Here is a 72,089-nt window from a genome sequence, read left to right as displayed (position 1 = left end):
AGAGGAAAAACAGATCACTCCAAACGTCAGCATACCGATTCGCACTCTGCGTAAAATACAAATGTTTTCTCTTAAATAACAATAACGATGTGTCTACACAACTCAAACATAATATACAGTAGACTGACAATATGACTCGTAACTGACGACCACATTTTCGAACATACTAAAGTCACAGAAAGTGACATAGTTTGTCAAAATGTACTTTCATATTTTAAAAACTGTGAATTCACAACCTGTGAAGTAATATAACAGTGTCTTTATGTAATTATTTATATGAGGACCCGATTATGATTTATTTAGAGGAGATGTATCTGAAAAGTTACAGAAAATGACATAGTTTGTATAAAGGTCCTTGTCTATTTTATTTAAAATGTTGATGCCTAAATGTACTACTAAATTCCACTTACAGGAATATTTGTTTATGTTATTGACTGTCAAGTAATGTCATATGTACTGTAGGCTGAATTCACTACAAGTGAAACCTTCCCGTCTCCTCTATATCTCTTCTGTCACGCAACCTTCCTCTCTACAATAACCTGTGGAACCTAGGGTTTCTACCTCTTGTTTAATAATAACAAATGAAATCTTCCCTTTGAAATTAATTCTCTTTCTCAATCGTCTCATACTGCTTATTAAAAGTGATTTGCTGATTATTTCGACGAAACATAGAATGTGTCGTCGTCGTGACCCTCAGTCGTTACTGGATCGCCATCTGAATGCTACATAGAACTGCGACATGAATATACTTACTCTGTTTTACTATACTCTATTAGCTGCTGGTGGGCTGTCATAATAAGTGGCTGTACGTTGACGTATGAATACCAGTAATAAACTGTTCCAGTACCATGAACAGAGGTAGGAGACCGGATGATGGAAGGTATGAAAAGGTAGCAAAGGTAAGGTAGTGGTAGTTTCTAGCCATGTCAACATCGAGTAATCTATCTGATCAGAAAAGTTTATTATCCTAATGAAATTACAGACTGGATGACGCAACAATGCTCTACATCAGTGTGTCCAAAATTGAAATTGAATTCTGAAGACAAAATCAATAGATGTGCATCAGGCTGCCAATTAGACATAGAATAACCTGACATGACAGAGGACATCACTGTTTCATAATATTGTACTGTGGCTCTCAGTGGCCTTGTATGTGCAATACTGTGACGTAATTACTTAAGAGAACCTAACAGTAAAATCAAGAATTGAATGGCTCCAGGTGGCCTTGTACCTGGAACACGTGCTAATCTTAATAGTTAAAATAAATGTATAGAAAATATCAATCAGAGGATCCCAGTGGCCTTTCTACATGTAAATGCTGATCGTAATAGCTATAGAATGATTAAGGCTCCATCCAGACAGCCACCTACAACTGTGCGCCAAGCGCTCTCTCAAAAAGAAATGGTTCAAATGGCTCTGAGCACTATGGAACTTAACATCCGAGGCCATCAGTCCCCTAGAACTTAGAACTACTTAAACCTAACTAACCTAAGGACATCACACACATCCATGCCCGAGGCAGGATTCGAACCTGCGACCGTAGCGGTAGCGCGGTTCCAGACTGAAGCGCCTAGAACCGCTGTTAGCTGACGTATTCTTCACAGCCCTCTCTGTCGTGCCGGCGCTTGACTTTACGGCGGAACATTCCTCCCCCCCCCCTTCCCCCCTCCACACTGTCTCCCCTCCCCAAAGTGACGGATCGTCGTCGTATAGGGAGCTCGATAACGGCGGGGAAGCCAAGTGTGTGGATGCTCCGCTGGACCGGAAGCTTTGGCTGCAAGGGACGTCAGGATTCCGGTCGTAACCCGCCACCTCCTGAGGCCCATAATCAGATGTAGAAGGCTTCGGCTGCTGCGGCGTCGGCTGGTCCAGCTCCATAGATAGGACGATAGGAGGCGGAGGAGGCGAATGCTCCGTCTCCATGAGGTCGTCCCTCGGTGTCGTGTCACCCGCTGGCGGCTGCTGTGACCGCGCTGTCCTCGGTATCCGTGAATCTGGGGGAAATGGCACGGGGGGATCACCGTGCACAGGACAGTGGCGAATTTGATTGAGATGTCGGCGCTGCAATCCGTCGGCACATGAAATGAGATGCATGCTTGTGCCAAGTCGACGAAGGATCTCGCCTCGCGCCCACCGTCTCCTGTCGCTGAAAACCTGTAAAACACAGTATCTAACATTCTGCGTGGTGTCTGTTTGTTCTATATCGTGTCTCCCTACCACTTTCGCGCAACGACGCTCTGAGCGTGTTTTTTAGGGAACTGACTAGTTTGAACCTGGGACCTGTTGCTGGTAAGGAGACACCAGACCACACATGACATGTAGAACTCAGAAGAGTTCAGTGAGACTAGGGATGATATAACCAAATACTTAATGATTTCAGCGTCAGCTCCACTGCACACCCTGTAAAATAATCTTAATACTAACTAAATTTAGTGGAAGGGGTTCAAGGCTTTCCTATTTTTAGTTAGCTGGTAAAATAACGTCGAAAAAGCAGTTGAATTTACCATTGGAAATTTTATTCTACTCACAAAACATTGTTTATAAATTGCACTATTGACAAAAGGAAATGTTTCAATACAGAATGGTAAAAACCAACTGCGTTCAACAAAAATGTGAACGAATATTCCCTGAGTGGGTTTCCAAGTTCTACAATGGATCGAAGGATGACCTATGCCATATCACATCTATAATCTAGGTTTAAATTAAGTTTCACAAGAGAGAAAACTATCAAAATGGACTACAGTAACCCTCAATTATCTTTAATTACTTATGTAACTTGTCGTAAATTACAGTGGCTGATGTGGCTTCTCAATAACTATATAACAGAAAAATCATCGCGTTTCAGATTTTTACTTGAAGTTGCAAATGTGAACACCATGAGGTTTAATTGACGATCGACACTAGTATTACGCAAAAAGGGGGTGTAACAGATGAGACTTCTGCATTTCTGAGTGAAGCTTTATGCGCTGTTATGCACCATCGCGTGTGTTCATTACCTTGTCGGTGTTCGTCAGGGGGCGGCGGACAGCACAGCTGCACTCACCTCGCCGTCTCGGAAGCAACTCCCTCCTAACTTCTCCTTACTACAATTTACCGAAGTTGGTTTAAAAAAACTATCTGGCTGTGTTTTCATCTGACCAATCAGGGTCTCAATGTTAACCTTAAGCTGCGCCAACAAAAATTCTGTCTATCCAATGAGAAACGTTTTACTTTTCGTGGTGGGGCAATGTTTTTAAAGTTTGCAATATAACAAAGACGCCAAAAAGTTTCACGCTAAAACTTGCAGCTGGTGTGGTCCTTTTAATGTTATTGTAAGATATATACTGTTCTTCTGGAGGGCTCTATCTTTTAACATGGGCTGAGGGGTGGTCCTGACGTAACAGATAGGCGAAAAAGTCCCACGCTAAAACATGCAGCTGGGGTGGCCCTTTTTGTGTTATCGTAAGATCTATACTGTTCTTCTGGAGGGCTCTAGCTTTTAACATGGGCTGGGGGGTGGTCCTGACGTAACAGAGACGCGAAAAAGTCTCACGCTAAGGCTCTAGCTTTTAACATGGGCTGGGGGTGGTCCTAACGGTTAGCTGGCGTTCCTTCGGCGCCGGATGCTGGGGAGGGTGGAGCGGAGCGGCCGTGAAGCAATTCCGCCGGCGATCGTCCATCTTGTGGATGAGATCGATAGGAGGCCAGAAACAGTTGCATTGCTTGAGCTCTGGTGTGTGCGGTGCGAAGTTTGGCCATCTGCTGCTTGAAGATTTGGACAAAACGTTCCGCCTCGCCGTTTAATTGGGGATGGAACAGTGCACCGGTTATATGCTGTATGTCATTGCGTTCACAAAATGCTTCAAATTCGTTAGACGTGAGCTGAGGGCCGTTATCCGACACTATGACCTCAGGTAAACCTTCGAGGCAAAAAATAGACAACACCTGAATTGTGCTAAGTAATAATGTCGAGTTCACTGGCACAGCAAAAGGAAGCGTATTTTAAGAGTTACCACAATCAACCAACGAATATTCCAGAAAGGTCCCGCAAAGTCCACGTGCATTCGTTGCCAAGTACGGAGCGGAGCAGTCTGATCTTCCGCACATGCGTGACACCATGGCGTCATCTTTTCTGTTTGGGTCCCGTACCCTGCCAAGTACAGTGTCGACGCGCAAACAGTTTCGTACGAACTAGAGACGGGCAAATTGAAACACATAACTGTTTCGAAACAAATGAAACAGTACAATGTAATGTTTCGATACGCTGTTTCGAAACAGTGAAACAGTTTGTGTTTTGTATTCTAATAAACCTACACATTTTATCATCTTGAATGTCTACTGTATAAGTATGTCCACATAAACACAAATGAGGTGCTAGAGCGCTAATCATTACGCAGAAAGTATGAAACTATCACTTGGGCGGCTTGGCAGTTTCGTATTTCCTGAAGCAAATGCGCTGCTTTCGTGTTGTGTGACTTTCATACTTTTCAATTGGCTGAGGACAGCCATAGCTGAAGACAGAAAAACCACCACGAACGGAACTGGAGGTAGGAGCAAACTGCAAAAACAACGGATATTCTACTGGGAATCCCACACTCCGTTAGTATGGGTAATATACTCATCCTGCTAATTTCCATGCACACAAAGGGAACCATTGTGGATAATGGGCACCGTGACTATAGACTCACAAATAACGCCAAAAAATTCGAATTAATAACAAAATATAACAGAAAAAAATGTTGTCTTTCAAGGTGTTCCGAACCGTTACTATAAAGTCACCATGCTTCCCACCCCTTCCCGTTCACCATTACACTATCAGTGATATGTCAAACAGATTGCTTGCAATTATACCTAGATCAAATTTATGTATGTGTCTAATAACTGTCACTCTACGCCTTTTTGTTATTCAAAATGTTGTAGGATTACTTGCGTTTCTTAATACGATTACTGTACATGAAAAGAGAAGCGTATGTTACAAAAAAAGTGTAATTTAATCGAATGACTTTCACATATTTATTATTTTGAATGTGAATAGTATGCATTGTTTTATTGTTTGGTTAGTGTTTATCAAGCAGATGTTACGCCACTTCGTAATAGGACAGTCAGCTAGAAAAGAAGCTTTATTTTCGGATATCTTAAGCTTCATTCTATTGCTTGACAAAAAGATTTCGACACTCTTGAAAGTGTTTCATGAAGTGTTATGTTTTGTTTCAGTATCTGTGCCGAGCCCGAATCTCGTACGACACAGAGCGGAATGAAACATCACTGTTTCGATACAATTAGTCCGTTCCAAGCGCAGGTGGACTGAAACAGCCTTATTTTGAAACAACGATACAGTTTCTGTGTCTGGCTCGAGATTGAATCTGCTGCGGTTATCCGAGACAGGGGCGGAATGAAACACCACTGTTTCGAAACAGTGAACCACAGCCTTTCCGAACACTGAAACAGTTCCACGTATCGATACACTGTATCGAAACATAGAAACAGTGGCCAAGCCTAGTACGAACAATCACCCAGGGTCCTTTGCGAAATGACTTCAACACTTCTGTGTGCAAGGCTTTGGGGATGAACACACGTTAGTGTCCGCTGTCATTTTGAACCAGAATCACTCCTTTCTGTATAGCGAGGGCATGCCGACGTACAGATTATCGGCGCATTGCAGAGTTCTTTATGATATGCAATGAGCGAAGAAAAAATGTGCGTATGTGTTTTAACAAAATGTTCCAATCGGAATCAGGTTCCGAGGCCTTTGCAATTTTCCGATAGTTCAGAGAAAAAGACTGAAGAAATTCAGAATCCGGAGCATCGATGTGACAAGAAGATGCGGCTGAAGCGTCAAAGTCTGTATCAGGACCAACTAGACGACGTGAAAGTCCGCATTACCATGTTGAGCTGTCCGACAACACACAATCTCGTTCTGATATTGAGACAACAACGAAGCCCATCGCTGCAATTTTTGGGCAGTTCGTACGGGAATCGGCTTCATGGGATGAATCGAGGACTGCAACGGCTTGTGATTCGTTACTAACTAGATTTTTCTTCCATACAAAATGTGGTGGAATTTGGTGACATCATACACAATAGCCAATGCCTCTTTCTCTATTTGTGAATAGTTACACTGGGCAACTCTTTTGATGCGAAAGTAATCTGCCTGTCCTTACCAAAAATTTTGTGAGTAAGCACTGCACCGATTCCGTAAGAGGAAGCGTAAGCTTCGAACACAACTGGTTTGTCAGGATCAAATTGAACCAAGCAACGATCACTGAGCAAAGCATCTTTATGTTTTTGAAAAGCGTCTTGCACTCATCTGTACAAACAAAGGGGACATTCTTGCGATGGCAGCGGTGCAATGGAGCCACGATTTGTGCATCATTCGGTATGAACCGAATATAATAATTCATTTCCCTAACACTAACAGCAATTCTGTGACATTTTAAGGACCTGGCAGATTTCGTATGGCTAACAAATGCGACTGCAGAAGATGTACACCTTGATTGTTTATGACATGACCAAGATACTGGAACTCACGATTAAAAAAAATCATCAGTCTACACTTCAGTACTGCATCAGATAACATCTGAAATAAAGCACGCAAAGTTACAATGTGTTCTTCAGGTGTACGACCTGCTACGACAGTATCGTCCAAGTAGTTTGAACGGTTTGGTACTTGAGTAGTCAGTTGTTCCACATATTGTTGGAAAATGGCAGGGATCGAATGATGGGTAGAGCCATGGGTCGTAATACATCTGAAATGTAACGTCCACTGTTCAAAGTACCGTCAATGCGAACAAGAGATGACCGAGACTTGTAACCAACGGCACCCCATACCATCACGCCGGGTGATACGCCAGTATGGCGATGACGAATACACGCTTCCAATGTGCGTTGACCGCGATGTCGCCAAACACGGATGCGACCGTCATGATGCTATAAACAGAAGCTGGATTCATCCAAAAAATGACGTTTTGCCATTCGTGCACCCAGGTTCGTAGTCGAGTACACCATCGCAGGCGCTCCTGTCTGTGATGCAGCATCATAGGTAACCGCAGCCACGGTCTCCGAGCTGATAGTCATTGCTGGTGCAAACGTCGTCGAACTGTTCGTGCAGATGGTTGTTGTCTTGCAAACGTCCCGATCTGTTGAATCAGGGATCGAGACGTGGCTGCACGATCCGTTACAGCCATGCGGATAAGATGCCTGTCATCTCGACTGCTAGTGATACGAGGCCGTTGGGATCCAGCACGGCGTTCCTTATTACCCTCCTGAAGCCACCGGTTCCAGATTCTGCTAACAGTCATTGGATCTCGACCAACGAGAGCAGCAATGTCGCGATACGATAAACCGCAATCGAGATAGGCTACAATCCGACCTTTATCAAAGACGGAAACGTGATGGTACGCATTTCTCCTCCTTACACGAGGCATCACAACAACGTTTCACCAAGCAACGCCGGTCAACTGCTGTTTGTGTATGAGAAATCGGTTGGAAACTTTCCTCATGTCAGCACGTTGTAGGTGTCGGCACGGGCGCCAACCATGTGTGAATGCTTTGAAAAGCTAATCATTTGCATATCCCAGCATCTTCTTCCTGTCGGTTGAATTTCGCCCCCGTAGCACGTCATCTTCGTGGTGTAGCAATTTTAGTGGACAGTAGTGTATGTGTGTAGTGGATGGACTATGGGAGCAACCTGTAACCTCCTCCGTATTAATGCTACTAATTGAGAAAAAGTAATTATTGATTACTTATATAATCAGTCTTATAAAATGACTATAATAAGTATGATCTTTTGAAAATAATTTAGTTTCCAAACTGAAACAGAATGCAATCGTCTAGTTTTTACCTTCAGAAAAATTCATTTTATTCCTCAGCGGGTTTATTAACCCCCGCCCCCCCCCCCCCAGTTGAGAACCATTTCTCTAAACCATCAAAGATGTATGTACAGAGTAAGTGAAGCTGAAGGAAAGTAAGAGAAGAAAAAATTACCTCTCATAATTGGCAATATCTTCTCAATGTGACACAGTGGTAGAAGAACCACGTATATTGCGAAGGGAACCGCAAGGAGGAGACTTCTGGAGAGGGATACGTCGCAAAAGGCTCTCATCGGCGCCTATGCTTTTGCGTCTTCAGTGCGTCAAACGACGCAGAAACCAGACTCTGTCCGACTAGAGGCGTGCAGTGTCGCCCGACAGTCGCTTTTTCGTCTCTTTGCGAGATATGCGAGGCGTCTTCAGGACCGACGGCCTACTGAGGTGTTCAACCCTCAGTCTGTGGAGGGCGCAGTTGAGACCGGATGTGGTTCTGGGACGTTTACGGTCAGATTTTTTGTACCGCGGCTTGTGTCCAGTCTTTCGGGCTACTGTGTTTTCAAGGGCTAAACGTTGGCCTTTAGACTAAACTCGAAACTTCGTGATGAGTAAGGTGCGAACACTCCCGTGCTTCACTGTGGAATCAGCCATGTTCGCATTGATTCCCGGTTTGACGAGGAATCAGAGACCCAGTCATATAAATCGCCCGATCTAAATCGCACAGAAAATGCGTTGAGTTTGTTTATAAATAATTTTTGTGCTACCGGTCACGGTTTTCTTTTATTTACATTTTACACGACGCCTTTGGTGAAATGAGTCCCATTTCCAAGGGCGTTTTCTCTCTATCGATTTTACGTAATGCTTTTTATGTATGGAGTTACGCTTTTTTCTGTTAACTTCACGGCAATATATAAAAACTCGCCATTTCCCGTTCGTTATCAATGTTAATGTGTAGCTAGTGGCAAAATTTGGAGGATTTCTGTTTAAAGTTTGCTCATGAGCCATTTGTACGGTGTTTGATAACTGTTAAACAATACACACAGTTTTCTGTTCAGATTATGCACTGAGAGTAACTTTTTATAAGCAGTTATAAAGAAGTTTTTAGATGTAGTCAACGTAGATAATGCTCCAGGTCTTCCGCAGAGTATGATATGTTTTTGTACAGAGGATAATTGCCTTCATAATTTGCTTGTATCTGTTTCACCATCAAAGTGCCATTACTTTTATGGAGCTACACTGTAGAAGTATCTGAAGAAATCCACTAATTCATCTCCAAGTTTTTCGTTTAATGTTTTTTCTGCATATTTTCCGTAATGTGAATAAGTCTCCAGTTCTTCTAATAAATCAGTTTTATGTACTTTATTTACTAGTTGGAGTACTTTGACATTTTCCTTTACTTTTCCTAATGGGTGACCTGTATTTATGTAGACCTACTTTTTTGACTACTGCTGATGTGTGTCTGTGGCACAATACGAATAAAAGAAAATTGTAACTGTTAGCGGAAAACTTATTCACAAACAAATTCTTTGTTTTCAGACACGTAGGCTTTCACAAACCGTTTGTAATGGATCAAAACACAAAATTCTTTGGTATATTTGGAAAAAGGGGTGAAAAGTAGCCATCAACATCCCCGCCGTTTGGTACCTCTGCGGAATCTAATCATGAATGAGCGGATTCAGCCACATATGATACCCGTTGAGGCTTCCGTACTGTGTGTCTCACGAACTTGAGGCCAGTGACACTGCTAGTGGCGATATTACCGTCGTGCCTCTTTCAGGTTACTAATTTTTTGTCTAATGTGCTTGCATAACAACAGGCACAATGTCTTAGCGGCGTTTCCGAGAAGTTCTGTATAGTAAGGTAAACCAGTACCAAGCACCACGTCTAACTAAAGATCGAAAAAAAAAACACCAGACAGTCATTAAACTCACGGCTGCTGAAGGTGATTCCTCCGTTTTCGGTGTCAATAACAACACACTGTGTCACCCCACCACTGAAGGAAATAGTAAAACTATGCGGCAGAATATTGGCTAAGCAGACCTAGCACTATGGTTCTTCCTGAGATAAGGTTGGAAAGATGGTATGAGATTAAAATAACCGATTGCTCAATGACAGTCCGTATGCATCGTTCCCTTATCGTGTCTTATCTTTCCCGTCGCAGACGTTATCTAAGTGCCTTACGTCTCGAAGTTTCTTTGATATGAGTGATATTATTTGCTGAGATTCGTGCGCTGTAGCTGTTTTTCTGTTTAAGAAGCTACCGCTGCCTGAAAATGTTTATGGTGAGTACTAACTTATTACACTTTCCATTCGTAAAGAATGTTTACTAAGTGACGTTCCACTTGCGACATCTTCTGGTAGCAAGAACAGGTGACAGACAACAATGGCACAGTGCATGACGCACTAAGTCTGTATTCTGCGGAATTAGGGTACAACACTCCATCTGGCAATGGTGAGCCACGTTAACCCCATCTTGCTTCCCCAAATCACGTCACCCGAATAAAGAGATGATAACTAGCGTTAACCTCTGATTCACGTTTTCTTAAGTTTGCGTCCTCTGGTAAACTCGACACAGATTCGACATTTCTCATCAACTCCCCCAACAAAATATAACTTCCCGTCAGCTATTGATTTAATTGGATGTTCTCAAAAACCAGATGGTGCGATAATGACATACTTATACAGCTATAATGTATGTTATTGACAAAAAAATTTGCATGAGCTGCATCGCGTCAGGCGCTATACATTTAACGTTTTAAAACATAGTGGCAATGAGACAATGGTAGGACGTATATTTCCCTCTACCGATGCAACATTACTCAAGTAGTGTGTGCATATGGTTCCTTAGCTCTGTTTCGTCACTGAAGATACTGACACACCATCAGGTTTGTTGTGAAGGTCGCTATACATTTCCATTTCTTCCAAAAGTCTTCTTTCTCAGCAAAATGTAGTGTTTCTAAGTTTTCTTGTATACTATTCTCTGTGTAGCTAAGTTGGGCCATGCGAGCAGCAAAAGTTAATTTACTTAAATTTGGCAAATATAAAATTTAGTGTACACAGAGCAATGAAGTTTATAAATGCAAGTCATGTTGTGTGGTTCATTTTTAATACTTGGTCTATGAGTTAAATTACGTTGTATTCTATTATTTGTAGAGAAACTAATCTGGATACACCCAAACTGGAACAAGTTAGCAATTTGATATGAGACTTTGGCTATTTGTGTTATGTAGACACGTATCACTGAGTGTCATGGATGCGGTAATTGTGCTAAGGTGTTGTTTGTTTTAATATGGGGTCACTGCTCTGAATGAATTTGTTTTTCATGCTGCTGTGAAGAGTATTGATGGTGGCAGACGTTTACCCATTTCTGTGTGCTGTCAGTTTAATTGTGTGTAGTTCTTGTAGTTTACATTCAGTATCTTGGTACAGTCACCCAAACCATTTCTTCTGTTCTATTATTGCCATATTATAAGCTATCTATAATAAACTATTCTGCATTATCTGATATGATAGTCGGTTTCCTGTATATTTCGATTTCGTATTTGCCATTATTTTTGCTAATGTATTATGATAAAATGTTTACAACAGAGAATTTATGTTTTTGTATAGTTTGTTAAGTTCTTCTGCAAAATTATCTATTTCTTCTTCTATCCCAAAAAACAGAATAAATTTATTATTCACATATCATTGATAATATTTAATTAATTTGGTTGTTGATGTATTATTTTTGAAAAAAAGATCCATGATTACCCCATCATTTATGTAGCATTTGGCCAGGGGACTAGCTAAGTAGCTGTCTATTACTACTCCATCTTCTTGTATACAAAAATTGTAATTGAATATGTACGACAGTACTAGGGTTACAATTCTGACAATTCAAGTTAATTGGGTCTAAGCAGATTAATTTCAATTAATAGGATTGTTTCAACTACCAGCATATTTACATATAAATTAACTGTATTAAATCAGTAAATGAAGCAGTCCTTGGGGTGGAAATATCTGTAAAGTTTTTTATGAGTTTATTGCTGTTGTTCATAGAAAAATTATCCTCAGCTTTTTAAGTTCTAGATGGAGTCTCATTAGGTTTCTTGCCAATTTGTCTAAAATGGGCTCTTCTGTATATTGCCAATTGATCATATTGGACGGTTTGCTTAATACATTTTACATTCTGATTACTCTTCTGGAGGTGTTTATTAATGTGCGTTTAGATATTCCACATGAGGAGAAGACGAAATTACATTCTTTCAACACTTTTTTAAGTTTTGTCTGTAATTTGAGGATTGGATCACAATTGACTTTCCTTATGAAGTTATTTAAGAAGAAACATTTTGTCATATTTAGGTAATAATCTTCTCACACTATTACAGCAAAACTTCCTTTGCAAACTTTTATTATTAATGTTTGATTGTCTTAATGTTGTTCTGTTTCTTTTTGTGAGATGCTTTGATTCATCTGGAGTATTGCATTGTGCCCTTTTCATCTCTACAAGTTTCAGTATAATTTTAGTTTATGGCCTGTTGGATTATCCCCATTATTTACCACTATATCACATACACTATTACTTGTTTAAAATTATTTGTGCAATCTTGAAGTTCAGTACTAAGTTTGGGGCTGTTTTTCAACAAATTTAGACCAGGGTCTCTGAAAAGAATGGATGTTTAACACCAACTGAAAAAGTAAATTAATTCGTAACTTAAACCTTGAAAATGAGTCACACAACAAAGCTGGTACGAAACTTCCTTGCAGATTAAAACTGTGTGCCCGACCGAGACTCAAACTCGGGACCTTTGCCTTTCGCGGGCATCTGAGCTACCGAAGCACGACTCACGCCCGGTACTCACAGCTTTACTTCTGCCAGTATCTCGTCTCCTACCTTCCAAACTTTACAAAAGCTCTCCTGCGAACCTTGCAGAACTAGCACTCCTGAAAGAAAGGATATTGCGGAGACATGGCTTAGCCACAGCCTGGTGGATGTTTCCAGAATGAGATTTTCACTCTGCAGCGGAGTGTGCGCTGATACGAAACTTCCTGATAGATTAAAACTGTGTGCCCGACCGAGACGCGAACTCGGGACCTTTGCCTTCTGCGGGCAAGTGCTCTATCATCTGAGCTACCGAAGTACGACTCACGCCCGGTACTCACAGCTTTACTTCTGCCAGTATCTCGTCTCCTACCTTCCAAACTTTACAGAAGCTCTCCTGCGAACCTTGCAGAACTAGCACTCCTGAAAGAAAGGATATTGCGGAGACATGGCTTAGCCACAGCCTGGGGGATGTTTCCAGAATGTCTCCGCAATATCCTTTCTTTCAGGAGTGCTAGTTCTGCAAGGTTCGCAGGAGAGGTTCTGTAAAGTTTGGAAGGTAGGAGACGAGATACTGGCAGAAGTAAAGCTGTGAGTACCGGGCGTGAGTCGTGCTTCGGTAGCTCAGATGGTAGAGCACTTGCCCGCGAAAGGCAAAGGTCCCGAGTTCGAGTCTCGGTCGGGCACACAGTTTTAATCTGCCAGGAAGTTTCGTATCAGGGCACACTCCGCTGCAGAGTAAAAATCTCATTCTGGAAACATCCCCCAGGCTGTGGCTAAGCCATGTCTCCGCAATATCCTTTCTTTCAGGAGTGCTAGTTCTGCAAGGTTCGCAGGAGAGCTTCTGTAAAGTTTGGAAGGTAGGAGACGAGATACTGGCAGAAGTAAAGCTGGGAGTACCGGGCGTGAGTCATGCTTCGGTAGCTCAGATGGTAGAGCACTTGCCCGCGAAAGGCAAAGGTCCCGAGTTCGAGTCTCGGTCGGGCACACAGTTTTAATCTGCCAGGAAGTTTCATATCAGCGCACACTCCGCTGCAAAGTGAAAATCTCATTCTGGAAACAAAGCTGGTATTTATAAACTGAAGTGCTCTGTATGCCCTAACTTTTATAGTGGCTTAACTGGCAGGATATTCAAAATTTTGTATGGAGAACACATGAATGCACTCAGGCTAAAAAACTTAAGTAAATCAACTTTTGCTGCTCACATGGCCCAGCATAACGACACAGAGAATAGCGTGCAAGTAAACTTGGAAAAACTTTATACTGCTGATAAAAGAGTGCTGATGAAGTTGTTGGAAGAAATGGAAATATACTGGCACCTTCAAAACAAACCTTACTGTGTCTTAAGTGACCATACACGGACACGAAATGTACTTAGAAAACTCTCTCTCTCTCTCTCTCTCTCTCTCTCTCTATATATATATATATATATATAGGGTGTTACAAAAAAGGTATGGCCAAACTTTCAGGAAACATTCCGAAAACGCTTAATTTCCATTTTAGTTTCGTCAGTATGTACTGTAACTGTACTTCCTCGATTCACCGCCAGTTGGCCCTATTGAAGGAAGGTAATGTTGATTTCGGTGCTTGTGTTGACATGCGACTCATTGCTCTAAAGTACTAGCATCAAGCACATCAGTACGTAGCATCAACAGTTCATCACGAACGTGGTTTTGCAGTCAGTCCAATGTTTACAAATGCGGAGTTGGCAGATGCCCATTTGATGTACGGCTTATCACGGGGCAATAGCCGTGGCGCGGTACGTTTGTATCGAGACAGATTTCCAGAACGAAGGTGTCCCGACAGGAAGACGTTCGAAGCAATTGATCGGCGTCTTAGGGAGCACGGAACATTCCAGCCTATGACTCACGACTGGGGAAGACCTAGAACGACGAGGACACCTGCAATGGACGAGGGAATTCTTCGTGCAGTTGACGATAACCCTAATGTCAGCGTCAGAGAAGTTGCTGCTGTACAAGGCAACGTTGACCACGTCACTGTATGGAGAGTGTTACGGGAGAACCAGTTGTTTCCGTACCATGTACAGCGTGTGAAGGCACTATCAGCAGCTGATTGGCCTCCACGGGTACACTTCTACGAATGGTTCATCCAACAATGTGTCAATCCTCATTTCAGTGCAAATGTTCTCTTTACGGATGAGGCTTCATTCCACCGTGATCAGATTGTAAATTTTGACAATCAACATGTGTGGGCTGACGAGAATCCGCACGAAATTGTGCAATCATGTCATCAACACAGATTTTCTGTGAACGTTTGGGCAGGCATTGTTGGTGATGTCTTGATTGGGTCCCATGTTCTTCCACCTTCGCTCAATGGAGCACGTTATCATGATTTCATACGGGATATTCTACCTGTGCTGCTAGAACATATGCCTTTACAAGTACGACACAACATGTGGTTCATGCACGATGGAGCTCTTGAACATTTCAGTCGAAGTGTTCGTACGCTTCTCAACAACAGATTCGGTGACCGATGGATTGGTAGAGGCGGACCTATTCCATAGCCCCCACGCTCTCCTGACCTCAACCCTCGACTTTCATTTATGGGGGCATTTGAGAGCTCTTGTCTACGCAACCCAGGTACCAAATGTAGATACTCTTCGTGCTCGTATTGTGGACGGCTGTGATACAATACGCCATTCTCCAGGGCCGCATCAGCGCATCAGGGATTCCATGCGACGGAGAGTGGATGCATGTGTCCTCGCTAACGGAGGACATTTTGAACAGTTCCTGTAACAAAGTGTTTGAAGTCACGCTGGTACGTTCTGTTGCTGTGTGTTTCCATTCCATGATTAATGTGATTTGAAGAGAAGTAATAAAATGAGCTCTAACATGGAAAGTAACCGTTTCCGGACACATGTCCACATAACATATTTTCTTTCTTTGTGTGTGAGGAATGTTTCCTGAAAGTTTGGCCATACCTTTTTGTAACACCCTATATATGGGAGAGAGAGAAAGAGAGAGAGATAGAGAGAGACGACTGCCATAGTTAACCTAGTAAATAAAAGAAAACATTCATATAAAAAAACTTTCATATTACATCACCAGTATGTCTTAAAATGTTAAATGCATAGTGTCCTGCATGATCCAGCCTAAGAAATAGAAGCTTTGCAATATTATACATCACAGCTGTAGAAACATGCTATTACTGCGCCTTCTGTCCGCTCCTGGTAGCTGAGTGGTCAGTGCGACGGAATGTCATACCTAACGGCCCGGGCTCGATTCCCGGCTGGTTCGGAGATTTTCTGCGTTCAATGAGTGGGTGTTGTCCCCACACTCCAAGTCGCCGAAGGAGCGTAAACTCGAAAGACTTGCACCGGGCGATCAGTATATCCGAAGGGAGGTCCTACCCACGCGGCTTTTGTTTTACTGCCCATTCTTGTTCTTTGGTACAATAAGTCAAATCATTAGCTGATGTCACATCAGATGTAGAAACAAGTGTCCGACACCTTGTATTTAGTCGATCTCTAGTTCAGCATGCTCCATATCACTGAAACAGACCCTTATGCCGTAAAGCACAATGTACATCTTTTCCTAAAATAGGTGAAATGTAGAAGCTTTTTGTAAAGAAGAAAATCATGAATATTCTGATATATTATAGAACCGAAACAAAGCTAAATTTGTACAAGAAATCCTTACCACCATATGGCTATGGACTGCAGCCTGAAACCAGTTATCGAAGAATAAAGCATTCATCGAAACCTCTACTGGTTGCAGTTGTTTCCTTCAAATCCACATTTTTAGCGTTTGCAAAAGACCCTTTATTTCTCTGAGGGTCATATTATCAGCTGCTGTAACTACCCCTGTTCCCTTATGATGTCTTCTACAATGATGGAGTATGGATTGTTACAGGGTTATTCTCTGATGTGCTCAGAGCACTTTTGTTTGAAATTTTGCGTACTTGTCCAATCTGTTTTATTTCTGTTGGGCTCTTTGCATTTTTCTTCTTTTAGTTTTTCTGATTGTTTATCACAACTTATTTTGTCTGTGCAGTGTTCTGTCTTCTAGTGGGCCAAATAGCAGTATCAGTATTCCTACGTGAGCTATTAATGGACGTCTCAGCACATAACTGAAGTCTTTTTAATTTTGTAACAGTTGTCATCCACATTTGAGATTATTCGTCCGAACTTTAACATCACACATACCCTGTCCAGTGATGACGATGAAAACCTTCCCTGAATCTGAGTAGGCAGATGCCAAGTTGGTAGGCATGCCTCTGAGAGGGCACCGGCATATTCTTTTCACGCCCTTGCCCAGTCACATAGAAATGTCTGACTGTAATGTCTCATACTCTAATGGACGTTGAGGTACAATTTTCCCAAGTTTGTAACATTAGCGGCCCAGGTCAAAAAGTGGTCCGAAATCCTACGACACTCCTACCTATGTTTATTAATGAAAACAGGTAATACCAGATCAACAGCTTACAATATTAGGATACCAACAATCTGGCGCACTTTTGTGCTGCCTTCTCTCCCGACGAAGAAAAATGTCGTCTTCATTCTTATCAATGATGTCATTCATAGCATCATGTATAACTCTGAACTAGTGAGGCAGTCAGTGACAAGATCACTCTTATTGATGATGTCATCATTCTGATCAGTGACATCGTCATTCTTATCAGTGGTAATCCACCTTATCTCCAGACTATCATAGCACAGTATTAAAAATCCAGAATGTCGGAAATAATTCAGTTGCACTATCGGAAAAGATTAAAAACCTCTCCGCACATCTCCAACCGATCACAGTGCAGTACTGTATATCTCCAAGCAATCACAGAACAGCATTTAAAAAATCGAAGATGGCTGAAACAGTCCAACTTCGTTAGCGGGAAGAATTAAAGTAACCTCTGCTCCCCGTATCGACAACCAACCACACAGTGCACTACTCCATACCTCCAGTTAATTTTAGTAAAAACTTGAACTTCATCCAAACAGGCCTCGGTAGGCGCATCGGCACTGACCGACCGCCGTATCAACCTAAGCCGGTATGGAAGAGCACGTTCACAGCGCGCCGCTCTCCTGGCTGTCGACAGCTTTTGTGGCCTGATTCACTATTTCTTCCCAGCAGTGCTCAGCAGACCCGGACGGTCACCCATCCAAGTGGTAGCAAGGCTATTCGTAGCTAATCTTAGCGCAGTATCCTAAACACAAGTTGACGAAAGTAGACCAGTTATATGCATTATACGTCATGTCGTCTCCTTTTTCCATCCAACCAGAGCATAGTCCTCAACGGACACATAAAACTGGTGTCAGATTTCATTATTTATAGCTTTCATTTCCCTACCACCAGCCATTCAGTGCGCTATATTAAAAAATAGCCGCAAATGTGCAGTAAAAAACACGTAACACTCGGATTAAATTCAAAGATATTAATTAATACCGAAAGACATTTAATTTTTGCGCATTTCTCTCTCTTCTTTCTTCCGTTAAGAACCTAGTATTCAAATGCAAGAGCGAAGTGAAATGTAGCCCAGTACTGACTGTGCTCTAAAGTTTCCGAAAGAGCTGAATTATTTACCAAAGAATACATCACACACCTCTCTCCCATCCAGTCAGAGCCCAGTGTTACGACAGGGACTAACGTCATCTGGTCCGTGGTGAAAAGTATCCTAAGTATTTTTTTATCAAAAAATACGTCAAAGGATCTGAATTATCAAAAATGCCGCAAATGTTGTCAATTATGTTTGCATTACTGACTTCCAAAAAATCGTTTAGGGGCTGACTCATCAGCCATATCGGTAAATTTCATTCAAAGATACATATCATTCTACGTGGAATACTGAATTGTGTTTACAACATGTTCCCTATAAGTAATTAAAAACCAACATTTGCTCGTAAAATGTGAATAATGAGTTAGGAGTATGTAGTTTCCGCTGTCGGTAATACCTAAAACACTATTCCGTAAACCTTGAAAATGTGAAATAAAATCAATTCCTGTTTCACATATCGGTTGCTTAGTGTCTCAGGCTGATGGCTCCACTCTTAAAAAGCATCATGTGATCGATCTCCATACTGTCAGTTGTTCTTACAGTTACCAACAGGTGTCTGTACTGGTGAAAACGTTTTAAGTTCGATTTATGGACCATACTTGGCTTAAGACAAAGCCGTAAATTAATTATTTCCCACATCTATGTCGTCGCAATATTCTAAACCGTCAGCAAAAACAGTCGACAATGCAAAAGTGCAATGTGTATGGCGATTGTCACTGTATTTCCATCTTGTTATTTTCCATCCATAAAACATGAACGTAAACTCTGAAGTATGTGATACGGGGTGAGGAGACAGCGAAGTTTATATATTACTAGAAAATTGTAATTGATAACATGTACTGGAAATAACTGGGACGCATTTGATGTTACCAGGCTCAAAATAATTACTTTACCTCTGCTGTGACGCTCATCGAAAAAATATGTCCCAATATTCTAAAATGCATCAGAAAATGTAATGTTTACACTGCAACAATATCTAATTTTGTACAGCGTATTCAGTCTGATATGTGTGCCCTGTCATTTCCTAACGCCTTTTTTTCATCACCAATTCAAGATGGGGGAAAAACCACATCGGTGACAAGTATTAGAAAAATGGCTGCTTCTGCATTCAGAACTATGGCGTATTAAAAATAACCTGTAATTAGCTACTCAAACATCTAATAAAATTTCCACCGCACATGCACAAATGTTTTTTTACGGAACCAAGGAATAAAGTCTTTGACTTTTGAAAGGAATATAGTATTTTATTAAGATATATCACTTAAGCTGCAGAGCGATATGCATTTTTTGTACACACACTCACGAGAGACTTTCAAAGATGGTAACAGTGACTGATATGACATTTCCAAAGACAGAGCAATATCTCGAAAATAAAGTTTTGTATCATTCATGATATTTTTGTGAGATTTCTCACTCTCTGCAAGAACAATAAAGCTTCATTAAATGTTTCAGCATCTAAATTGTAGTAATTAGTGATTAAAATGGGCACAGCTTGCATGATTATTGCAATGAATGCACAATACGTACGAAAATCAGAGCGACAGAAAATTTCTTTATTTCTCAGGTTTCTCACACATTGCGAGCGGAGTGGCATTCTGCACCTTCTGCTGTCATAAATACATTGTTTTTAAAGGCTTCATCTCTCTTATTTTGGAATCGTTGTCCTAATCTCTGAGAAGCAGTTCTGATGGGAAGCTGAAATCCCCTCTTCCTGAACCTCATCTTCCTCTCCTCTGCCAAAACCTTCCGAGATATTTTAGGCGAAGCTGAATTATGGTCTGAGATTGAGAATAATGTCCCATTAATATGTCTGTTAATTAAAGGTAAGTGACCATATAAATACTGGTACTTTACTTTTCTACTCACTAAGTCTGATGGCAAGTTGAAGTGCGCTCATCTTCTTTTCCCCTGACAAAATCTGGTGTGATATTCCACACCCGACGTTCCCCACTGCTCGATTACGGTGTGAAACTTATAATAACATCTCATTAATACCCCTGTTAAGTTGTTACAAGAAAATACATAAATACTGTTATTTTACATTTTTACTCACTGAGTGTGATGGGCGATTGATTCATTACACAATAGGGTCAGATTTTTTAATGTGCTCTGCACATTTCCTTCTTAAGCAGGGTTCTGATTAATATCATCTCCTTAATCTGATTCCTAGTGTGCTAAAAGGTATTTTAAAATTTTCTTCTGCCTTTCTCATCCACAAACGCTCAGCGGCTTGTTATGGCATTTTACAGTCTTCTGCAGTCGAATTTGAAACCATGTGAAACAGAAAAATAGCATTTCATTGGGTCAATAATGGAAAGTGGACAATGATGCTCAGTGATAAATGATAGTAAGCAATGATTGTCAGTGATCAATGACGCTTAGTGATTAGTGATGGTCAGGGATCAGTGATGATCGGTGCTTAATGATGGTCAGTGGTCACTGACGGTCGTTGAACAAGGATCGTCAGTAATCACTGACAGGCAGTGAAAAATCGTGGTCTGTGAACAATTGTCGTCAGTGATCAGTGAAGCTCAGTGATCAGTAATTGTGACTGATGATAGTGATTAAAAACTTCAGCACTGGCTGTTAAAATTCTTTAATTAAAAAATCACCATCGGTTTCGCATCCGCGAAGTTGCATCTTCAAGTGATCTGTACAAGAAATTGAAACATTAGAGAATTGTAGTGACTTTAAGAATAGATGTCATACCATAAAGCGCCATATATCAATGAGAGCTGAGTCCTCACAAGTTTCTTCATTTTTTAAACAGTCACGATGCGGTAGAGTAAATGCTACGAGTCTGTTGCCACCGTTCGTCGTCGAAATGAAACCAACAGCGCGCTAAACGCCGGTGTCTATGACCAAACTGACTCCCATGTAGATATAGGAACTACGAACACCACATCAGCATGTGTCAAATTCGACAGAGAAGTATAATAGAGCCTTGAATGCTTTACCGTTCCGTAGAGAACACAAAAGTACTTGTGGGCCCGTAATCAAGGAAAGTCTTCAGAATGAGATTTTCACTCTGCAGCGGAGTGTGCGCTGATATGAAACTTCCTGGCAGATTAAAACTGTGTGCCGGACCGAAACTCGAACTCGGGACCTTTGCCTTTCGCGGGAAAGTGCTCTACCAACTGAGCTACCTAAGCACGACTCACGTCCCTTCGTCGCAGCTTTACTTTCGCCAGTTCCTCGTCTCCTACCTCCCAAACTTTACAGAAGCTCTCCTGCGAACCTTGCAGGACTAGCACTCCTGAAAGAACGGATATTGCGGAGACATGGCTTAGCCACAGCCTGCGGGATGTTTCCATAATGAGATTTTCACTCTGCAGCGGAGTGTGCGCTGATATGAAACTGGCGGAAGTAAAGCTGTGACGACGGGGCGTGAATCGTGGTTGGGTAGTTCAGATGGTAGAGCACTTGCCCGCGAAAGGCAAAGGTCCCGATTTCGAGTCTCGGTCCGGCACACAGTTTTAAGTTGGTTTGTTGTGGTAAATTTTCTGTAACATAGAATTTAATGCATTGTTCCTCCTCAAAGAACTCTCACTTGGAGATGCGTGAGAGCAAACATGGTTTCTTGGATAATGACGGAGATAAGAAATTACAAAGGGGAATCTCTTCATTCTGACTTAGCCGGCGCATACTGATTTCAAGATAATCATCTCTTGATTTATACACCGCTGTAAATTTCCACACAACGACATGCTGCCGAGAGAATACAGGTTTCCCCCAAGTATTGAGCTGATAAGCCTCACTTCACTTTTTCTTGTTGGAAGAAGTCTCTACTTTCTTAATCGATGTCATCATAGGACTTGCAGATGTCTGCACAGTGCACTGAGGTCATCTCCAAGCACGTTCTTTATCAGTAGGGCCAGTTAGCGAGCTGTGAGTGTTTTAATAAGTAATACAGAAAATTTGAAGCTTCAATCTGCTTGAAAAGTGTGTGAAATCTTACACATAATATAAGTTCACTTTCGCTCGATTTTCCGTAGGGGTCTTGCGTATTGCGATAGGCATGCAAGCTGTATGTATTTTAATAAGCTAAATAGATACACTCCTGGAAATTGAAATAAGAACACCGTGAATTCATTGTACCAGGAAGGGGAAACTTTATTGACACATTCCTGGGGTCAGATACATCACATGATCACACTGACAGAACCACAGGCACATAGACACAGGCAACAGAGCATGCACAATGTCGGCACTAGTACAGTGTATATCCACCTTTCGCAGCAATGCAGGCTGCTATTCTCCCATGGAGACGATCGTAGAGATGCTGGATGTAGTCCTGTGGAACGGCTTGCCATGCCATTTCCACCTGGCGCCGCAGTTGGACCAGCGTTCGTGCTGGACGTGCAGACCGCGTGAGACGACGCTTCATCCAGTCCCAAACATGCTCAATGGGGGACAGATCCGGAGATCTTGCTGGCCAGGGTAGTTGACTTACACCTTCTAGAGCACGTTGGGTGGCACGGGATACATGCGGACGTGCATTGTCCTGTTGGAACAGCAAGTTCCCTTGCCGGTCTAGGAATGGTAGAACGATGGGTTCGATGACGGTTTGGATGTACCGTGCACTATTCAGTGTCCCCTCGACGATCACCAGTGGTGTACAGCCAGTGTAGGAGATCGCTCCCCACACCATGATGCCGGGTGTTGGCCCTGTGTGCCTCGTTCGTATGCAGTCCTGATTGTGGCGCTCACCTGCACGGCGCCAAACACGCATACGACCATCATTGGCACCAAGGCAGAAGCGACTCTCATCGCTGAAGACGACACGTCTCCATTCGTCCCTCCATTCACGCCTGTCGCGACACCACTGGAGGCGGGCTGCACGATGTTGGGGCGTGAGCGGAAGACGGCCTAACGGTGTGCGGGACCGTAGCCCAGCTTCATGGAGACGGTTGCGAATGGTCCTCGCCGATACCCCAGGAGCAACAGTGTCCCTAATTTGCTGGGAAGGGGCGGCGCGGTCCCCTACGGCACTGCGTAGGATCCTACGGTCTTGGCGTGCATCCGTGCGTCGCTGCGGTCCGGTCCCAGGTCGACGGGCACGTGCACCTTCCGCCGACCACTGGCGACAACATCGATGTACTGTGGAGACCTCACGCCCCACGTGTTGAGCAATTCGGCGGTACGTCCACCCGGCCTCCCGCATGCCCACTATACGCCCTCGCTCAAAGTCCGTCAACTGCACATACGGTTCACGTCCACGCTGTCGCGGCATGCTACCAGTGTTAAAGACTGCGATGGAGCTCCGTATGCCACGGCAAACTGGCTGACACTGACGGCGGCGGTGCACAAATGCTGCGCAGCTAGCGCCATTCGACGGCCAACACCGCGTTTCCTGGTGTGTCCGCTGTGCCGTGCGTCTGATCATTGCTTGTACAGCCCTCTCGCAGTGTCCGGAGCAAGTATGGTGGGTCTGACACACCGGTGTCAATGTGTTCTTTTTTCCATTTCCAGGAGTGTACATCAGAAGGGGAAAAATATTTAATTTAAAGGTCCAAAGACATTGCAATTGTGGAACGCCTATCGAAGGTTACCCGTAAATGAGTTCTGCTTAACCCAAAGTTTTATTAGTAGTGCCATTATACAAGCTGTGAGTATTTCAATACGTAATACAGACAGTTTACATGTGGTAATATTTTTTTTTGAAGCAGCATTCTGTTTGCAGTATGTAAGTTGACATATAACGCAGTTTTATTTAGCCCGAATTTTCGTAGAGATCATGCGCATATTACGATCAGAGGAAAAATCCTCCTGTCGGAGTGCAAAAACGTCGAATATATTCCTCTTCAAAAGACTGACAGAAACGTGGTGAACCAGCTCCCTCAATTCTGATTCCGACTTCCTCACTAAAGATTTTGGTTTGCAAACATATTCGCGCTTTCTTAGCACAGAACATTCCGATTCCAAATCCTTTAACTCTCTCTCTCTCTTTGTAGTTAAGCCTTCATGCTCACTGCAACTCCCTCTCACTGCCACTGCCTGTATATGTCTCTCTCTCACTGTTTAATTTCTCTCCCATTGATTTACGGTGTATCCCACTGCCAATGTCTCCTCTTTCACTTACAGCGTCTCCTTTTAACTTTTTTTTCCCGCACTCACTGTTTCCACCATACCTCGGCAGCCAAAAATTCTGGGAATCCCTTCCTTCCCCATACTTACGTGTTTAAAAATTTCGGTCCAAACTGCTACCTCAACTACACGTAGGTGTTAAAATTTGCCGCTTTGGGGAGCTCCACAGAGGCCGCCCCCCCCCTCCCCCCCGTCCCCCAAGCCGGTGTATGGTTACGGTTTCCATTCACCTGTGTTTTCCAGTTCCACTGTATTTTCCCTCTTTCGCTCTCCATCCGTCTCCCTTTCTCTTTTACTGCCACTGTCTCACACTATCAGTACCTCCTCTCTGTTGCTCCCACTGCTGCTGTCTTCATCCATCTCTGTTCTCTGTCACTGCTACTTCTCGTCTCCCAATGTCACTGTTTCCTCTCTCTTTCTCTCCCACTGGTGTTGTGTCCTCTCTGTTTCACCGTCACTGTGTCTCTGCTACAACCTTTCAGCATTAACAAGCGAATATGATCGCATGCCAAAAGGCGAATTGAAGATTGAGGCAGGAGACTCTCCATTTTCGATCAGAATCTTTTAGAGAGGAACATATTCACCTTTTTTTTGCTCTGCCAGGAGCATTTTTCCGCTAATTCGCTTATTTTCCTCCAACAGCAGGTAGTGCTGCTCATATAAAACGAATTCTATAGGGTACTAAAGTTTTGACAGTTTACGATGAAAATTAATACTTCTGAATTTTTCATTCTATTCTCAATATCTGTTGAGGTGTTACATCTGACGCATATTAATCGGTCGACATTCCCGCTTTGTTGACGCGAGTTTCAACCCTCTGCTGCCACAGGGCTCCGAATTGTAGCGTGTAACATGGCGGTGTGTAACGTGACTATGTCGGTGCGTGAGAAAGAACGCGCTGTAATCGAGATTTTATTCGTAGAAACCTGAAAGCACGGTTCTTAAAAGGTCGTCCACACCTGGAGCAACGTCCTCTTCACCATGGCAATGGCAAACCTCATACGACCGATGTGACATCTGCACTAATCTGACGCCATGGGTTCACTGTTGCCACTCATCCTCCTTACAGTCCCGACTTGGCCACATCCGATTTTCAGCGGTTTCCAAAACTTGAAGAACACTTTCAAGGACTCCATTTCAGTAGTGATAAAAGTGATGATGTCGATAAAATGGTCATTCGTTGGCAGAAATGTGTTCGTCGCCAGGGTGACTATATCAGGAAATAAATATGTAGACATGAAGAATGAAAACGTACAGTGTTAATAAAGTTCGCTTTATTTAAAAGGCTTTAAGAGTTTTTACATAAAAAATTCGAAGGCCTTACTTTTGAGCACACCCTCATATGTATATACTTCGATATATACTTCGATTTACCAGTATTTATAGATTATGACACATATACACAACAGATAAATATGTATACCATAAGATTAACACAAAATCGTTTCCGTTAATTTTTTGTGGATACTTTGTTCATCGTTCGCAGTTCATTGAAAACACTCAACTATTGATATGTATCTTAAAAGAGTAAAAATGTTATTAGAAATATTTTACTGAATTTGCAGTTTTCCCAGTTTGGCGTAATTTTTGGCAACAATTGCAAGTTCTTTTAGGAATATTAAGATCCTTTTTAGTTTATTTTTTTGTCAATCGGTAATATTAATAGCTAAAAATTATGGTTTCTCCTGAGTACGTACATTGTTAACGGATACAGATTACCGCAAACGGATTTCTATATAAATGCCTGAAGAATGTAGAGCGAAGATTTGAGCCATTTGCCATGGTTAGATATTTAGATAAATTTTGACCCACGGTACAAAATCGGCTGACAACCGGTTTTTGCCATTTTTTTCATAAATATGGTATGTTTGAACCTCTGGATCTAGGTAACGGACACTGAACAGCGAAAAAAGTTTCGAATGTCGAAGAGAATGTCAACTGGAGAACATCCGGTTAACATATCGACGATCTGACATGAACAGAAACGATAGAATTTGTGTATAGTGTGTGTGTGTGTGTGTGTGTGTGTGTGTGTGTAAATATGAATGAATGATCTGTGAATAGTGTAATTGTAACGTGTTGTATGAAACTGTCTTTTAAACAGATAATGGTTAGTTATTTGTATCACAGATCTTCTTACAGTCTTTTAAACTGTACAAAATTTTAACACAGACATATTACACCCAACATCTCTGTGTGCTAGATAATCTATCATAATGATTTCCTTTTATTGAAGTTACGGTATCGTGCAGGTACGTAATTAGACATCAAAGCAAAAACGACATATGAACATGATATTTTTGTTCTCAGGGGTTGAAACCTTAGGGTTCGTATATATGTATAATTATTATTACGACACTGGGTGGTGAATTATAATTTCATGAAGCACGTTTAGTTATAGTTTACTCTGTAAAGGAGCGATACTTGCGGTAAAATTTACATCGGAAAATGAAAACAATGACGGAGATGCTTTAACACCTTCATATATGCATAAACTGAATATGTTATCTTAATAATTTCTGGGCTGGGAGATCGTGGTGACCAAAACTAGTTGTATCGGCTGTAATGGCGGACAACAATAGAGCAATATCGTAACTAATAAAACTTTAAATAACTTCTGGAATGGGCAGAGTTGTCCTATAAATAAAGAAATTGTTTTCAATAGTAACAAACAACATTCTGTATTCTTAAAACAATTTACATAAATTAATAATTATTACATTTATTACAGACCTCTTACTATGGAACGTAGAAAGAATGCGTTTTGCTAGGTCAGCGGTACTACTCGAAGAGGTACAATGTCTTCTCTTTTATCACACACATGAAAATTAACAGAGTATACATTGTCTTCTTAGGTATTTCTTCATAGATAATAAATCTGTATTTGTCCTTTTGACTCTAGGCACTTCACATTAAAAAATGTCAGTATTTTTCACATATTACAGGAAAATATGAAGTCATTTTTTCAAGTATATTCACAGGGAAAAATACGCCAGGAGATGGCACAAATGCCATCCCCACAACTGATACTGTCCATACTCAAAACTCATGGTTTTTCGAGGTTTTCTCAGGAACCGCTCATCAACAAATGGTGCTTTTACAATCTAACCAAGGACCATCCTGTACCACACCTAGAACCACAGATTTGCTCAATTGAGTCACCGATTTGTTGGTTTTGCCCCTTGTGATGCATTATCTTTGTTCCCACTCCTAAACCATCGATGAAAAAAAAAGTTAGAAAATGACACATTACGCATTTGCACAGTGTTGCAGCGTAAACAATACATTTTTTGATGTATTGTAGAATATTATGACATTTTGATGACAAGTGTCACAGCTGACGTAAAATAATTATTTTGAGCATTCCATCATCTTTCTTGTAGTTAACATAAACTGGGCCCCAATCATTTTTAGTATATGTGTTCGATTACAGTTTTCTAGTGATGCATGAACTTCACTCTTCCGTCAACCCCTAACACATACTTTAAAGTTGACAATCACGTTTCATGGACGTAAAATAACATGATGTAAATACTGTGGTAATCGACATAAATATTTCACTTTTGCATTGTTGAACTTTTATGCTGCTTTTTATAATAATTTGATATTATAGATTAATTAAAGGCTCTATTGCGTCTAAAACCAAGTGTGATACTTAAGTCGAACTTAAAACATTTTTACCATTTCAAAATCTGTTGGTGACAGTGAAAACAACCGGTGATAAAGAGATTAAAAATCCGATGCTTTTTAACAATGAAGCCATCTGTTGGGGACACTAAGCAACTGAGATGTAAAACGGGAGTTGATTTTATTTCGCTTTTTAAGGTTTGCAGAACAGTATTCTACGTGAAACTGATGTTAGACGACTACATATTCTTAACACGGTTCTTTAATTTCATAACCAAATTTTGATTTTGATTATTTATAGGGAATATGTTATCATATCGAGTAATATATAGCCCTGAACAAAACTTATCAATGTGACATGATTCAGGTTGGATACCTGAAAATGTTTTCTTATACGAGTGCGGTTTCGTGTCGTATCGTTGTAGTTTTTACACCGAATATCAGCGTTGTGTACCTGCCTTTTCGGCGTTGGTATTTTCGTAGTTTTAGCCCCAGATTAGCTGGGAAGTTTTTGGTGTACGAAGTCCTAAGTCCACCACGGAGGAGTCCGCGGAGCAGCCCTCGCGGCCCTCCGACTCTCCCACTGTCGCCCCTCGGGGTGAATCGCGTCGGACACGCCGCTCACCCCAGCTTCCAGTCGCGCGTGATGTTCCGCCCACCTCGCAGCGGGCGAAGGATCGCTTGAATCGCGCCAACCGCCACAAATCGCCGATGGATACCACCGGCACTGAAACCGATCCACGTGAAGACTGTCCCGTGTCAGGGTCCGTTCATCCGTGTTGTCGCCGTCCGATGACTCACCTGACCGCTTAGTGATTGATCTTTCTCGCAGTGAGGCGGTGAACACATCGGCTCTGTCTGGCCACCATCCGGCTGTACCTGTGAGTGCACCTCTTCCTACGCTGTCCCGCCACCGTGGCGAGTCTTCTGCACACCCTGACCCAGTCGGACAGTCCTCTGGCCGTCGCTCCAGACGCTCCTCCGCACACGCGGGCTGTGGTGACAGCGGATCGTGTTCCAATACCCCCCTCCCAAGGGACGTTGCACCGGATGGTCCTGTGGATGCTCCTGACCCTCCTTCTCAAGAGATCCCGCCAAGCCCTCCAAAGAAAGAGAAGATACTCCCCATTGTGGTATATTAATTATACAAAACTGAACACTGAGATCCAGCGGCTCATCTTCGGCCAATTGCGAGCTGTTTACCAAAAAGATCATGTGAAATACCTGATTGACAGTAGGGGCGACTATCTTACCATTATCGTCTTTGTCAAATGAAAGACAATGCCTTACTTTACCCACCAGACGTCGGGTAATAGCCGAACGAAAATCGTAATCAAGGACATCAACGACTTGACACCAGAGGTTACGGCAGAGGAGGTCAAGGACGAACTGCTTCGGCTCCATTTCGAAGATACTTTGGTCCACCAGTATATCAAGATGGATCCTCAGACCTGGGTGTTGATCCCCTGCCCTACCCACGTCGTCTCCTATTCCTGGAGGGAGGACATAGAGCGGATTTACCAAATCCGGTATCTTCTGTACACGAAAATCCGGACTGAATGGTACAAGGGCCGCAACAGGCCAGTCATCTGTTGCAAATACCAACGCTTACGACATACTTTGCATTACTGCTCCTTGCTGTTGCAGTGTGTTAAGAGTGCTGGCCCACATTTAGTGGAGAACTGCACACTCCTAGCTTTGGAGAAACCTACCTGCAGGTGTTTGGACACATCTCATGAACCCCACTACATGGCATCCTGGAGGGGGTGCCATGTTCACCAGAAGGCACTGAAGTCTTCTTGTCCTCCCAATAAGAAACCAACAACAAATCGACCTCCTCCACCACAATGGAACACGACCAACTATCCTGTTTTGTGGGTCCAGCCTGATGCACCGCCCTCAGCTGCCACTCTGGCACCAGTCACTCAGGCATCAGATGGTTCTATGGCTCCTGGGCCCCTTTCTTCCCAGACTCCCATGACATCCTTTGCTGCTGCAGCTCGGTCTCGTCCACATTGTCCATCTTCCGTGACGGCTTCTACTGCTCACCGACTACAGGAGCCAGCTTCAGCTCCCCCCATTCCATCTGTGACTCTATCCCAGCCCTCTGCCCCTACCCCAATCTGCCTATTACTACACCGGCACCTGCCTGCTGCAGGGGCAAGCAGACCACCCAGGACCCTCCCCCAGCGGTGGAGACTGATGCGTCCTTTCAGGCGCACATGCTCGATATCCTCCAGGTCATCTAAAACCACACATCTGGGTTGTTATTCGTGACACTGCACAAAACATCCGTCGATCAGAGGATGGGATCTCCGAGGTCATCGCCCTAGTGGAGGGGCTTAGTCAAATATTTTTGTATTGGCGGATCGACCACCACACCACCAGCACCAGCCCCCTCAGGATCTTGTCACCTGCATTTTTAATAGGAGTGGCATAAAACGGATGAAGATAGAGTTGAACCCCTTCCTCCATGACCATCATGTGGATGTTTTACTGGTGACAGAAACACACCTTAAGCCGGCAGATGTTTTCTACCTTTGCAACATGGTGTCTTAGTGCTTTTACCTCCTTGACTGCCATGTTGGAGGCACGGTAGTGTTCCTCAGCAGAGCTCTTGTCCATACCCAAGAGACTCTCCAGCCAATGGAACACATAGAGACCACAGCAGCTACCATCTCCACATGCCTTGGAGCCATTACCTTTGCAGAAGTGTATTTGAGCCCAAACAAGCTTGAAGCAGACCTCCGCATATTGGCATTCTTCAATAGGCTCATCATTGGGGCGCATCTCAATGCCAAGCACCCAGATTGGCATTCTCGGGTCTCTAACCCCAGATGTCCGCTCCTCCTTGACCTGTAGGATACTTTAGCGCCATTGGTCTATGGCCCGCATGTACCTACCCATATCCCAGTCCATTCGAACTGCCAACCAGGCGTTCTGGATGTGGCCATCTTCAAAAACATCACCGCTCAGTTTTCACTGGAAGTTTTCCATGAACTGGTCTCTGACTATGAGCCAGTACTCTTCCACCACACAAATGCTGTCCTTTCATTCGATGTTTGTTCCAATGTGACCCTCACCAATTGGGACAAGTTTGCTAGGGTACTTAATAGCACCACTCTACACGACCTCGATTTGACAACACCGGCCAATATAGTCCGTAGCCTGAATTACCTTACCGCCAAAATACAGAGAGCAGTGAAACCCTCCACCTCGGGATTTAACCCCCCTGGACGATTTGCCTCCCCTGTTGTGGGAGCTGAAGGTGGAAGCAGTTTCATGATCCTCAGGACAAACGCCAAATGAGATGCCTCCAGCTCACTGACTGGAGGTCCGAACAATGGGAGGACAGGATGTCCGCTTTCCTCCTCCACCATAAGTCTGACTGGGCTGTCATTCACACGCTGTGGCGTACTATGCCAGCGACTGCCCATTATATTCGCACAGTAGTGGGCCTGTCATATGATACCCTCGAAATTGTGGAAATGCAGGCGGATGCATTTGAGGCCGAAAACCGCCCCCTTGTCCAAGACCTTTCTCCGGACGAACTACAGGACGAACATGAAGTCCTGGCAGCTGTTGGTGCTTTCTGCAATTGCCCACCCCAGTCTGCCCCCTCCTTACGTCCATGGCAGCATATCGTTCAAGGTAAATGTGGCTGGTCGGCCTCTGGATTGGACGGAATTTTAAATGAACATCTTTGCCATTTTCCCTGCAAGCCACTCATCTTGTTCATCAAGATTTTAAACTGTTGTTTCACGTCTGTCCTTTTCCCCCCTCAGTGGAAACAAGCCAAGCTGATTGTGATCTCCAAGAGGTTCAAGGATCCTACAGTCCCCAGCAATAACAGGCCCATCAGCCTCCTAAATACTATGGCGAAAGTCTCCCCTCAGTGGAAACAAGCCAAGCTGATTGCATTCCCCAAGAGGTTCAAGGACCCTATGGTCCCCATCAACAATAGGCCCATCAGCCTCCTAAATACTATGGTGAAAGTCCTTGAATCCTTGATCCTTCACTGGCTTTTCCAACCTCTGGCGGCCGCTGGGACGATCCGTCCTGAACAGTTTGGATTCACTTTGCATGTCTCTGCCGAACTTCAAGTCCTTTGGATCACTGAACACGTCAGCAATGGCTTCAACACCGCCAAGTCGACAGATTCCGTTTTTATGGACTTGCAGAACGCCTGCGACAAGATATGGCAAGACACCCTAGTACACAAGATGCTGACGCAGACCCCTATACCAGAATTTTGTGTCAAGATCGTGGATGACTTCCACCACAGTAGTACTTTCCTAGTGGCTCAACGGGGAATGCATTCTGGCATTTGCCAGTTGTCGGCAGGCACTCCACAAGGGTCGGTGTTATCTCCCATCCTTTTTAATATCTATGTAAATGATATGCCAGTCATCCCCGAGTGCCACCTAGCACAATATGCTGACGACACAGCACTATATACCACTGGACGCATTACTGTCGCCGTCGTCGCCCGCCTCCAGCGAGAGGTGGAGGCCATCATAACCTGGTGCTGGACAAACAAAGTAGCTATCAATGCCGCCAAAACTACGGCGGTCTATTTCACGAAACGGCACCCAGTCCTCCGCCACAGTATTTCGATTGCAGGCGTGCAGTTACCCTGGTCCCCAACAACCACCTATCTCGGGGTCCAGGTGGACCACAAGTTGCTCTTCCACTGTCATGCGGAGTATGTTGCCAACAAGGGGCAAAAGCTGACCAGGGTTTCGTACCCACTCTTCTGCTGTAGGGAACTTAACCTGCATGCCAAGCTCTGCATCTACCAAACAGTTATCCTGCCTGCCCTCAGGTATGGCTCTGCTGCATGGGCCACGATTAGTGTCACCAGGATGCGGACATTGTAGCGCCTGCAGAACAAGGTGCTAGGTGGAGCCTGCACGCCACGCCACTCACGATAATTGTCACTCTCCACGAGGAAGCGGATATCATCCCCCTCAAGACGACCATACACAACAATGCGTAGCTGCTCTATGAGAAAGTGGTTGCCCTGTGGAACACTGTCCATGGGGTACGCCTCATTGGGACCTCACTTTCACATCGACATCCGTTTCCCCTAACCATCCAAGAGGAATCGGATTCCGACCATGGATAACGATAGGCCTGGCACGCCCACCATCAATGCATTCTTTGCGGGACTAGCCCCCATTCTACATCTAACACTTTCCCATCCTACCTGCCCACGTTGGTCTAAATTTTTCTGCCTGACTGATGTAGTACTGTCACCGTCGGAGGGTGGTATGGGACTCCAAGTCCCACCACCACACCTCCAAAGTATATTACAGTAATGCAGTGTTACTGCCCTGTGGATAAATTTACTGCCTCACCAACACAGTTAGACCGCAAAAGAGCGGTGATGCTGTACTGTAACATACCACAAAAAAAAAAAAAAACAGTGTGACTGGTGAGTCAGCCCATAAACGATTTTTCGGAAGTTATTAATGTAAACATAGTTGTGACAATATTTGTAGTATTTTAGGCAATTCAGATGCTTTGACGTATTTTTTGAAAAAAAAATACTTTGGAGATCTGTCTGCACAGAACAGGTGGGGTTATATTCCAGTAGTAATACTAGTCTCCCATTGGAGGAGAGAGAGGTGTCTGAAGTATTTTTTGATAAATAATTCGGGTCATTCGGATACCTTTGGGCACAACCCATATGGGGCTACATTTCAGTTGGCTCTTTCATTTTAATACTAGGTTATAATTGGAGCAATGGAGTGAGAAGTACACAGGAGGTAAATGTCTTCCAGAATTAATGAATATATTTGTCTTGAATGTGAAGGTTGCATAATGTTTACTTCATATTTGACCCTATTTTTAATACTACACTGTGATTGGTTGGAGACAGGGACGATGTACACATCGAAAATAATGTAATTTGACACCATTTTTACATAGCATTTAAATATCATGCTGCAGTTGGTTGCAAAAAAGTTGCGGATTTAGTGATACTACATGTGGTCAGTTTCCATTAACTTGGATTTTTAATACTGTACTAAGATTAGCTGGATATAAGGAGTACTGCAATGTGTGATTGCCTGGAGACGGAAGAGGGGTAGTGGATTCATAATTTTTTCCACTAATACAATGTTACTGTCTCTGCCATCTTCCAGTTTTTGTACTGCGCCATGACTGGCTGGAAATAAGGAGTACTGCACTGTGATTGGATGGGGAAGGGGCAGGGGCGGGTTTTTTAATATTTTCCACTAACACAGTTGCAGAATTTCTGCCATCTTGCATAGTACTGTGCTGTCATTGGCTGAAGATAAGGGGGAACACTGATAAGTATTACAGTCTAACTGATAAAGATAATGACATCACTCACAAGGAAGATGATGTCACTGTTATAGGTCGCGGGAGAGAGGACAGTACAAAAGTGCCCCAGATAGTTGATACCCACACTACTTACAAGATGTTCGTTTAGTCATCACGTTTACTGTTTATTGGGGCTGTAAATGTATCAGCTGGAGAACCTTTGGTCTGTAAACATCACAGACGCCACAGATCAACCAAAGTGGGATTGGTGTGTCGGTTTGTAAAATTGTACCTGCGTCTCATTGATGGCCAAAGCAGGCTTGTATGGACCAAAAACGGGAAGATGATGCAGTGTCAGGTCTACAACAGTTACATTCATGAATACGTCAGTAACGTGTAGCATACATTACTTCAGTCCAGCTCATTAAATTCCCCTTATCATTTATTGTTTCTCACATCCAGTATTGAGATTTGGCTTCAGTATGTATGATATAATAGTTGCATTAAGTTTGTTTCTTATATTTGTAGGCTAAAACTGCATAATCAATTCAGCACCCCTCTGAGTATTTGAAAGATTTTCTTATACGAGCTTAGACTATTGCATGTCTCCTTTATGTCACTTTGTCGTGGTATAGCACATAACAACAAGTCTGACACCTTTTACAGTGGAATGCACTCTAACGCTATACACGCAGAAAATATTTAACCTAATTATACATACTTCTTCTTTGTTCCAGTGGATTTTCGGATTTTTGGTGTTGTCATGGATATCTGGTGGCACAACAATGAATATGAATATGAATATGAGCTGCGGGTGGTACCCATCGCTGGACTACGAGCGTGTGGCGATGGAGTGTTCTGGGCCGTTGGTGACGAAAGTACCGACGATGCTGTCTAGCGATCTGAAATTGTTGCGTCTTACTGGGACCAGCATCACGTCGTTGGACAGCGCCAGCTTCGAGGGGCGTAGCTTGGCCGAGCTCACGACCCTGTCTGTGAGCGGCGGTGCGCTGGCCAGAGTCGCGGCTAACGCCTTCTGTCCGCTGCCAGCCCTGGCGAAGCTCGACTTGTCTCATAACCAGTGAGTGCTCGTTACTCTCCTCTAATGTGACGTTTGGTGAACCACTGTGAATCTCCTTCAAACGTCACCTATGCCTTAAGTTTCTTCATTGACGGGAACATCTTTAAGCTAATATTTTTATGTTGAATCCCTCATTTAGAGACACATTTTTTAATCTCCTTAACAGTGGAGGAAATGCAAGTAATTCGTCTTACTACAGTAATGAGATTTTACGTCAATTGTTAAAATGAGTCTCATTCAACATGTTCACCGTATGCTCGAAAGAAGTTACCGTCTCTGCGCCATAGATGACGTTAACAACTAGCCAATGGAATCAATGTTAAGGACATAACTGTTATGTTAGTGAATGTATCCTCTTTATCAATTGAAATAGATTAATAAATAACGAATGCAGAATTCTTCTATTTATCAATAGATTTCAGATTGAAGTTCTGAGAAATTCGACTTGTAGAATATCATTTTCAGAACAAGATGTCAATTTTCCGGAATAAAAAATTATGTTAGTACCAGAACTTGCTACATGGACGTCGTTGACCACTTTCCACATTTTATTAGCCTTTCCAATTATACCAAATACCTTATTTACCAGTACTTTTCTTTTCAGGAAGCTTCTTGAACAGTTAATGTAGTACGTCTACATCTACTTTACCACTCGGCAACTCACACATACACACCTGGTAGAAGGTTCACTGAACGACCGTCACACCACTTACAATAAATCGCTTGTTACACAGCCCCACAGCCGCAAGTTTCAATATTTATCTGTTCCTGTAGTTTCATAGTAATATATTTCTTGAATTCCGTGCGTGTTTTTGTGTTTAAGCGGTTTAATCTCGCGATTTTATCTCCAAGTGTAAATTTAGGCAATCTGTAGCGCTCTTTTAATTTTTGCTGAACAGCCAGCTACACAGTTCATTAAGGCATCAGCGTCCTTTGGTGGCACGCCCGGAGGGTAGCAGGTTGCGTATCTACGTTTCTGTCTGGTTTTATAGTTTACTTCTTCATTTAGTCCTGCAAGAATGGGTAGGATGTTTGCACGCAGGAGGAGCATGCCGCAGATCGCCAGCAGTTGAATGTCATTTTAGTTAAGGTCAGCTGCCTTCAACAGGCTCCTTCGGGGTGTAACGGTGGCGGAAAATCTGGCGCGTCGCGTGGGACACATCACATCTCGCTTGTTTCGTCCACGAGCTCTGTTACTGAGTCACGTCGTGCTGCACCTAGACAGGGCTGGAGTCACCCTCACAGCAGGGTAACGCGTTCGCGTCGCTCGAGGCGGAGGGCCAATGTGGAGGCTGGCCTTCTGGCTTCGACTATTCGCCCTGTGAGCGAATAGATGGTCATTCCTTCAACAGGGTCCCAGCAGCAACACACGGGCAGACATATGCTAGCTATCGGAGTTCCAAGATACTCGTGTTTCGGATCCCCTCTGGAAGATTGCTTTCAGACCTGGAAAGAAAGCCAATGTGGCTTCTGTATGTCTACTAGAGGGCCTCATGCGAGATGTGGAGGAGGTCTTATCTGCGGCTATCGAGAGTGCAGTCGTCTGCAACTGGCAGATCACGACGGCACCAAAGGCGCCGGTCATTTGGGTTCTCAGGCCATCCTCAGTTCATACGGGCTTCGGGCGGATGTGGTCAAGGCTGCTCGCCTCGGCCACGGGGTGCAAGCAGAGCTTGCAATTTTCAACATTGTTCCCAGAGCTGATGGGTTTCCTTTGGTCTGATGCCGAGTGGAGGAGTCTCACTCTGTGGCAGTCGGATCCGTGTGGTCGGATGGGGAAGGACTCCTCTTAGATACGTCAGGGGTGCACTACATGAAGGAAACAGCTACCCGGATAGCACGGTACTTGTGGAGTGCACAAGAGGGTTTTTTAAGGTTAGGCAGTAGTTTGTGGTACTCTGATGGACACCCACCAGTTGAAATGCAGATGGTGAAATCAGACCGCGTTCAGAGACACTCGACTGCCAATATTTTGTCAGTAAATTGTCGAAGTAGTCCTAACATTTTACTATCCTCCAAAATAGGTCTTGTGCCCAAATTGTTCTTGGGATCTACAACTGACAGAAACCCAAAGTAGTATGCTTTAAGATAGTTAGGGAGTCATGGTATATATATAGGAAATACAGCTTGTCTAGATGACAAAAATATTCTCTTAATTGAGGTAGGATTTGAGTGTAATACAAAAGTCTTCTCGTCACGTATAACAGAACTACGTGAAACCAAGTTAATTTTTCGATGCAATTACCGGCCACCCGATTCGACTGTGACAGTTGCAGAGACATTCAAACGAAACCTACGGTCAAGAGTACGTAAATACGCAATTGCGACATTACTTGAAGGCGAGTCCAACCTATCAAGTACGGAATGGGTAATCTCTCGGCTGACCGCAGCGGTATGGACATACAGTCTTGTCAAGTAATTTTGAATACGTTTTTTGAAAACGGTCTTTTTCAGCTGCTAGTTTTGCAGCCCACATGCAGACCTTACTGCTACAAATAGACTGGACCTCATCAATGGTACTGACATATAGACGGGATTGGTGATGACGATGTCATCATAGCGACTCTTGTTACGAAAGTTAATAATTCAGTGAAGAAGGCTACGGAAATGGTTCTGCTAGAAAGAGCTTAGAGGATGTCTAAACACTTTGTAAATCGTACTGTGGAACAAGGACGAGAAAGATTCATCATAGTTCAACAACGAAATTCGGAAAATGCTGAGGAAGCAAAGACTGTTGTGCTGTCGGTTCAGAAGAGAACGCGCAAATGACGACAGGCAACATTTAATACAAATACGGACTTCTGTAAAAAGATCGCTGGGCGAAGCTTATAACAAGTACCATCCTCATGCCTTAGTTAAACATCTTGCCGAGAATCAAAGAAAATTCTAATCCTACGTAAAATCGCTAAGTTGGTCGAAGGCTTCCATCCAGTCAGTTGTTGATCAGTCAGGTGTGGCAGCAAAACTTAACAAAAGTAAAGCCGAAGTTTTAAATTTTTTATTTAAGAAATCATTCACGCAGAAGAGCTGTGAAAACATACCATCGTTTCACCATTGCACAGAGTCCCTTATGTACGACGTAGTAATAAGCATTGCGTGCGTAGAGAAAAAACTGAAAGAAAGGAAAACAAATAAATCGCAGGTCAGGATGGAGTACCAGTTTGGTTATACAAAGAGAACTCTACGGCATTGATCCCTTACTTAGGTTACATTTAGGGCGAATCTCTCCCCCATCGCAAAGTCTGAGGCGACTGAAAAAAAAAGATCACTCCTGTATATGAGAAGAATAAAAGAACGGACCCGTAAAATTACAGACCAATATCCTCAACAACGCTTTGCTGCAGAATTCTAGAATATATTCTGACTCTGAATATATTAAATTTTCTAGAGACCGAAAAGCTTATGTGCTCCAATGAGCACGGTTTGAGGAAGCATCACTCGTGTGAAACTCTTCTTGCCCTTTTCTCACACGATATACTGTGAGGTATGCATTAAGGGCAACAGGCAGATCCCACATTTTTATATTTGCGTGAAGCGCTTGACACGGTGCCCCACTGCATACTGGTTACGAAGGAACGACCATATGAAATAAATTTCCACATATAAGAGTGGCTCGAAGAATTTACGTGAACGCGGATGGCTACGTAAACAAGCCAGTAATATCCGGGTACAGTGTTATTAGTGTCGTCCTTGATACAGTCACACCTTGTAAATATCTGGGCGCAAAGTTGCAAAGCGGTATAAAATGAATCTAGCAAGTGAGGACTGCGGTAGGAAACGCAGATGATCAACTTCAGTTTATTGTGAGAATTTTAGGAAAGTGTGGTACATCTGTGAAGCAAACCACATGTAGGACACTAGCGTGTCCTATTCTTGAGTTCTGCTCGAGTGTTTGGGATCCGCACCAGTTCGAATTAGAGGAAGACATCGAAGCAATTCAGAGGCTGCTCGATTTGTTGGTTCCACCAAAATGCAAGTGTTACGGAGATGCTTCAGCAACTCAAATGGGAATTCCTGTCTGAAGGTGACATTCTTTTCGAGGAACCCTGTTGAGACAACTCATAGAAAAGGCATTTGAAGCTGACTGACGAACGATTCTACTGCCGCCAGAATACAGTGTGCGTACGGACGGCGAAGATTGCGATAAATTAGGGCTCATAGGGAAGTACATAGACAATCGTCTTCCTTTAGCTCTATTTGATAGTGGCACAGAGAAGAAAATGACTAGTTGTGGAACAGGGTACCCTCCGCTACACACAGCACGGTGGCTTGCGAGGTATGTATGTAGGTGCAGATGTAGAGGATCAGTCGTTACACTGTCCACCAGCGGCCAGGAAAAAAGAAGTTCCCTGCAAGCCCTCAATTCTCTTATTTTGTTTCGATGATCGTATCTTCCTGTGTGGGTGGGTGTCAACTAAATATTTTCGTAATCGAATAACGCCTTTGCTCTTTCGTTTGCACCCCAGCTCGCGTATCATATCCGTGACAGTCTCTCCCCTGTTCTGCAATAATGCGAAACGAGCTGCCTATCTTCGAACTTTTTCATGTCTTCCGCTAATCCTACCTGGTAAGGATTTCATACCACAGAGGGCGGGCACGCGTAGTGTAGTGGATTTGTTGGATCATCTAACTGTTCTGCCAATAACACATCGTCTTCAGTTCGCCTTCCCTACAAAGTGCAACAGTTCGAAGTCAAGTTCTTCGTAGGTCTTATCCGTAGCGATTTAGGTGAACGTGATTTATCGTGCAACAAGCTGTGGTTCAAATGGTTCAAATGGCTCTGAGCACTATACGACTTAACTTCTGAGGTCATCAGCCGCCTAGAACTTAGAACTAATTAAACCTAACCAACCTAAGGACATCACACACATCCATGCCCGAGGCAGGATTCGAACCTGCGACCGTAGCGGTCGCTCGGCTCCAGGCTGTAGCTCCTAGAACCGCACGGCCACTCCGGCCGGCCAACAAGCTGTGATTGTCTCCTAAATCGCTTATACAGAACAGGAACATCAGAGAGCCTGTAACACTTCTTAGAGAACGCTATGTATCGCTTCTGTTTTACTCGATGACTTTCCGTCAATTACTACGAACTCTCACCTTTCTGATAGTAATTCACGAACCCAGTAGCACGATTGAGTAAAAAATAAATAAATAAGTAAATAAGAATCTTTCCATCAATTGCTACGAACTCTCACCTTTCTGACAGTAATTCACGAATCAAGTAGCACGATTGAGTCACCAAAGGCATGAACGTTTATCAGAAGACGCCAGTGAGCAACGATGTCAAAAAGATTTTGGAAATCTAGAAATATGGAATCAATTTGAGATCTCCTGTCGGTGGTACTCCCTATTCCATCAGGATAAAGAGCTCGTAGTGTCGCACGAGAACGATACTTTCTGAAGACGTGTCGACTTTCAGTCAATACATCTTTTTTGGGTAATTCGTACAAATCGAACACAGTATATGTTCCAAAATCGAAATGCCAGTAGTCGTGAATGATATGGGTCTGTAATCCAACTTCCTGTCTTGATATTCATGATTTGGATTTGCAGCTCCTTGCGTTGACCCTGTTTGCAGTTAAAGTTGTAGGATGTGAAGTCCACCAGATATGCAAAACACCTATTTTCTCTGTACCCAATCATGTTTCAGCACCACTGTGCCATCATCAATGGATTTCCGTTTTATTTATTCTGTAATGTGAACATTTTTATTAAATTATTACAAAAGTAAGTGGATGTTTAGTTCAAACAACAGTTCGTTTCTTTATGTTAATACCTTTACACGTGGTGTGCATGTTTTTTTTTCAGATCACTTGTATATTTTTTACTATAGGTATCTTGACATCTGCAACCAAACGATGTTGATGAGAAATTTTGCTGGGAGTTAACCTACCATCTACAATGTAATTTGGTTTATCGCCATATTTCGCGCATATTTTCGTTTTTACTTACATTTTTGTGTGGCAAACCCATTTCATATCGTGATATACAAGTAAAGATAGCACGTATTTTCCACAAATAAGGTCGTAAAACATTTCTCATTTCTCCAAAACACCAGAGAGTTCGGCGCCAAATTCGAATTTTGTTTACGCTTTATCTCTCTCTCTCTCTCTCTCTCTCTCTGCGTGTGTGTGTGTGTGTGTGTGTGTGTGTGTTTGTACGCTTCTTAGCTGTTTGTGTTGTCTTTTACATGGTGTTCCTTTTGTATGTAAATGGTGAGTCTTTCCAGATTTTTGTGTATCCATTTTTCGTGTGGTGTGTGCATGTGTGTGTGTGTGTGTGTGTGTGTGTGTGTGTGTGTGTGTGTGTGTGTGTAGACTTTATCTGTTTGTGTTGTCTTTCTTGTAAAGTTCCTTTAATGTGTTAAATTGTGCGGCCTTGAACAGTGTAGTGTATTCACTTACTACACTCTGCAAGGCGCGGCAAAAACGGTTCCATACAATCTTATTTGTGGAAAATACTTGCTATATTTACGTGTGCATCACCACACCTCACCATGATGCGGAGAAAAAGGGCTTGCCACACGAAAACGTAAGTAAAAACGAATATAGGCGCTAAATATCGCGACGAACTAAATTACATTCTAGATGGTAGGTTAACTCCCAGCAAAATTTATCATCAACATCGTTTGGTTGCAGATGACAAGCTACCTATAGTAAATAATATACATGTGACCTGAAAAATCATGCACACCAAGTGTAAAGGTATTAACAAAAAGAAACGAACTATTATTTGAACTAAATATCCACATAATTTTGTAATAATGTAATAAAAATGTTCACATTACAGAATGAATAAAACGGAAACCCACTGATGGTGGCACAGTGGTGCTGAAACATGTTTGGGTACTGAGAGAAACCAGTGTTCCGCATATCTGGCGGAACTCACATCCTGCAATTCCTTTCTTGAGTGTAAGTGTGACCTGCGTAACTTTACAGTCTGTAGGTACAGATATTTTATCGTTAGAGGGATTGTATATAATTGCTAAGTATGGAGCTATTATATCAACGTACTCTGAAAGGAACCTAATTGTTCTACAATCTAGACTGGAAGACTTGCCTCTATTAAGTGGTTTGAGTAGCTTCACTACACAGAAGATATCCGTTTCTGAGTTACTCATATTGATTTCACTTTTTTATTCGAATGTCTTTGGTGAAGGAGTTTCGGAAAATCGTATTCGTAACTCCTCTTTCGTGGCACTGTCATCATGAACGTTACCATCGCTATTATGCAGTGAAGGTATTGACTGTATGTTGCCACTGATGCATTTCAAATAAAACCAGAATCTCGAATTTCGAGATAGAGTTTCGTTGTGGAAGGTATTAAAATCGATTCGCATCGAAGTCCGCCCTAAATACCGAGCTCTTGTAAGACTTCGCCAATCTTGGGGATTTTGTGTTCTTTTTAATTTGGTATGTTTTTCTCGTTGGTTCTGTAACAGTGTTCTGTCGTGCTTTGTGTACCACAGAGGATCAGTCCCTTTTCTTATTCATTTCTTTAGTCCCGCCTGTTATTCATTTATTAAGTATAGTTCTCTCGATTGCTTCTGATACTATTTGCTTGAATTCAAGCCACTACTCGTCTACACTTACATAGTTAGTTCGAAAGGAATGGAGACTGTCTCTTAGGAAGCTTTGAGCGACCTTACGTCCGATATTTTTAAAAGATAAATTCTGCGTTTACTTCTGGTGGGGATGGATATTACAGTATTCAGTCTCGCTACAACCACTTGCAGTCACTAATCCCTGTATCCGTCATGCAGCTATCTGCCCAGGAGTATAAATTACTATGAAGTCAAATGTGTTTTCACAAGCCTTTACGCTCCAAGTGGGTTTCGTGAACAAAATGTTGAAAACAATTTTCGCATTTAGTTTAGTTTCAGTCTGTTTTACACCCACCAGAGACGTTGAGCACACATTTTCTCCAATACATTGAAGATAGGTTGAAGCCGCAACCAACTATAACAGTATAAATGGAGTACTTTTTTGAGATAATACACGAGATTTCTTTGAACATTCCAGCAACTGTACCATCATCGGCAGGTCGTTGGTAAAAGGGCCAATTATTAATTAAGTGCGCTTGTTAAGCCTCAACCCATACTAACCCACAGAAACCATCTACTTCAATTTCGCTACAACGTAAATTGCTTGTAACAGCAACTAACACACCAATACCAACTGAAGTTTATCTAACCTTTCTGAACATCGTCAGGCCCCTTGTAAAAATTTTGGGCTGACCTTAACTGTGGCGTTAGCCAGCTTTCAGTGCCTATAACCTACTTGAACTCCAGTCCTCCATCCTCCACCCCCTTACCTAAGTGGTCAGTGCGTCTGATTGTCGTGCAGTGGACCCAGGCTCGATACCCGATCAGCTCATTTGATCAGGACATTGCTATATACTTTTACACACATAGTACCACACAAGGAAGCTTTTCCTAAATGCTACTTTTCTTACTACTTCATAATGTGGCTTGCTATTCTTAGAAATTAGGCGAACAAATCTGTGTATTAGTTTTTTAATATTTTTCTTGGAACTGCCGCAACAACTTTTTTTTTTAAATTTATGTGTATTGTACAAACCAGTTTTTATTTCACACAAAGGTTGTAATAAATTTAGCAGTAATGAATGCATTTTCAAAAATTCTGTACCACAGGAAGTAGTGTTGTAGTATGTACAAAGTCCGTAGCAAATTTCACCTTTTTTTCTTCAATGGTTCACCAGAAAATGTTCCATATTCAATGAAAAATGAAATGTACTGGAAATCCATAAAAAAGATTTTACTATCATTTATAACCGAAAAAAGTATCTTTTGGTAGCCATAACATTACATCTGGTGTTCATGTAGATCTTTAGCTTTAATCTTCTAATATGAACCTTCTGGGGTGCCCATTTGGCAGTATCCTTCACTCACATTTCAGAACTAGAAATACGCACACCAACAGTCTCCTTCAATTACTTTTCAGTGAAGGAACATGTATCAAATTCAAGTCTCATAAGGGTTCTGATTCTTCCAATGTCACCATCACTGAACGCCAGACAAGCGTCATAGGAGGAAATTTTAAAAACAGTAGATGGGCAAAATGTTGCCTTTGGACGTCTCCTCTAAATGAGGTTATCGAAGCCTTCTTTCGAGTTTAGTGTTCCACCATGTGTGCATTTCTTTAATAAAACTTAATTAACTGCATCCTAAATGTGCTCAGGCACTTCTATTCTCTACAGATGTCTTCTCTGATGGCAAGAAATCATAAAATATCACAAACAAGGACAAAGTATTGTACAAAAGGGAGCATTTCACTGCGTATTTGTTGGAACAAGACGGCTTTTACATCATTTGTATCACAAATTAAACTCTGAAAATTGGAGATAATATTTCTAGCATGGTACAGAACTATATGGTGGAAAAAAACTAAACATTTTTGACTGATTTTACATACAACCTCCCCCTCAAGGGGCCCCATTACCTCCAACACTGGAGCTTCCAACTACCAGTGGGCTCACCTTCTGTGGATGCCTAGATCTCGCAGGCCGAGATGCTTCGCCTGAAAAAGGACAAGCGACCTGATCTGCCTCACGATCTTTACCCACCATTGACAGCGCCTGAAATTTGTTTGTCAGACGAACTAGTGAGGCCTTTCCATCGGCCTCCATAAAGGTCTTTCGCTGCCTGGCGTATCTAGGAACGACCTCCTACTTGACCAACGTGTGAGATGTCAGCCTCAGTAGGGACAATAAACGTGGCGGCCACATTAGTGGACCAATCGGAAGAGACACGGATGTGCCATACGTCCCTTGGATCCCTATATATGGTCCCCCACACCGATGCCCTTTTGCAACAGCCTCAGACTGCTTGGAACTGTGAGCGAAGGATCACCAAATCATCCTGCATTCCTCAAGAACTATACGAATTTAACTGCTAAGCACATGTATGTCGAAATAGGTCGGTTTTAGTTAGACGCTCATATAAATAAGTCAGAAATGAATGCTGTACTCTCCTGCTGGAGCAGGAGCAACCTCTTTACTTAGAGCAACCGCTTTACTGAGCTGTCCAACCAACTGACTGTTCAGCCCAAAACAAATGCCTGTGGCGCTGCAGACGGCGGAACTATACACTAGACTGTGCCTAATAATCCTGTAAACACGCAAGAAAGTTACGAATTAAGCAACTAAGCACACACACATAAATCAAAATAAATCGTTTCTGGTTTGGGGCTGGTGGTTCTAAATCGCAAATCAATGTCGTACTCTCCTGTGGTGATACTTCGAACAATGTCTACAAAAATTTCAAGTTTATATCATTCGTTCTGAAAACAAATGAAAGAACATGTCATATGCCTTCTGTGAAATATAACTTCTCATGCAATTTATTGTTTCTAAGGTAATTCTTACGAAAACCTTATAATGTTCCACAAATTTCAGTAATTTAATTACGATATACATTTCTCACTTCTTTGGACATTTCATACTGATTTCCTAATTAAAAAATAACTTTTAAATTAAATTATCTTTATGTATTGGCAAATTACAGGGGTCGCCAGTTTTATGGAACATTCAAAGAACGTAAATAAAAATCATAGCCTAACGTACTCTGATATTCCTGTTTACATGCAACTCGAGTCTATAATATGGTGATTAAACTCTTTTAAGGACAGAAGAAGTGAAAACAAAGTAAAACTGGTCACAACAAAAGTGCCAAAATGAAAAATCTGATTTGATGCAGACCTCCTCTCTAGTTTATACTATGCAAGTCTCTTCATCTCCGACTAATTACAGCAGACTACAACCGTCTGTACCTGATTACTGTATTCATGCCTTTGTCTCCCTCTACAGTTCTTACACTAATGCTTCCCTCCATAACGAAACAAACCATTCCTTGATGCCTCAGGAATTTCAGTGATGGGTTTCAATACTGAAGAAACGTTAACCGATGTGTATGGACATAAAACAAGGTTAGGTTATACTACAATCGTATTCCGACTACAAACACCTTTTCAGTGCAAAACCTACAAAAATGTAATTTTAGCTTGGCATGGAGGATGTAATGTCAAGCTATGCCATGGAGGAAGTTATACCACATGTTTCATCATTTATCGTAGAAGATATCTGTACCCTATCTGGTATTGTTCATAGACCTGTCAAATTAAAAGCGACCGCATGTAACCAAACCTCTCATACCCCTAACAGCTGTGGGCAAGTTACAAATTTTCAACATTCAACACAGTAGTACTAGCATTGTTAGCTGTGATAAATTAGCTGATGAGTATCTGATCCTACTTATTAGTCTTTTTCTACTATGCTGGCGTTTGTACACTTCCGGGTATGACACACTTCTGAAGAGTAATTCATATTCCTCAAGAAAATGAAAAAAAAACCTTAATGTGTAGTGAGACACGACAGAACAGAATCAAACTCCAATTCGTCCGTATTGGTTTGGTCTTGCCCCGTATCCTTCCTCACCATTCTACAACTGATCTTATTTTTCACCACTAATGACTTAGATGCCTAATGAAAGTTAAATATTGTTCCCTTCTTTAAGTCGGAGATAGAAGCATCAATTGACAACCAAAGTAACAACTGAAGAGACCTTAGATACAACAAAGGAAATAATAATTCTTTGGTTGTTATGGTCTAACATCAGCCACGTTGTAGATCAACTCACAGGATTAGGTTCCACCAATTACATAAACCATAAAATATTTTTGATTTCATGGTTCTTGTCGGAACATGTTTCAGCTTAAGTGTGCTGTCACAAAACATGTCTGACCAAGGGAAGTAAGAGTAGAAAAATTATAAGATCTTATTAAACAGACGGAACCCAATCCCGAAACTACAGAGGAAGAAACGAGTCAACTGAAAAGGCTATGCAGAAGAGAGGATAGTTGTACAAGACATATGATGTGTATGATACATTGATTTGACACACAGAAGAAATGGCTGAAACTAAATTTCTGGGAAAATATGAAACTGGAATTTGTGGGTCAAATCTGTGAGACACTGATAGTAATATGTATGCAGAGAAGAGGGGAGAGTAAGGTAACTGCTCAAACAGGCCATTGAAGCGATGTATTTAATGAAGCTACTTAGTGAAATTTGTTTCATGTAACTGACTCATAATTGAGTTATACTCAGCAGATACTATTTTACTTTCATTCTAAATCTTTTGGCCATTAGCAGTATAATATCTACGACTATCATTTAAATATATGTATGTTTCTTGTTTCAGATTGGATCTTCTAGATGCATTGAGCTTCAAGTGCAACAAGCATTTGAGAACTGTAAACCTCTCTGACAATCCCAGTCTGCGTCACTTGCCTCTATTGGTCAGTTCATCAATAGAGACCATGTATATAGAGAATTGCAGCCTGACGAGCATTGATGTTGCTGTAGTGAAGAGAATGACAGCGCTGAAGATCCTGTCATTGAGTGGCAATCGTGATCTACACTGCCTGTCTGAGAAAAAACGGCTGGAGGACGCTCTGCCTGATCTCTCCGTCATCTGCGAAGATTCTGTAGAGTATCGTTCCTCTCAGCCCACCATTGGTGGTCGAGAATCCCCTCCACTAAATTTTCACAATAACACACAATCAACAATACATCCAACACGAAATGATGTTGGAAATTCTGCATCTCAACTTCAACAGTCAGCATGGACTATTACCATTCTAGCTGTTTTTGTCTTCACAAACGTTGGGGTCCCAGTCTAAAGACTGTCTCAAGTTATCAGCCTAAGGACTGGCGCTATTAGATGTTGCATAGTCTAGCCTTTTCCTGACCTTTGAACTACGTAAATTTAAACTCCTATATCAGACATTGATTCATAATAGTAAGCCTATTCATACTTAATGTGGGTTCAAAACTGCATCAAATACTCATTAACTTTCAAATGAGAATGGATATCCAATGTCAAGACTGAAATTTTGTTGAATCTTGATGATTTCAATGTTAAATTGCATTTCAATGTTAATTAGCACTGTTAGTGACTCACTATAGAATTTTATTCTGGCACATGTACTATATATTGGTTCCTGTATGTTTGACACTTTGCAGCCAATATTTAGTTTTAAAACTGTGTTAGAGATTAATTAGTACTCGAATGAGGCTAAATTATAAGCTTCGAATTTATAAAATCTTTTTGCTATCGGTTGGTGGCAAAATGACGATTGATACTCAGGTATGAGATTCTAAATTCTGTTAAATTTAGTTTATTTCTCATACGATTGCTGATGGTTGATGCTGTTTCTAGCATTCGATTATATTTTAGTTACCTTTTGAGTAACAGTGGATAGTCAATTTTTAAGCTGAAACATTGTCTTTGATGTGCGTTGGTAATGTAATAACAATACACATCTTGCTGTTTCTAGCATTCGATTACATTTTAGTTACGTTTTGAGTAACAGTGTATAGTCGATTTTTAAACTGAAACGTTGTATTTGATGTGCATTGATAATGTAATGACAATACACATCTTGATTAACTTCTCATGATCGAGATTCACAATCATAGAGAATTTCTTGAAGAACATCCCATCCTCCGTTGATTGTAGAAATTATTTATTTCACGATTGCAATTTCGGCTTTTGAGCCATTTTCAAGTGGTATTGAACTCAGTCTGCCTGAGTTGTGAATATATTTTTGCTCCAATGGCCTTAGTTCACACGTAAACTGTGTGTCAGAACATTAATTTGTAGCGATTTATGTGAAAAATTTTAACACTGGTAACATTTCACGCAATTTACATAATTTAAAGCTACAGAGCTTTGCACTTTGCATTCGTTTCACGTTGCTGTACTTCTACAGTGAAGATGCTTATTTTTGACGATGACATACGGTATGTGTGTCTCAGAGGATTCTGAAGTCTTGAATATGCTAAAACAAAATCTTTAGCAATAGCACTTGAAAATGGCCCAAAGGCCGAAATTGCAATCGTGAAATAATTTCTACAGTCAACGGCGAACATGCCGCCTTTTAAAAAATATTAACATCTGGTTAGTATTCATAAGAGGATACATAACCAACGATTGTTTTAATATTCTATTGGAGATCGGTTGCAGTAAGCAGCCAATTCTTTACCAAAAAAATGTATTGATTGCAGGTAGTATGTAATTGAAGGCATAAAGCTGACGTACAGTTTTACTGGCTTCTACAACAATTATTTATAATTGTAAGCCTAAATTGTAAACGAATAGTTACAATTCTGTTATACATTGCTTAGCACACAAGTGAGTGTGCAAGGTATTATATTAATAAGTCTGGGAACAACACTTGGTTATTATTGATCAGGAGATATATATTCAATACCAGAGTCATAATTGTACTAAAAATTGTTTAGTTTTATAATTAGTATAAATAGCCATAAAATGTACTGAATGTCAGGTTGCATTGAAATAAAGATATTCAGCCTAAGAAGCAATTAGACATTGGTTACCACATAGACAAGGCTATATAGCGAATGTTTGAGATTTTACTAATTTTATGAAAAATGCTCAAATTACAATATGTAGCAAGTTTTGACAATAATAATTTTACTTTATGTTACCAAGTATCTCATAAGCATGTATTGCTAATCCATCGAATATAAGCTCACACAACACAAGAAAGTACAACTGATGTAGAATTCTGAATGCTTTTACATGTTTGACATCATTTGAATGTGGAGTACATCCGATGTTTATCATAAAAATTCTGTTTGAGATTAATAAAGTCTTCTTGTGTTTACAGAATTTATGAATGGTTTAAGTTAAGATGTTTCCGTTATGTGGCTTTCAGCCATCTTTTGAAGTTAATTAATTAAACTGCTGGCTGCTCTGTCACCAAACTAAGCTGATATACGTTTTGCATTCTATATGGATTTAACGAGTTTTGCCATCTTGAACAAATAATTAAATGATCAATAAGTAAGCAGGAGATCCCGGTTTCGAGTCCCGGTCGGGGCACACATTTTTCAACATGTCCCCAATGAAGTACATCAACGCCTGTTTGTAGCTAGGGTGTCCATTTAATTATCATTTCATTTCTAGCAAAGCTGCATGATCATCCACGGTAACTGTTGTTTCGGGAACAGATACTACCGTCATATATAGTTAAAAATATGGCTTTCCGGACATTGACCTTTTTGTGCGAACGCACTCGCTATGCCCGAACTCGTACGGGGCTTGGTAGATTAATCTGCCACGAGTAATGAGTATGATGGGCAAGCATCTATTAGGCGCACTACGAACGTAGTGGTGTGGACATGTTGGGAATGTGGGTCTCACGGGGAGCGTGCAAGGGATAAATCCCTGCAGACGCACTATCCTCTGTGCCCGCGGTGGCTCAGATGGATAGAGCGTCTGCCATGTAAGCAGGAGATCCCGGGTTCGAGTCCCGGTCGGGGCACACATTTTTCAACATGTCCCCAATGAAGTACATCAACGCCTGTTTGTAGCTAGGGTGTCCATTTAATTATCATTTCATTTCTAGCAAAGCTGCATGATCATCCACGGTAACTGTTGTTTCGGGAACAGATACTACCGTCATATATAGTTAAAAATATGGCTTTCCGGACATTGACCTTTTTGTGCGAACGCACTCGCTATGCCCGAACTCGTACGGGGCTTGGTAGATTAATCTGCCACGAGTAATGAGTATGATGGGCAAGCATCTATTAGGCGCACTACGAATGTAGTGGTGTGGACATGTTGGGAATGTGGGTCTCACGGGGAGCGTGCAAGGGATAAATCCCTGCAGACGCACTATCCTCTGTGCCCGCGGTGGCTCAGATGGATAGAGCGTCTGCCATGTAAGCAGGAGATCCCGGGTTCGAGTCCCGGTCGGGGCACACATTTTTCAACATGTCCCCAATGAAGTACATCAACGCCTGTTTGCAGCTTGGGTGTCCATTTAATTATCATTTCATTTCTAGCAAAGCTGCATGCTCATCCACGGTAACTGTTCTTTCGGGAACAGATACTACCGTCACATATAGTTGATCAATAAGTTTCATTTAATTTACGGCTATGGCCACAAACTTTTTGTTAACAGATTACCGGTTTCAGGCTATAATGACCATCATCAGATCTGTTTTATAAAAACAAAGTCCTAATGTACTGCAGCCATAGTGGCATTGTCAAATGTTACGTACAAAATCAGCACCAGCATCGTCAAATATATATAAATATGCTGGTGCTGATTTTGCATTTAACATTTGACGATGCCACTATGGCTGCAGTACATTAGGACTTTGTTTCTATAAAACAGATCTGATGATCATTATAGACCGAAACCAGTAGTCCTAACAAAAAGTTTGACCATAGATGTAAATTAAAGGAAAGTTATTGTATATACGGGTCACTGTTTTATTTGCGACAATGTCCAGGTTGTGAGATTAAATGATCACATCCACAGTCGGTTTCCAGTATACTGCTCCTCAGTATGGCAGTAAACTGTCAATTATGTGGTCCTTCACCTCAGTGGGTAGGTTGCTTTGAAAGTTTAGTGAACCTCAAAATAAAATTGACGACTCAACAACGATTTCAACACTTTCATGACTGATGGGGCACATATACCTCTCTGTAGCTATGAGCCATCAATTGGAGCAGTGCGCCTGTTTCACTAAAATTGACTGAGATCGTCTCTTCCATTACAACAATCTCTGAAGTAAGTGAGTTATCTTACATATAGTGGATTTGGTTTGAAACTTTATCACAAGGCTCAGCAATTCTATTGGCTTCTACAATATCTGTATTTAGTGGGACATACATGCCTAACAAACTTCATAGACTGTACAGAACATCTTTATGCAATATTGCACAGTGATCTTTAAATTTCGTGTTGAAAAGTGTGTGTGGTTCTCAAATTTTTAACTGTCAGAAGAACAAATGTGTTTTGGTATTGTACTGTTAAGCATTTTCCCATATTTTTCACCTTATTAAAAACACTCTTTTAGCACGGGCTTGCTTAGGCTCAACAGACGCACATGTGCCATCTCACTGATTATCAAAACTGGCAAATTTTAAATTTTGTTGGTAAAGAAAGTGTGTTTCATAACAAAAGACTGTTTTTTACTTGTAATTTTTCGAACATATGTCAAAGAAATTTTAACTATGAAAGACTAAGAAGGGGCCTGGAATCTTCAATGATATTTATAGGATATTAATTATTCGTAATCTCATTTTTTGGTAGAGGCTATACACGAAGGTGCATTAGCCCATCCCAACATGTAACGAACTGTGCTAAGTTCACTTGTGATTAATGAAGCTTTCGTCCCTATAGATGTGATACTGACATATTTGTATGTTGATAAGATGTTCAGAAGTTCTCAGCAACGCACACAACTTGCAGCTCACCATACACAGAAAATCATCGACCAATACGCCGATAATCTGAGAAGTAAATCGAAAATATAACGCAGACTATAGAATCTGGAAAGTGAAATAAACCTGTAGAGACAAAAACTCAAGTGCTACATTAACAAAGAAACTAGACTGCTCATCAACAGCATAAACACTGATTATTAAAGAAAAGAACTGTTTATTCGTTTAGGAATAACTCTTTGTATCAATAAATATTTTTACATGACATTTTCATATATGCACCACATTTACAATATACATATACATAGTTGAGCTTACTATTATGAACATAGCATGTTGCATTGCACTGCATGCTTAAGGGGTTCACTCATGAAATGTGTTAATGATCAGTTTCCCACATTTGTTCCAACACAGTTGCCTCCAAGCTCTTCAAGGTGCAAATGCTGTTGTGATGATACCTCCGACCCTGCTGTTTTTTAAATTAGAATTGGACAATTACTGATAATTCACAAAAAAAAAACTAATAGTCCTATAAAAAGCGTTTACGTTACTACTCGCGAAATACAGGATTCAAGAACTTACTGTAATACATATTTTAACTAACTATGAAAATCACTTCAGCAAGTACACAACTAGAATGAATATGGTAGCAGCCATGAATATTCCCTCACAATTGACGACTGACAGGTGACTACACTTACTGGAAAGGATAGCCTTCTGCATGCCAACAAATCGTCTAACGAAACACAGAAAATAGATGGTGTGGCATATAAAATATTGTTTGACAATACATCACTCTGAGATCATGATGTGCTTTCGTTTTTCAATGGAGCCTCACTCGTGATAGGTACGTCGCAGTGGTTGGGAACAAAATTTCTGTGTTCCAACTAAACTTGCATTCTTTTCCGTATATTTAATTTAAATACGTACGGCTTTGGTATTCCTAGCTCTCATGAGATTAAGGTTATAAGATGACAGAAGTGCTGCCCTAAATTCAGTTTATTATGATCAGGTTCAGAATGTTTTACAGTTCACGTGTATAACACGTAGATACGCAGCTCTCTCATTTATTCACCGTAATGACTTCGATACATCAATGCTGCCCAGTGAACCACAAACATTGGCAAAGTGTGTTGGGTCGCATGCCTCAACGAAACGATACAGATAGCCATACAATAGGTGGCGCCACACTGAAGGGGTAGCTGTGGAAAGGTCAGACGGACATGTGCTTCTGAAGAGTGCAACAGCCTTTCTATAGTTGCAGTGGCAACAGTGTGAATGATGAATTGATCTCGCCTTGTAAGAGTAGCCAAAATGGCCTTGCTCTGCTGGCACTGTAAACGGCTGAAAGCGAGGGAAACTACAGCTTTCATTGTTCCCTGGGACATGTAATTCTGCTCTATGGTTAAATTATGACGGAAAAATATTCCAGGAGTAAGACAGTTATCCTTTGCGCCTTCAGGCGTGGATTACTTAGGAGGATGTCGTTATCAGTAAAAATAAAACTGGAACTCTACAGATAAGAGCGGGGAGTGTTAGATCTTTAATCGGGTAAATATCTTAGAAAATTCGAAAAGGGTAATGGAAAAGTTTAAGATAGATATAGTGGGGAGTAGTGAAGTTTAGAGACAGGAACAACAGAATTTGTGCACAGGTGAGTACGAGTTATAAATACAAATCGAATGAAGGTAATGCAGGAGCAGATTTAATAATGAATAACAAAATGACAACAGGCTAAGGCACTATGAGCAGCATAGTGAAGCCATATTGCAGCCAAGAGAAATGCAAAGCCACCACCCACCACAGTAGTACAAGTTTACATGCCAACTAGCTCTGCAGATAATGAGATTGAAAGCATCTACAATGAGAAACAAGAAATTATTCAGATACTTGAGGGAGAGGAAAACTTAACTGTATTCGGTGGCTGGCAAACGGTAGTAGGAAAAGAAAGAGAAGGGAATATAGTCGGAGGATATGGACTGGGGAAAAGGAATGAAAGGGGAAGCCACCAGGCAGTGCTTTCCTCAGAGCATTATTTAATCATCGCTCACACTTGGTTTGGCTCTGAGCGCTGTGGGGCTTAACATCTGAGGTCATCAGTACCCTAGAACTTAGTGCTGCTTAAACCTAACCTAAAGACATCACACACATCCATGCCCGAGGCAAGATTCGAACCTGCGACCGTAGCGGTCGTGCGGTTCCAGACTGAAGCGCGTAGAACCGCTCGGCCACCCCGGCCGGCTCACACTTCGTTTAAGAATCGAAAAACAAGGCGCTGTGCAGGGAAGAGACCTGGTGTCACTGTAAGCTTTCAGACTGATTATATAATGGTGAGACAGAATTTTCGCAGTCAGATTTTAAAGTGTAAGAAATTTCCAGTGGCGGACGCTGACTCTGACCACAATTTATTGGTTACGAATGGCAGATTAAAACTGAAGCATTTGCAAAAAGATAGGAAATTAAGGAGACGGGAATTGGATAAGTTGAAAGAACCAGCGGTAACAGAGTTTCAAAGGGAGAATTAGACAATCATTGACTGGAACAGGTGAATGGAATACTGGACAGTAGAATAAGAATGGGTAGGATTGAGAGAAGAAATAGTGAAGGCAGCAGAGGATCAAATACGTAAAAGGACGAGTCGTAGCAGAATCCTTGACTATCACAGGAGATACTAAATCTCATTTTCGAAAGGAGAAAATATAAAAATGCAACAAATTAAGCAGGCTAAAGGGAATAGAAACGTTAGAAAAACTAGACTGACAGGAAGTGCAAGATGGCTAAGCAGGAGTCTCTAGAGGACAAATGTACCTTCATAAAAGCTTGTATAGCTAGAGGAAAGGTAGATACCGCCTACTGGAAAATTAAAGAGGACTTTGGAGAACAAAGAAACAGCTGTAAGAAAATCAATAGCTCAGACAGGAAACCAGTACTGAACAAAGAAATGAATATATAGAGGGGCTACTCAAGCGAAATCAACTTAAAGGCAATATTACAGAAACGGGAGAGGAAGTAGATCAAAATGAGATGCGAGAAGAATTTTAGCGAGCAGTGAACGACCTCAGTGGAAACAATACCCCTACATTAGATGGCAATCCCTGAGACTGGCAGATATCCTTCAGAAAGCCAGCCACGACTAAACTACTCCACCTCGTGTGATATTCGTGGGACACGGAAATTCTCTCAGATTTGAGGATGGATGCAATAATTTCAATTCCAAAGAAAACAGTTGTGCACTACCGTACTAGCTACTTAACAAGTCACAGGCGCATATCCCTGGCATGAATTATTTAAAGAAGATTGGAGAAACAGATAAAACTGACATCGGGGAAGATCAGTTTTGGTTCCAGAAAAGTGCTACAACAGGTGAGGCAATGACGACCTTGCGATGTATCTCAGAAAATAGGTTAAGGAAAGGTACACTTACTTGTATAACATTTGTAGATTTACAGAAAGCTTTTGACAACGTTGACTGGACTACCCTCTTCAGATTTCTGAAACTAGAAAGAGTAACATGCAGTCGGCGATAGATTATTTACAACATTGAACCGTGATTAATTTTCAAAGAATATTCTTAAGAATTCATTTTATTTACTAGCGATTCATCAAGAACATTAACACATTTAATCACACTATGTAAGCATGGAAGTAGCTGCCATGGAATAACTGACGAAATCATAACCAAATTTCTTTGAACAAATGGGAATTTTATTCACTTTTTAGTGCCTAAAAGCAGTTTTTTAAAAGAAAGATTTACAATTATAATCAGAAAGCACAATGTAAATATCAAAGTTTCAATTTATTCAGAGGCAGAAAGAAACAAGTTTTGACTGTATGAGCTTTTAGGCAGAGAACCTTGCCGCTCCCTTTTGACACGGCCGTAGTTACGACCGCTCACAACAGCCTCTGAAAGACTACACTGGTGTAAATCTGCAACACACCAGATCACTTTAAACTAAGAGTTTTAACAATTTACACAAGCATACAAACTATGCACCCCCCGTAGGAGGGATGGAAGTGGTACGAACACTAACAATTAAAATATTAACCTTGCCACTGAAGGTGCAACTTAATTTAATTTATAAGAAAAGTCTTACGGTGAAAGGATGGCAACTTTATATACTAAAATGACCATTTAAATAAAAGCCCATGAAATGCAATTTTAAATAAAATTCTACAAGGTTGGCCAAACAATAGTTAAGATGCTCTACAGTACACAGATATCGCCTCTCAAGATCATAGGCAATAATATCAAAGTTTCCAAAGATCAAGACATATTTCAGGTACTAGGCCGTTACACTCCAAGCAATAAATTCGTTAACACACCAAATCCGACAAACATGACAGAGGCAGCTACTAACGTACGATTGATAGGGAGATTACCGAACAACCCGAACCGCAGGTTGCTCTAACCCACCCCTACTCCACAAGGGAAAAACGGACCACCCAATTTATAAACAACCACCTTCCTGCGGCTGGGCAAACGGAAAAGAATGGTAGGACGACCTCAAAGCAAAACGGCCGGTGACCTCACCAACAAAACAAGTAGAATTTAACAAGAGTAAATCAAACAAGATATCACCAATCACTTAACTCCTAATGAACGGCGATTTCTCGAGAAGGCCTGGCGCAGCACCCCCAAATCGCTCTCCCGAACCGTCCGCTGCCAGCCGCTTCAACGGACGCAGGAAGGCGCGCCGATCTCCCGTCCACGGCGTCGCAGTTCGCGCCGGCCAGACTGATGTCGTGGGTTGACTCCTGTTGCTCTCGTGTCGACAACGAAGTCATTAACCCTCGCTATACGCCGCGGCACTGGACACGTGGCGACCTCACATGCGCCGACGCTCAAGACGGACAAGTCATCTTGTGTCTCAGTGCGTGACCGACCAACCGATCGATCCAACTGCCAATGACCATTGCCTGAGCAAACTCGAGCAGACTGGCGGCCTAACGCGCAGACTCAGATGCAGGAACTAAGCCCCGACCGTGCGACCACTCGCTGAGTTCTCTTACTGGCGGAGTGGAAAGACTCTCATTTTGCCGACTTTAAAGGTTGATCCGAACGACATACTGGCACTCCGAACGACAGACAGACACTAACTGCCTAACAAATGACGGCGGCCGCGGTGGTCTAGCGGTTCTAGGCGCTCAGTCCGGAACTGCGCGACTGCTACGGTCGCAGGTTCGAATCCTGCCTCGGGCATGGATGTGTGTGATGTCCTTAGGTTAGTTAGGTTTAAGTAGTTCTAAGTTCTAGGGGACTGATGACCACAGATGTTAAGTCCCATAATGCTCAGAGCCGTTTGAACCATTTTTGAACCTAACAAATGCGGACGAGAGAGAGACCCAGAGTGACCGACTGGCGAGTTCATAGCGCCCCTTAAATGCACGTGAACAGGCAACCTTTCCCCTTTCCCACCAGAGGGAGACACCAAAGCTGCGACTGCCGCAGCGGCGCCACCGCCAGAAACGGAGGGCGACTGCTGCACACTACGCGCTGCGTCGCGCTCTTCAAAACAGCAATTTTTACCACGGCTCAAACATGTACGGAAACGAGCCGGCAGTTACAAGAGTCACTGGCCTGAAAGGGAAATGGTGGTTGAGAAGAGAGTAAGACAGATTTGTGGCCTATTCCAAATGTCATTTAATCTGTATACTGAGCAAACTGTGAAGGAACGGACATTGGAGTTCAGGGAGAAGAAATAAAAACTTTAAATTTTTGCCACTGACATTGTAATTCCATCATGGACGCCAAAGGACTTTGAAATGCAGTTGAACGGAACGTACAGTATCTTAATAAAGACAAACGAATGGTAATGAATTGTAGTCGAGTTGAATCAGGTGATCATTAGGGAATTACATTAGGAAATGAGACATTAAAATTAGTAGATCAGTTTAGCTACTTGGAGAGTAAAATAATATAAAAAGGCCGAAATAGAGAAGATATGAAAGTGTAAAATTGCAATTTGAAGAAGAGGAATTAATCAACATTGAATATAAATTTAATTAAGGAGTATTTCCTGAAGGCATTCTGGGATGTAACCATGTATGGATGGACTCACATCCGGGAGGATGACTTCAAACCCGCGTCCGGCCATCAAGATTCAAGTTTTCCGTGGTTTACCTAAATCACTTCATGGAGATGCTGGGATGGTTCCTTTGACAGCGCGCGTCCGATTTTCCTTTCCCACCCTCCCCTAATCCGAGCTTGCGCCCAGTCTCTAACGAACTCGCTGTCGACGGGACGTTACACAACTACTCTACCCTACTCTACTACTTTTACCATGTATGGAGGTGAAACATGAACAATTAACAGTTTATAAAAGGAGAGAATAGAAGCTCTAAAAATGTGGAATACAGAAGAATGTTGGAGATCACATGGGTAATCTTACTTTAATATAACAATTAAGAAAGTGCTGTCGAATTTCGAAAACAACATATTTGTGGCATAACTTACTGGAAGAAGAGGTTGGTTCATAAGACACATCCTGAGAGATTAATTTTGTGTTGAAGGAGAGAAAACTGCAGAGGGAGACCAAGATACGAGAACAGTAAAGAGATTCAAAAGGATTTAGATTACTCGGAGATGCAGAGATTCGCACAGGGTAGAGTAGCGTGGAGAGCTGCATCAAACTAGTATTCAGGCTATAAACCACAACAACAATAACAACAGTGTTACAGATAAAAGAATATAAAATTGAAATCAAGTTCTGTTAATGCACCTGCATCCACAAGCTTATCCATACGCAGCACTATGCAATATGTACCCTTGGCCCATGGGAGGTTTAAGGTCGCATATGCCTGTAGCATTGATGTTCAGCGACATAGACACTTTTCATTAATACAGAATGTTATACTCCTGTATGAAATTGGGAGGTAACGTCTAATAGGACTGTACCTCAATAATTTAAGCACTAATTTCCCTATAATTTCACGTCGACTGACCCGCTGAACCGTCCGAAGATGCTCTCTTTGTTTGCAGAACAGTTTTCTACCATGGCAATTAAACCACATTGGGTCTTCCACATCCCTTAAGGCTTTGCTCGAAACGTACTTTTCTGAGGCTTATTGAACGCTGCTGTTGAGTTTTTGCCTTTTGCACTCCATATCATTGTCCTCAGACACTCTGCGATTTGTATCCTACCATTCTTGCTAAGGAAAACAGAAAAAGTCTTGGACTGTTTTGAGCACCAATTGAAAGGTACTAATCAACACGCCTGTAGTTTGGTAACGAAGCAGAATCTCAGCACGAATTATCCAGGAGTAACTTTTCACATCGATGTGAAATGGATTTAGCACATAAATTCGCTTGTAGAGACAACGAATGGCGGATTTCAGTTTATTAGAACTGTAGGAAAGTGTAGGTCACGTACAAAGGAAATCGCGTGTAGAACAGTTGTGCGACCAATTCTTGGGAGCACCAACAGGTCACATTATTGGAAGATGTCGAAGCAATTTAGAACCGTGCAGCCTTCTAAACCCGCTGGCCAGGACAAGTAGTAGGAATTGTGGAAGGGGGGCCAGAATGAGCAGCTGTCAGTTACACTCCAAGCATTACACTTTGTTTCGTTGTCCAAACATTACAGCGCAGCTTCTAAGCTCAACTATCGTCGACAGAAATCTTCTTTAATTCTAAAGCAGCTGAAAGCCCATGAATGAAATACAACTGATTTTACTTTTATTTAAGGCAAAATGCTCTAGGCTTTAACCTAAAATGGTATTTAAGCCCAAGCGATGTAAGAATGACTAGTCAGCTAGATTAAGTTCTTAAAAGCGGCTGAAGGGCCATAAATTTAAAACGACATAAATACAATAACTTGCAGAAAGCCCAACCTTTATGACCAATAGGAAACATTACTTCAAAACGGCTGAAGGCCTTTGATTTTTTTAAAAAAAGATGCAACCAGTTTTCCAAGCCAGAAGGCCAAAAGGTGTTAACCTTAAATAGTATTTAAGCCCAAGTGATGCAAGACTTGATAAGTAAGAATCCAAAATTTTAAAGTGGCTGAAGTCCCATCATTTTAAGAACAACACAACTATAATAAATTTTCAACAACAGAAGACCCACAGCTTATCTTGAAAGAATGTAATACTTGATAAGTAAGATTCTTAAAACGTACAGCGGCTGATGGCTGATGCTTGTAGAAAACAACAGAATTAATTTTCAACAGGCAGAAAGCCTTCGATTTTAAAAACGCAGTTACAAGTATACAAATTCAAACCATCGGCTATGAGCCATTTAAAACACACAATTAAATGCCAATAAGAAAGGCAGTATAAGCAACGGCGCTCAGAAGTTTCCAGGGGGATCAGTCTGCCCTTGAAATCTTAACGTTCCTTTAGGTGAGACAAGAAGTCGGCCCAACTATACTCGATCTGCCGGCAACACAACCAAGAGACAGTCAGGGACCCACCCACAAGATGACTTGCTAACCACCGACCAGTATACGAAGATTCCAAAGCCAAAACGTTACAGACACAACTGCCCACAACCAAATACACATTAAGCTGTCAAAAACTTCACACCAGGCTGGACGGTGACAACAGGTGAGGAAAGGACACTGTCTGAATTTATGTTAGCGATCAGGGCATATAACCGGAACACTAACGGCCACAAGGTAGAAAATTCCGCAGGTGCACTTGAATTTCAAACCGACAAATATAGTTAATTCCACCACACGGCAGCCAAATCTTCACCAACTCGAACACTCGCTGTTGCTCCCAGGAATACCGCCAACAGCGAACCACCAACCAAGGGGGCAACATGAATAGCACTCAGAACAGCCACCACATGATCCGACACTACGTAGAGACCGCCAGTGGGCCCTGCCGACTGCACCACACGGAGACCTGCTTGCTGACCGGCTCCAACCGACTGACTGGCTGCACACCGCGAAGCCAGAACTACAAGCACCAGACCAAAGGTGGTATACGGTGCAAATATCGATACACACCACTGCTGCCACACGTAGAAAGAGAAGAACCACGGCATAACCGCAATAACCACGGGAAACCAAACACAGAGTAGCAGCCAAGTTTTAAAGCAAAGCATAAGCCGGGATCAGGACGGCTCAAGCTTCTCGTAGTTTTGATTAACAAATGTGTAGAAAATGCTCCATGATCTCGAATGTCAGTTCCCTGGAAGGGAGACGACACACTTATCACAAAACATTATTGAGAAATCTTAGAGATCCAGCATACTGCATCTACACAAACGGCTGTGAAGTACACGGTGGAGGCTACGTCCCATTGTACCCATTATTAAGGTTTCTTCCTGCTGCAGTCACGTATGGAGTGCAAGAAGAATGTTTCTTTAAGTGCGTCCATGGGTTGTCTAGTTATGTAATCCTGTCTTCATGAACCCTATGACAGCGATATGTAGAGTTTTGCTGTATGTTCCTTGAATAGTCACTTAAAAATTGTTCTTCAAACTTTCTAAGTTTGCTTTGTCGAGACACTTTATGTCTAACTTCAATCTTCAGCATCCTTCTAACACTCTCAGATGGGTGAATCAAATATGTGAACATTTCAGATGCCCTTCTCTGTATATCTTCTATATCCCATATTACTCTTATAATAACATTATTTGTTTGTGGTTCATTTAAATTTTTAAATTTTTTTGCTTTAAAATTTTCACATATTGGTACTATATTATCTGTAAATATAAAGTGTGCTATACAGGAGTTTGAAGATCTTTGCATTGTATGTGGGTAATGTATGAAAATACTATGTACATTCTTTACTGCCTTAAATAACTTTATGATGACATTTTGTATTTAAAATAATTGTGTGTTTAAATTGTTGATGTTCATGTAAATTTGACAATTTAAGAAATTGTCACGCTTAGGAACGATGTAAGAAACAGCGTTATGTAAAAATGTGCTTATGTTTGAAACGAAAGTGGCTCTTGGGAGTGGAAAAGGTGGCAAGGGCGAATTGGCGCGCTACCTACAGCAAGCGCGAGAAGAAAGTCACACAGTCTGTAGGCAGCAGTGATTGAGGCAACACCTTTGTGGAGCAATAGAAGTTTTGCCTGCAAATTTGCACAAAAATTCCTCGGATGAAGACTGCAAACGGCTTACGGCATAGCTACGAGTTGTTGGGCTACTGAATGTAAAATTGAACGACGCCAAGAAGAGAAATTGAGCCCATACTCGCGAGATACTTGCAGGTCGTACTGTGGGTAGTGTAGCTGTCATAATTGTTCGCTGCGCCCAAGTCTACAGCCACCAGATAGGATTTTTTGTATTTTTACTTTTGTACAGCGTGAACCATTAATTTAAACTGTGTTTTCAATAATTATTCCTTAACTTTAAAGAAACTGGTTCGCCCTCTTATTTCATCCTAATCATAAAGCTATATAGGATTCCTTCCTGGTGTTTTATTAATCCGAGTATCCAGCTTTACAGTCTTATGAAGTGCCAAGTTAATATAAAGAGGCACCGTTTACATTGTTTATGTGTATATAATAAAAGAAGTTTTCTTAACTATTACAAAGTGTTATAGTAAAAGTTTGCTTACGTTGAAATTCAGTCAGAGTGAAGCCAAGTTACTTGAATCTGTTAAATTAGTTCACAGCGTAATAGCTTTTGAAAGTAAATTCCACTAAGAAAGAGGTTTTCTTGAAGTGAAATGTTCAGTACAAAAAGTATGTGCTGTAGCATCTAAGTATTTTAGTGTTTAAGTTTGTTGATTATGGAAAGTGCTTTTCTAAAGGTCTCCACTGGCCAAGTTTTTTTTAGCTTACTTGATGTTTGCTACTGGGTTTCTCTCTTTTTAAACACGTAATGTATAAGGCTGTAGTCCAACATTGCTTAAATGGAGTAATATTTATTTGAAGAAACAAATTAAACAGTAGCAAGAAAGTGGGTAAAATCATACTTCTGCTTTTCCAATACTTCACAGTTTCATTGCCTGGATAGGCTGACGACCATTAGTACACATTTTGAAACACTAAATGAACTTTGAACTGAGTTGTCCTAGGTTAAGTAAATTATTATTCATACTGCGTCTGTATCTAACAGATGGGTAAGAAGTGAATAGTCTGATTTACTTATCCATTAGACACAACACATGATCAAATCATGTAAAAAGGCTAACTCTATTGATTAGCTTTTCCCATAAACAGGACTATCCTCCCATAGTGTACTTCGTTTGGAATGTAAAATAAAAATTTAATAAGAGGGTTATACGTGGCGACATAAAGACAGGGTTTCTATTATTTACGTAAAAGCATAATAAATTACTATAGTAGTGGTAGGGTTATACGTGGCTTTCCCGTTACAGGATTATTTCTTCTGTTGGTGTATAGTATACGTGGCACCTGATAACAGGACCTTTTACACCAGTTAAAAGTCCATATGTGGTTAAGCACAGTTATTCATTTTACAGATAAGTAGGATTCTTTTGGAAGAAGTATAAAGGTCTCAGGGGCACGAATTTGTTCAAGCAGTTAAGAGAAAGGTACAGCAGTATAAATTACTTATATGTGGTTTAAGCAAGTATTAAAAATGAAATAAAGGTTAACTCGTTTGAAGTATTTAATTGATTGAGAATGTTGGCAAAATTTAGTGAACTAACAACATTTACTTTTTATAAACCAGAAATATACTATGCTAAACAAGTTGTAGATGGAATTCCCTAAACAACTAACAGATACTTTAATACTTCCCTGAGTGGATCCTGGTTGGCAAAGACAGTTTAAGTCGGTGATCAATGAGTCAAGTACTCTGGCCCTAGCGATGTGGATAACGCAAGCTGAATTGATCTGACGCTGATCGGACTCTGATGGATACAATCTACTGAAGTTTCTCTAGATAGGTACAGTTGAGAACAAGAGGCGATTGAGATCTGTATGCCTTGACAATGCCGGAGTGGCACTAATTTTACCTGCGTACTCCATGCAGCAATGTGGCTTGCAGCTGGCGAGATGTGTGCGTTGGAGGAGGTGAGATGTGGGGGCGCCACCTGTGAATCGATCGAGGCCACGAAAGAAATGCAACGACCATGAAGACGGATCGCAATTTACTCTATACCAGAGCCCTGAAAACCTGGTAATTTCAGTGTGTGACATACCCGTTCGCTGAACATACCAAGGACCAATGTGGTTAACCTACATGACAGAGTGCACGAGGATACGAAACGTCAAGACTGGTAAACCAAAGACGAATAAGTGTACCCTCGCAAACGAGTAGTCCGACTTGTTTTAAGTCGCACTGTCAGTACAGTAAGAAATTCACCACAGGCTCCCCGGTCTACTCTCAAGTCAAGTCAGTGTCAGGACACACATGCCGGAGCCTCGACTATAAGTGCCTTACCAGACCAAAGTCCTGCACCCAAGTGCTTCGCATCTCTCCAGAAAAAAGTTCCGTTTTCCCACGAAATGCATGAACGACACCGCCTCCACCCTGTCTTGGGCCAATCTCAAGGCTCTAGGGGCGCTAAATCTCCCCTCCCACACGACAACACAAGCTCATGTCGAACCATAGCAAGAGTTAGGAAACCTGCGTCTCTAAAAAAAAGGAAACTTTCAATTTTTGGCTTTTTTAAGTTTTGGCAGAAGGAGAAGCGATAATTTTTATCTGACGTCGTGTCGCTTCTGACAGCACCAAGCGAAGAGATACAATCTAGATGATCTTTATCTAAATCGCTTGTACCTTATATCTTGTTCATATTGTTGATTATTGTCTACCCCCTAGTCTTCCTTCTCCGAATCTACTTCTTTCTTAATATATGTATGTCTTATGACTTTTGACCACTATTAAGGTAAGTACATTATTTGTTCTCCATCAAAATCTTTCATTTGTTAACTGTGCCTATCAGTAGTTAGTGCCTTCAGTAGTTAGAATCTTTTATTTATCTGTCAGTATTGGCACACGATGTATTGCAGTAGTTTGTGTAACGAAGATTTTTGTGAGGTAAGTGATTTATGAAAGGTATAGGTTATTGTTAGTCAGGGCCATTCTTTTGCAGGGATTATTGGAAGTAAGATTGCGTCGCGCTAAAAAAAAAAAAAAAAAATGTGTGTCAGTTTACTGTTGATCAGAAGAAGTAAAGAGAGAAATGTCTGAGTACGTTCAATTTTGCTCTGGTGGTTGAAAATAAAATAACGTAAGAGGTTTACCAGCACTGTCATTCTTCATTTTTCTAAGGGGACGTTTCAACCTGTCTCGATGAGGGGCTGCCCTGTCTGCCATGTATGGCTGTGGACCTGATCGGAAATATTTACTAAGGGATTGGTTCAGCTCCCAACAAGCCATTGCTACGACCTAAGAATCATAAAAATACCTCATGCCTTTAGCGCCCTACCAGAATCTATCAATGTCTGCTCAGGCCATTAACTTTGTAGAGTCCCGCTCTGGTTGTAACAAAATCTTTAATAATGTTCCACATGCGAAAAATAGGTGCGAGAGTAACTTGTCTTCTCTCGGGTTAAGCGATAAAGCAGGAGGGTAAAAGTGATGACATTTCTGTAAACAGTGATCAGGAGCAGGACAGAGAGGAATCGATTTTATTGATGGAAAAATAGGTAGAAATTATTGACCTGGTGAATGAGACTTCTATGCTGTTAAGCCCATCTCAGATTAAGAAAGAAGTAGATTCACAGGAGGAAGACTAGGGGGTAGACAATAATCAACAAAATGAACAACAACAGATTGCTTTGTATGCCTTACTACACAGTACACATACACAGCTGATAGCACAGAACAATAACGCTTCAATCCTAAAGTAATAAATGCTAGCACAAAACAAAGACTTGCAGGCTCAAAATGAAATGCTTGATAGCCAGAATAAAATTAGTCATCAACAGACTAAGGTTACTAAAAGTCTATCTGAGAAAATGGAAACAAAGTCTAAAAACACTGCCAGCATAAATGAAAAACTTTAGAAACGGAGTGAACAAATTAGGAGGAGTAACCATAAGATAGAAATAGTTAATAATAAAATAGATTTTCCGAGTGAGGAACTTATTAACATGCAGAATTATTTGAAAGATTTGGGTGAAACTGTTAGTAATATACAGGCAGAAATTGGGGACGTAAATGACAAGTTTGAAACTGAAGTAGAGAAAAATACAGGAACAGATCGAGGCTATAGTAGAGTTAAAGGTCGAGGAAAATTTCCCATGTTAAGAAAGCAATAACGAAAGCGAATGAAGAACAGATTCTTCAAACTGAGAATGACTGTTCAAGAGACTGAGAAAAACCTAGAAACGAAAGTAGAGCATTGTGAAGAGAAGTGTTGCAATAACACTTCCAGTATACAAGGAAAAGTTAGTGACCTAGAAAGCAAGATTACGTGTAATAGCCCTTATGTGGTAGATAGAACACTAATTTACAAGATATTAGAGGGAGAAGAAAACTTCAACCCTTACAGAAAACGCAGTGGATTATCCCTTGTGGATTTTATTAAGAACTGCGAAAGACTATTTCCTGAAAATATCACAGATCAGAAGATACTAAACGATGGGAGATTAAAAGTAGTGCAGCAATGACCTTCAGTGAATTTAGACAGAAATTGTTAGACAAATATTGGTCTGAGAAGACACAAAACAGCCTCTGGCAAGAGTTTACAATGGTAAGAATGTTCCAAGGTAAAGGCCAAATGATCACGAAAGAATTTTGTGTCATGGTATAGGAGACTGGCTCACTTAAGGAATCTTTGAGCGATGGAAACTCTGGAAGAAATTACCAGAAGACTCCAAAAGATATGTGGGAAGTAACCACCGTACATTTTCTGCATTTATAGAAAAAGCGATTGACGAAGACCACTGGCGAGAAAACACCTTCTGTCAGAATAATAACCGGTGGAATGAAAGCCATTATAGAAATAACAGCAATGATGAGCAGAATGATAACCAGTATCATGTTAATACTGTTCGAAGAGGAAGAGGCAGAGGAAGATTTTCCTCTAACCATCGCAGAAGAGGACGTGCGCCGCGAAATAATTCCCATAGAGAGGAGTTAAACTCAATAATTTAAATCTTTACCAGATGGACGGACATGGGAACAAGATTCAAGAGGCCCAAACTCAAGAAATATTCTCGACATAGACAGAGAAGCTTCAGATCGGTGCTCATGAGAGATCGGGCACTAGGCCTGCCGCAACAGATGATACTGCCCATGAATCACAGTAGGCCAGTAACGGACGTATTTCTTGTGCTAACGAGCCACTTCAGCGAACCGTTGCAGCGAGAATTAATTCTATAGCAGTGCTGACGGAGAGTGACGTCAAAGGACAATCAGCTGAGGCAGTGAGTAAGCCAGTAGACGGGGCATCGCCCCCTACAATCAAATCAGAAGCTACAGACAGACAACGTGCAATAACTGAGATGGAGAAGAGTTTGTGCAGAATTTATGATTGGCATATACTGATGAGTAGTCTGTATGGCGGTATAAAGCAGTGTAACAAAAACGAAGATAACATTACTACGACAGGAAAGGAGGTAAAGGAGAAAGGTTTATTGTCTGGAGCCATGCTGAGTATGCGAGCTGCCAATACAATTAAATCAAAAAGCACCGCGCAGAGGACACATGTCTCTAATGTTAGGGAAAATGAAGAGTCGTAAGTAGACGTCAAGTAAGTGATGCAGATTTACACTTTGCTGAAGAATCATTCCGTGACAACGAATCTACTGGTAACATTTCTGTCATTTATAAATCTGGTTTGAAGGAAAACGAATTTGTGCGATTGATAGAAATCCACAAAGATTATAAAGTTTATGAAATGCAAGCTGATGACGTCAGGGAAGATAAGGAAGACAGTTCTGATGAAGAGGAACACCAACAGAGGTAGAGAAACTGCCTGCTACAAAGTTAAACAAGAGGAACTCGTCACTATAGAACTAATTCAGAAATGCTCGAGTTACGAGACTAGTGACGATCTAGACTTCTCAAAGAAATTGAGAAGGTCTTTATTGTTAGAAGCTGACAGTGACAGCGCAGATGCCGACTTAAATGAAAATGAAGAAATCAATCAATCTAGTGATTTAGAATCGGAGGAACCGAAGATTACTGAGAAACTTTGTCTGATAGAAATGAGAATACCAGAGAATAAGATTATTTCGTGTGAAAAGTTGCGGAAACTGGAGAGTAAACAGGAAAAGGAAGTTAGTAAAGGGGAAATAAAATCTGTAAATGATGAGACTTCTGGAGATGCAGTAATGCCAATACAGGATACGGAAGACATAGCGGATCCTAAAAAAAAGGAACCACCAGAGGAAATTATTAGTAAACAGCAACAATTAAAGATCGTAAGGGATTTTACTACGGGAAGGAGAAAAACACCACCTGACCAACTAAAATACAGCCAGTCATTCATTAGTTGTATTTTATTTTCATGCAGTATCCCGCTGTTGTAATGACTTCATGTACACCGTTCAGATGTTTGTTTATTTTCTTCTCTGCAGTTACGAGAGATGTTTACAAAATAGCTTGTTTTACCAATTAGCCACCAGTTGGCGGAATTGTCTTGAAGTTGCCGTGGCGCACAAGTCACATGATGTTTCAGTTTTGTGTTGACTGTAGCAGAGGACACACGGCAGCCCCTAGTGGCTTGCACCTCTGTTGCATTTTCTTTTAATTCTGACTATCTGACGCTGTCAGGTACGACCGCAGCTTTCGTATTTTTTGGTACGTTATGCTGTAACATTTAGTTTTAATTTTGTCCGAAGAAGGTGTCCCCTGTGACACCGAAACCTAGGTTACGAATTAATTGTGTTCGCGACTGAGGGGTGTGTTTTTCAAAATTTTATATGTAAAAATATTAGGAGATTCCAAAACGAAAATGAAGTGTCGAAATCAATGAAAGTAAGTTTGACAGTAATGATTGTCAACAGATACCAAAATATTACAAAATGTTTGAAGAGGTACTGCTTATTAGAAAAGGGAAAAATAGTGAAAATGGCAAGTCTGTTGGTCATCACAGTTTGAAAGAGAATTAATTGATTACTTTCATTTGGCACATGGACATGGTGGAGCGAAAAAGTGCCATCAGAAAATTGCAAGTACTGTCAAAATTGGGAGTAATGTTTTGAAAAAGATTACAGAACATTTACAGTCATGCAGTGTTTGTCGAAGTACAAAATGGCTAATAGTACCAACAGAGGTGCTATGCAGAGCCTAAAACCACTAGATAACTTAGAGTTACTATCTGTGGACCTATATGGGCCCCTACCTAAAACCGCTGGAAATTTCACCTACATTCTAGTTATTGTTGTTGTTGTTGTTGTTGTGGTCTTCAGTTCTGAGACTGGTTTGATGCAGCTCTCTATGCTGCTCTATCCTGTGCAAGCTTCTTCATCTCCCAGTACCTACCGCAACTAAATTGGTGATCCCTTAATGCCTCAGAACATGTCCTACCAACCGACCCCTTCTTCTAGTCGAGTTGTGCCATAAAATTCTCTTCTCCGCAATCCTATTCAATACTTCCTCATTAGTTATGTGATCTACCCATCTAATCTTCAGCATTCTTCTGTAGCATCACATTTCAAAAGCTTCTATTCTCTTCTTGTCCAAACTATTTATCGTCCATGTTTCACTTCCATACATGGCTACACTCCATACAAATACCTTCAAAAATGACTTCCTGACACTTAAATCTATACTCGATGTTAAGAAATTTCTCTTCTTCAGAAACGCTTTCCTTGCCATTGCCAGTCTACATTTTATATCCTCTCTACTTCGACCGTCATCAGTTATTTTGCTCCCCAAATAGCAAAACTCCTTTACTACTTTGAGTGTCTCATTTCCTAATCTAATTCCCTCAGCATCACCCGACTTAATTCGACTACATTCCATTATCCTGGTTTTGCTTTTGTTGATGTTCATCTTATATCCGCCTTTCAAGACACTATCCATTCCGTTCAACTGCTCTTCCAAGCCCTTTGCTGTTTCTGACAGAATTACAATGCCATCGGCTAACCTCAAAGTTTTTATTTCTTCTCCATGGATTTTAATACCTACTCCGAATTTTTCTTTTGTTTCCTTCACTGCTTGTTCAATATACAGATTGAATAACATCGGTGAGAGACTAAAACCCTGTCTCACTCCCTTCCCAACCACTGCCTCCCTTTCATGCCCCTCGACTCTTGTAACTGCCATCTGGTTTCTGTACAAATTGTAAATAGCATTGCGCTCCCTGTATTTTACCCCTGCCACCTTCCGAATTTGAAAGAGAGTATTCCAGTCAACATTGTCAAAAGATTTCTGTAAGTCTGCAAATGCTAGAAACGTAGGTTTGCCCTTCCTTAATCCAGCTTGTAAGATAAGTCGTAGGGTCAGTGTTGCCTCACGTGTTCCAATATTTCTACGGAATCCAAACTGATCTTCCACGAGGTCGGCTTCTACTAGTTTTTCCATTCGTCTGTAAAGAATTCGCGTTAGTATTTTGAAGCTGTGACTTATTAAACTGATAGTTCGGTAATTTTCACATCTGTCAACACCTGCTTTCTTTGGGATTGGAATCTTTATATTCTTCTTGAAGTCTGAGGGTATTTTGCCTGTTTCATACATCTTGCTCACCAGATGGTAAAGTTTTGTCAGGACTGGCTCTTCCAAGGCCGTCAGTAGTTCTAATGGAATGTTGTCTATTCCCGGGGGCTTGTTTCGACTCAGGTCTTTCAGGTCTCTGTCAAACTCTTCACGCAGTATCATATCTCCCATTTCATCTTCATCCTCTTCCATTTTCATAATATTGTCCTGAAATACATCACCCTTGCATAGACCCTCTATATACTCCTTCCACCTTTCTACATTCTAGTTATTTTGGATGTATTTTCAGAATTTATTAAGCTGTATCCAATCAGAAAAGCCTCATCTCAAGCAGTTTTCCAAAAATTGATGGAATATTTTAATGAAATAGGAATATCAAAAGAGTACTATCTGACAATGGCTCGCAATTTATTGCAGAATTATGGTTAGAGGGAATGGAGCAAAAAGGAATACAAGTAACACTCATTTCAGCCTACCATCATTCTAGTAATCCAGTAGCACGATATATGCAACAATTAGGAAGACTACGCAGGACATACTGTCACCAAGACCATTGAAACTGAGGCAAATTTATTCTAAAATTTGAAGTAATCATGAATTCATTACGACAGGAAACCACTGGTTTCACACCTGAAGAATTATGTTAGGCCATAAGACTAAAAGTTTCATAGAAGGAGTGTTAGAATACCTACCCAGTAAAGAAATAGAAATGGTAAAGGGAAAGGAAGTATTGAGAGAATTAAGTAGACGAAAAGCAGAAGCAAATCCAAGCGGGACAATGAAAAGATAAAATTTTCAAAATTTAACATTGGTGAACTAGTACTTGTTAAAGCTCAAGAACAATCTAGTCAGGTAAATCACGAGGTTTCGAAATTTAAATACGTTTCCGACTTTGATAAAGGTCGGACTGTAGCCTACCGCGATTGCGATTCATCGTATCGCGACACTGCTGCTCGCGTTGGTCGAGATCCAATAGCTGTTAGCAGAATATGGAATCGGTGGGTTCAGGAGGGTAATACGGAACGCCGTGCTGGATCCCAACGGCCTCGTATCACTAGCAGTCAAGATGACAGGCATCTTATCCGCATGGCTGTAACGGATCGTGCAGTAACGTCTCGATCCCTGAGTCAACACA

The 72,089-nt window shown here is 41.5% G+C and overlaps 2 non-coding genes across 2 annotated transcripts; both read left to right on the top strand.

Moving 5' to 3' along the window:
* Nucleotides 1-50,475: 50,475 nt before the first annotated feature.
* Nucleotides 50,476-50,550, top strand: Trnat-ugu (transfer RNA threonine (anticodon UGU)). Its single transcript has one exon. It is a non-coding gene; the product is annotated as a tRNA-Thr (tRNA).
* A 367-nt stretch (nt 50,551-50,917) lies between these two features.
* On the top strand, nt 50,918-50,992 carry Trnat-ugu (transfer RNA threonine (anticodon UGU)). The gene has a single exon. It is a non-coding gene; the product is annotated as a tRNA-Thr (tRNA).
* Nucleotides 50,993-72,089: the final 21,097 nt, after the last annotated feature.

Source organism: Schistocerca serialis, chromosome 7 (genome assembly GCF_023864345.2).
Source record: "Schistocerca serialis cubense isolate TAMUIC-IGC-003099 chromosome 7, iqSchSeri2.2, whole genome shotgun sequence".
Lineage (NCBI taxonomy): Eukaryota > Metazoa > Arthropoda > Insecta > Orthoptera > Acrididae > Schistocerca > Schistocerca serialis.
Note: the sequence above shows the minus strand (reverse complement) of the source record. Positions and strands in the feature narration are given on the sequence as shown.